This window comes from Colossoma macropomum, unplaced genomic scaffold (assembly GCF_904425465.1).
Source record: "Colossoma macropomum unplaced genomic scaffold, Colossoma_macropomum, whole genome shotgun sequence".
NCBI lineage: Eukaryota > Metazoa > Chordata > Actinopteri > Characiformes > Serrasalmidae > Colossoma > Colossoma macropomum.
Window position 1 is genome coordinate 92,802 of NW_023494797.1, and position 60,948 is coordinate 153,749.

At 37.4% G+C, this 60,948-nt stretch overlaps 1 protein-coding gene across 7 annotated transcripts; it reads left to right on the forward strand.

Moving 5' to 3' along the window:
• Window positions 1-19,112: 19,112 nt before the first annotated feature.
• Window positions 19,113-59,484, forward strand: hoga1 (4-hydroxy-2-oxoglutarate aldolase 1). 7 transcript variants are annotated; one of them, XR_005008005.1, is made up of 10 exons: window positions 19,117-19,375; window positions 19,907-20,037; window positions 23,801-24,018; window positions 24,757-24,885; window positions 45,164-45,291; window positions 46,529-46,663; window positions 47,028-47,124; window positions 51,614-51,747; window positions 53,404-53,592; window positions 53,788-55,266. XR_005008005.1 is itself a non-coding variant. In XM_036583915.1 (9 exons), the coding sequence occupies exons 2-9, from the start codon at window positions 19,943-19,945 to the stop codon at window positions 53,422-53,424; spliced, it is 957 nt and encodes a 318-aa protein (XP_036439808.1). In that variant the 5' UTR covers window positions 19,117-19,375; window positions 19,907-19,942; the 3' UTR covers window positions 53,425-55,266. The 7 variants fall into 7 exon arrangements, 6 of the variants coding, with proteins under 6 accessions (XP_036439810.1, XP_036439808.1, XP_036439804.1 ...); XM_036583915.1 differs by having other exon boundaries at window positions 53,404-55,266; XM_036583911.1 differs by lacking the exons at window positions 53,404-53,592; window positions 53,788-55,266 and adding an exon at window positions 57,833-59,484 and having other exon boundaries at window positions 19,118-19,375.
• Window positions 59,485-60,948: the final 1,464 nt, after the last annotated feature.

Genomic DNA, 60,948 nt, shown 5'->3' on the forward strand with positions numbered 1-60,948 from the left:
TAAACATAAATTGTTTTAGGTAGCTTTTTTAACTGCCCATTTGCTTGAACTAGACACCAGGCATCTTTTCTTTGTTTCTTTGATTGTTGTTGGGGGTTAGAATGCACATTATGTTGCAGTGCATGCTAGGGACTGTAGTACATCTCAGGGTGAAACAGGCTAGTATGAATAGAGAATTAAAATAAGTTGCGGGCCAAATAAGACTGTGTCATGGGTCAGACTTGGCCCGCAGGCCTTGTATTTGACACATGGGCTCTACATATATGCTAACTGGCCATTTTTACGGTACTCTCAACTTACAGATTGTAGTCCATGTGTTTCTCTGTATACATTGTTCGCCCACCACCCCCCGCCTTTTTTTTCCCTTTTTACCACAGGACCACAACAGAGCAGGTATTATTAATGGATCATTCTCAGCACTGCAGTGACACTGGCATGTTGGTGGTGTGTTGGTGTGTTCAATGTTGGTGTGATCAGACACAGCAGTGCTGCTGAAGCTTTTTAAATACTGTGTCCACTCACAGTCTGTGTTGGCCACCCTTTAGTCCTTCATTAGTGGTTGTGGACTTTTCTCAGTCCAGCAGTGACACGGAGGTGATTAAAACATTGCTGTATCTGATACACTAGCACCTGTACCACACACACTATGTGACGATCAAGACAGTGCTGAGAATTAACCAATAATAACTGCTTTGTGGTGGTCTTGGCAGGTCCTGATCATTGATGAATGAAGTGAAAGGGGGCTAACAAAGTATGCAAAGAAAAAGATCAGCTACAATTTGCAGTTGCAGAACTACAAAGTACACATATATATTAAATTGACCTGATTCAATAGAAAGAGACAGTAATGACAACGCAGCTTTACCAAATAAAGTGGCCAGTAAGTGTATACGTATAATCAGGCGCAATAATGTAATTTGGTTTTTTTGGTTTTTTTTTTATAAACACCATTGTAACTGTTTATTTTACCTAAGTACCTGCTATTTCACTCAATGTCTCTGAATTGTGTGCAAGTTAGATATATTTTGTTTAGGCAGTTAATGCAATTGTTTTGTCGTGACCAAGAGCTATCTCTTTTGCCCAGGGTCTGTGCATTTATAAGTATCTGTAATATTGTCTATACTATTGCCCTAATAACTATCTAATCTAACGTCTTCAGAAAGAATTAAAAGAATATCAACAAAATGAATAAGTATAAAAAGGAATGAAAAAGACTTCTGCCGCTGAGTTCTTGTGGAAGGAAGGAAAAGGCCTTTGGTTTATTGAGCATCAAATGGCAAGATGGTTCCCGATCAACCACAATGCAAATATCGTCTCAAAACATCCCTTTTTTTTTGCCCTCTGTGGTGATGAGGTAATCATCCCACCCCTTTTTATACAATTCCATACCATTTTAGTCCCCATCATATTCAAACTTTACACCGTTTTTGGTAACCCTTAAAACCAAACGCATATGATGTCTGGTCTAGCCAGTACAAGGCTGTTCCATCCTTACAGAGCCATCCTACACAACTCACCACAGGGCCATCTTACACAACTCTCCATATAAGTTCAGGAGTTATACCTCAGCTTTAACTTATACTGTCATCTGTGAGTTCAGAAGTTCAGCCCCTTCAGAGATTCCAATGCATACAGTCCATAGCCTGCTCCCCTATATTACCTTTTTAGGAGGGCTCCAAACTCTCTGGCCAGCCAATATTTAGTTTATTGATTGTTAATCAGGGTATGTTTTATTCAGTCTTTCACATCAGTTTCTAAAGGATTTCTGGTGTAATCAATTCATGTATGCTTACCTGTGAACACAGGTGAGCTTTAAGAACTGTGAATTTTTCAATACATCATACAGTATGTAGTGGCTTAATATATGATAATGTATATATTGCTTTCTTAGAACAGTGACAGATTATTGATTGATCAGCTTTGTTCACCTGTGTTGTACTTGTTCTCCTCTTTGCTTAAGACTAGTTGTACTTAGTACAACAAATATTCTTATGTTAGCTCAACTAAATATTTTAGTGTTGACAGATATCAGTCAGTATAACTAGTAATTTAAGGTTGAGTGAACAAGATAACGCCATGGGAAATTGATATTAGATTTTTTTCTGGTGCAAACTTGATTTTTTTTTTTTTTAACAGTGCAGGTGCACCAGGTGGCTGCTGAGTTGTTATGCTTGCTAAGGTGAACTACGTGGTTGCTAAGGTGTACTAGGTGGTTGTTAAGGTTTTTGTTGCAGTTGCTAGGGTTACTTGGCAGTTGCTAGGGTGTTTGTAGGTGGTTGCAAGGGTGCACTTGATAGCTGCTAGGCTGTTTCAGGGTGTATACTAACATGTAACAGTTAGGGGTGTTTTTAGGCTGTTGCTAAGGTGAACTAGTTGGTTGCCAGATGGTGATTAGGGTGTAGTAGTTGGTTGCTAGGGTGTCTGATTGACTGGAGGCATTTAGGCTACAAGTCGACAGAGGTGAAACAAATGCTGATGATGGCTCGGTGTTAAAATGTGTCCCTGTCTACCTTTCACACCCATACTCTATTAATTATAAAAGTAACCGGCAAAACTATATTCCAAAATGCTCAATATATATACTTCAATGGAGCTCAGTTTAACAACAGAAGGCTTTGCGTTTATCTTTGTGTAGGCATCAAGCACTGCATCAATCTAATTTTTGCTTTGTTTCTGTTTTCTGGCTACAGAGAGGGTCATGCCAGTTCACAGTGAACACCCGATGGTCAATATGTCCTCATGCAGAACTGGTGACAGTACACACCAAGTTCCAGTTATCATCCAACATCATGTCTGTGTAAGACTCTATCTTATGTTGAGCACCCTCTTCGAACAAGATTGGACTGAGTGACTCAGTATTCTTGATCAACCAGGGCAAATATATATATATATATATATATATATATATATATATATATATTATGGAGAAATAAAGTAATATGGCTGTTGCAGACGTTTTTCCTGCCTCCAGCGTCCTTTCTAAGCCTGGGGTAGCACAAGCCATGCTACATCCATATATATATATATATATGGATGTAACACGGCTTGTGCTACCCCAGGCTCAGAAAGGACGCTGGAGGCAGGAAAAATGTCTGCAACAGCCATATTACTTTATTTCTCCATTACTTTATTTCAGTCTTTTTCTCACTTGAGCTTTTCAGCTCTTTAGTCCTCGGTCTTTCACTGCTACTGGTGGTCCCTCTCTCTCTCTGTTCCCTCTCTGCTCTTTTTAAAAGGCGCACCTGAGCTGAGAGGGAACGAGAGCTTGTTGCTTCGCCTCCTCGTCACCACTCCTGTTCCGTAGCTTGGCCACCCGGATCGAACGTGAGGCAAATTAATGTGGCCTCACTGCGGGAACGGAGGCTCTTGCGGCTGCCATTGGGACCTGGGGGACAGGTGCACACCACACACCCCCATCAACCAACTCAGGCCAGAAACCTGAGTCTGATTCTTGCCCATTGGATCTTCAGTAGAGTCTTTTGACTCTGTGACCAACATCCTAGGGCCAAGAACTCCCTATTTCTTAAACTGAGCACTGTTGCTCTAAGAACCAGGACACAAAATTGGGGTGGGAGCTCTGCCCAAGATTCCCACATGAGTCTTAGTATCAGCCCCAGTCCTTTAGGCTATTGACAGTGTCAGAGACCCAAGACTTTTGAAGCATCCCATGAATCATGGTTCCTATGCTTGATAACCAATTACCTGCCCCTGACACAACCTCAGTTTCTCTTGTGAGCCTCAGTGAAATCTTTCCCTAGCTCTATGTAAAGTCTCCAAGACTTAGTACACAAATTTGGTCCCTATGCCTTGAAACTGTGTTATGTCACTGTCTTGGCCCAATCTCTTTGCATTATGGTCATCTGAAATTTTGTCTTATGTATTTCTTAGCTTCTTGCACTGATGAAAGTACCCTGACTTGGCATTCTGTTTGACCACGTTGTGATAGAAAAGTGATGCATGCTGACAATTACACATTGTGGATTGGAGCCATTTAAAATATAGAAATATGAATATTGGCTTATAGTAACTGTATGTGATATATGCCCATACTGACATAAGTGCCCTGATTATAGCCCTCTCTGGCCCCATCATTAGCCCATTCAAGGGGACACAACAAGGGGCCATGTGGGACCAGTAGATGATTGCTTACAATGACCCCACTTGCAGCCAGCTTGCAGCCCAGCAGTTTTCTTGTCTTGCCCATGCTGTTGTTCCTGCTGATGAGTTTATGTTAACTCATTAAACTGTATTTTCTGTACTGGCATGCAATGAAATGAATAACCCTACTGTGTGGGTCTAATTACCAAATGTTTTTTAGTAACTCTAGTAAGTCTGATTTGGCTTCAAAAAAATGTAAAAGTTCATCTCTGCATTTTAGGAAAACACACAAGTAAACTGCTGTGTGTTACATAATAGGTAAAAAAAAGGGTAATTTTGATACAGTCAATTTCCTTGGTGAGTTGTCCCAGTGTTTTGGATGAAAAAGCTTGCCATATTGCTTATAAGTAACTCCAGCCATCCACACATTCTCTGACAGATTCTTTTCCAGATGCTCTGTTTTAAATAACCTATTACATACCGCTCGGCTGCTGATTGTGATCAAAATTAGTAAGTAGTACAGGGATATGCAGGAAGGTGTTTTAAGTTTGGGGGGGCATTACATTTTAGGCTGTGTTCAGATGGTGGAGCGTATTCTGCTCAAAATGCATTATATCCTATGGCAGGATAGCAAGTAGCATGCTACTTTTTGTAGCTAACTACAAATTTTTGTAGTTAATAGCTGTAGCCGCTACAGTTTTATGAAATGTAGCTAATAGCTGTAGCACCTACAAATTTTTGTGTAGCTGTAGAGATCATTTTTGCTATAATTTCGCTACAGGCTTCAGGCAGAATTTAATCCATAGAACACAGTCGTTTACTGGGCTAGTGGCAATTGTGCAATCCTGACTGAGCCATGGACAGTTTGAGCAAACGGTCACGCGTTGGCCCCACGCGCTGATCACCCCTTACTAGTAGGCTTAGCTCAGGGGTCGGCAACCGAAATGTTAAGAACAGCCATTTTGTCCTTTCAACAAAAATCAAACCACCTTGGGAGCCACAACATTTTATGTCTGTTTTACCATTTTGGCTGTAAATATGTCTCAGTATGTGCTGATGCCCTAGTGTAGACTAATAAATTTAATATAAACGAAAATGCAGACTTACTTTACTCTGCTTTAAGCTTTAGCTCAGCTGTAGCCGCATTTCTCTCATATCCACCAGGAAACTTTTTCACGAAAGTGAAATAATTTCTTGTAAAATGTCCCTTAACATTAGACTTTTTACGAGGCTGAAGTCAGCTTCTCATCTGCCAGCTTGTTGTTCAAATTTTTCCGTTCCACCTTAAATGGTGCCTGAATGTAGTGGAGGCTAGGAGAGGAGTTTATTAGAGTGCAGCACAGACTCTGGCAGGTCTAGTTATTACAGCCTAACTAAAAGGGAGAAACCAGAAAGGTAACAGAGACATGAGTGTTCCCTGAGATGTCAGTGCCCCTCCACTCCACCATCAGCAAACTTGAGTGAAGGTGTGAGAGCAGCGGGACGACAGCACCAAAACTCCCAGTTTACCATAATACTCTATGTCCATGAACCCCCAGATCTGCACCTTCTATCTAACCTGATGCAACTAAGAAACTATTAAGTCTAAGTGTTAAATTAGACAGTTTGTTTCTAGCAGCTGTTGGACCAAGTAGCAGAACCTCTGTTTTATCTGAGTTAAGTAGGAGAAAGTTACACAACATCCAGTCTTTTATGTCTTTATACAGTCCTCAATCTTGCTAAGTTGAATTTTATCATCTGGTTTGCTTGATATATATAACTGTGTGTCATCGGCATAGCAGTGGAAATTGATGTTGTGTTTACTGATAATAGTGCCCAGTGGTAGCATATATGATGTGAATAATATAGGTCCCAAAACAGAGCCTTGTGGAACACCATACTTTACTTTTGCGAGGACAGATGATTCACCGTTTACATTTACAAACTGATAGCGATCAGTGAGGTAAGATCTGAACCAGGAAAGAGCTATTCCTGTTACACCTATAAATTTTTTTAGTCTATCTAGTAATATAGAGTGGTCTATCATGTCAAATACCGCACTAAGATCAAGGAGGACTAGCAAACACACATTTCCTTGGTCAGAGAATAATAAAAGATCATTTACAATTTTCACTAGTGCTGTCTCTGCAAGCATTACAGCACTACTCTTGTTTTATAAAGTATAGGATAGTAACAAAAGGGTTAAATTAAATGGTAACACTTTACAATACAGTTTCTTAATTATTCCTTTATTAAGTACTTATTAACTAAGGACTGGGCTTAGGTACTTACTAACTTAAGAATAAGTAATTATTACCTTAATAGTTTTCCATCAAGTACTCCTCTTTATAATGACCTGTAATGCTTGTAAACGTGTAATAATTTAGTAATCAATCATAGACTATTGTGGTAACTACATGTTTAAGTTTTTCTTAAATAATTATTAACTAAAAAGAAAGTAATCAAGTGTTACCATGTTACTTCATAAATTACTCAACACTATGAAAAACTTCTATGCTGAATGTTACATTCCACACTCCATTTAAGTACATGTGTAGACCTAAAGGTCAGAAAAGGTCAGCACAGAAAAGAGCAAAAAAGCACAACCATACCCATCTTCTCTCAGCCTAAATACCCTCTATGCCAAGGGTCACTGGCCTTATCCACAAAAGGGCTGCAATTCACACAAGGAGAAGTACACCTGATTTCACTTGTTTAATCTTATGCTATTTGTGAATAAGTTTGGTGACCCCACACTGAAAAATGGTTGCTTCAAATTTACTTGATTCAAATGTATACATTGACTTCACAGTAATGACAATATCTTAAATCAATACAATTACTGTAAGTACTTAATTAAATGACAATCATATTAAACATTTTCATTTGCGTGGAACCAATGTACACATTTATATAATGTAAATGATACCATTTTACTAGTGAAGGCACTACACTAACAAAACCAACTGCACTGCTCTTACCTGACAAATACTCAATGTAAGTGGTGCTGGCCCTCTAATATAGAAAGCCAGACTTGGAAGTGTGAAATGTGAGAAACATGGTGCAGTGTATAGGCTTGCCTCTTACATATTTCAAATCAGGGTGGTACAAAAGTAACATGATTGAACCTCTTCAATGGATCATCTTAGTTTGCTGTTATTATACAAAAGCTGTGCACTTTGATTAAGACAAAGGGTAGACATAGTGTATTGTAGTGTAGTGGTTCTCTCTCTCATTGTTCTTTCTTAAGGCCTACGCTTTTCGCATGGTTTAAATCAACAAGGTTCTGACAAGTCACTCATCTTCCTCCATCAATGCAGAGAAGCAGCCTGAACTGGTGAAGAAACTCAAATACATATAAACACACACCAAACTACGTGCTTATAAAATTGAAAACAAAGCTAATGTATTTGGTGGCTAATCTTAAATGTGTACATCAGTTTCTTATACTGTTCATACTTAGTCATTAATGAAGCATTAATTACTTGTACATCACTATTATTTATTATTCTTTGTGACCCCACAAGTAAAGTGAAAAGTTAATGATCTAACCTGTACTAATAACTCATTAGTAACTACCGAAGAACTAGCAGTAACTGATTGGTAATTTTTGAGATCAGTGTTGCAATTACAAGTACTTATAAGTAAAGTGAAATATATATATATATCTGGAATAACTTGACAGTCAATCAATTAATTGTAATAACTAACAACATTTTCCCCCAAAAATACTAGAGTTATGTATAAACATGCTCAGATTTATTTTTATTCACTATATATATATATATATATATATATATATATATATATATATATATATATATATATATATATATATATATACATAATATTTACACTTATTAAGAATGGCTACACACAATCTTCAGAACTGAACAGAGTCCTTATAACAGTAATGCTAGTGCAATCCTAAGAGAAGTAATACTCAATACTAAACATATAACCTAAATGGATAACATTCTAACTGTGTAATTTTAAATAAGACTGTTTGCAAAAGTGGGGCGGCACGGTGGCACAGTGGGTCGCGCTGTCGCCTCACAGCAAGAAGGGCCTGGGTTCGATTCCCGGCCAGGTGACCAGGGTCATTTCTGTGTGGAGTTTGCATGTTCTCCCCGTGTCTGTGTGGGTTTCCTCCGGGTACTCCGGTTTCCTCCCACAGTCCAAAAACATGCAGTCAGGCCAATTGGACATGCTAAATTGCCCCTAGGTGTGAGTGTGTGTGTGAATGTGTATGTCTGTCTGTCTGCCCTGCGATGGACTGGCGACCTGTCCAGGGTGTATCCTGCCTTCCGCCCAATGACAGCCGGGATAGGCTCCAGCACCCCACCGCGACCCAGAAGGATAAGCGGTTTAGATGATGGATGTTTGCAAAGTTTACAAAAAGGTGCATTCTTAATCACGGGTATGAATATCTAGCAGCCTGCCATCTTCCTTCATTTGTTCAGCCGTGGTTCTGAGCTCTTTAAAAATACAGCTCTGCACTGCTCTGCAAAATCATATAAGATGTGTCCTTTTCTTCCTTTGTGGAACGTAGCCTGTATCTGGGAGCATGATTCAGGATCCACCTCCTGCAATTCTGCAATGGCTGCAGTGTCGACAATTGTTTTGTGATTGACACCAACATAACTGTAGGCATTGGTCTTCGACATGCCCCTGGACACAGCCTTTAGCACACGTCTGTATCTAGAAATGGCATCTCCTGGCATCACAACTGCAAAACAAATCAAATTTATGTCCGTCTAACCAACACTGAGCTGGCAGTTTGTTAGGTACTCCTATACTCATACCAGGAACACACACACTACCATCAAGTGTCTCTGCTGTGCTGAGAATGGAACACCACCCAAATAATATCTTTTAGTGGTTTTCCTGTGATGGTCCCTTTTCATTGATGGACAGAGCAAAAGGGGGGCTGATAAATGCAAAATTAGTCATTGTAATGGTTTAATATTAGTAATTGTAAATCTAAAAATCTACAAATATGATGAGTGCACTGATAAAATGTCAAATGAATACAGGTACGATTTAGATGTACTTAATAAACTTGCAAATTCAGTGAAAAACAGCAACAACTGAACTTCATAAAGAACAAATAACAATGATTTGCAAGTGGTGTTACTGTTTTTCTTTGTATATTCTTTCATCTTCTCTTGTGCCTTCTTTTTCTTGCTCTTCTTTTTTTAGTGGGCAGTCATTAGTGCCAGAATCCTTAGCCATCTGTCCTTTCTTTTCCTTCTTCTTTGTTTCCCCATCACTGCATCTCTGCCATCATCTTTATTTACTTTCTTCACACAATATTCTTTTCTTCTTTTTCTCCCTCTTCTTACCTTGGCAAGATGAAGATTCAGAATCTGTGCTATCCTCTTCCATATCGCTGCTATCCTCATCTTCACTGCTGTCACTAGCACTGATGTGTGACTGAGTGCTTCGTCCAGATGTTGCTTTCCTCATTACCAGTGCTAAAACAATAACATTATAACGATAGCCAAAAATCACATAATTAAAATTCAGCATTTTCAGAAATAATTTATTCTGCTGCAGCTACAATAATATGTGAAATGTTAATGTTAACAAACATTCACATTAAATTCACTTTGTCTGTCTGTAATGTACAATAGATTGTACTCAAAACACTTTTCAAAGAAATACATCACAATTAAATACCAACAGCAAAGGCAGAGATGAAAAATGTCTTGCTCAGGGACACCTCTACATTAACCACATAAAGTTTGGATGGTACTGGTTACCTGGGGCCGTATTACTGATTTATTCTGTTAAGACTGAATTTAGAACAGAAGCTATTATAGAACATAAGTTCTTAACTTCATGATCTTATCCATTAACCTAAACACCAAGAGTGTAACGATTCTCAAATCCATGGCTCAGTTCAGACCTTGATTTTAGAGCCACCTTGAGCATACCTTGTCTTTTTTTTATGTGCATAACTGTAACCTGTGGGGGTGGCTTCATTTAGACTAAAGTATTCATTGGGTCTAATCCATGTTTCTGTGAGGCACAGAGCATCAAAATCATGATCGGTATTAATTTCATTTACAACAACGGCTTTAGTTGTATGAGATCTTATGTTAAGCAGTCCTAGTTTTAGACCAAAGGTGCTGTGCCGCCGAGACACCACCCAATCGCTGCGCTGTGAGGGCTCTGCTGCCAGAGTCGAGGGCATGCTAGCTCTCCCTGAGGCACTCAGAGCTTCTAACAGAGAGTCTGAGCCCTGCTGACTAGCCCTGCTCTTTTCTAACTTCCGGATGCACACTTCTAACTGTATAATCTTCTTCATCAAGCCCAAAACTAACTTACACTTCTCACAAACTAAGCTAGTAACACTGCAGTCACTAGTGATGGAGAGAGAAGCATAACTAAGCATGCTGCACTCAGAGCAAAGCAACAGCTCGCGGTCTGCCATACTGATACTCACGGTGTTTCATGTCTGAATTGAGTCCTTTCCAGGGGTCTCGTGAATCCGATGAGAGAAGAAGTGATTTTCAAAGGTTGTGGTTGTAATTAATTGCAAGTAATATGCAACAGGGAATCGAAAATGTAAAAAGCCGCAAAAGACTAGCAAAACAAGTGGATGAAATGTTACATTTTTCAGTTTAAAGTACAGGGCCCCATCAATGTCATCTACCAATCAGTATGTGGTCTAAAAATCCTTGTTATCATGGTCCTAATATGTAACGCTTCATGTTATAAACCATGAGTGGAAGCCTTGATTTTTTTTCCTGGACCTGGTTTTCCCAAGACTGGCCCAGCAGCAGAAGGGTTTAAGCACTGAGAGCTTTCTGGTGACACTGCCAAATCTAATGGTTGAGGATGTTCAGTTGATGCTGTAAGAAGGAAAAGACAGTGTAAACACAGTGAAAAAGAACACTATTTGTAGTGATGTCTCAATACAGCAATGTTATGTTGGCTATTTGTTATAACAAACTGTACTGAGATGAAAGCCAGAAAGCCAATCTCAGCCAGAAATCCAATCTCATTACACATTTAAACTTCTAACCATGATTATAGGTGGATTAAAATAATTCCACAACTTCTGTGACTTGACAAGGTAAAAAATTATTCAATACTCTGTAATTAATTTACCAATTAAACTACTGTTTCTTTAGATAGCTTTAGCTGAACATAGCTAACAAGCTGGAAGAGAGAGCATGCTACCTACATTATACAGTTATCACATTATCAAAGTGAGTTAAACATTAGCTAGACTCTAAGCTAAGCCAGCTAACATTAGTTAGTTAACCTATGTTAACCTATGCGAGATAAGTTAAGTTAACTAGCTGAATTACATGTTTCATGTTAGCCAGCATAACAACCTATACTTTCTTGACATTAGCTAGCTAGCTAGCTACAGGTTTCTTACTTACCAGCAGAGTCTTCGTCGATGGCTTTTCGCTTCCATTCGTTAATTCTTTTACTTTTTCGCTCGCCCTCCATGCTACACTCTTCTTCAGACTCAGGGTGATAATGGCACAGAATAACTGCCACCCACATAGGCTCGTTTACAGGCTCAGTCCCTTCTAAAAAGTGTTCTGAACTTGGATTGAGAGTGTTATCGAATGTGACCACAGAGGCCAAGATTGGAGCTACTCCAAATAACTGTATATCTCAAGCACTCTTATAATGTTTCAGTTTCTCATTTGAAAATATGTTCTTTTGAAGCAGGAACTCTTGCAGTTGGGCGAATTTGTCACATAACTCCAACAAGCAGCCTCACGCCCATTTTTTCATTGAGCAGAGAAGAAGTAATCAAAAGTGATGCTTTTGGTGTCATTGCCTGGCAATCGCCCCAGGCCACCTGTTTTGATGCTCCAGCAGCGCTTTGTCACAGTCTTCTTCAATCAGGACAGTTAGCAGTTCGCTTACTTGGCAGTTCTTTCAGTCATCAAAATGCCACAATTAAAGCCAATGCTAGTCTGACTATGGTAGATTTATTGCTGTATGAGAATGTACTTCACTGCAAGTACAGTCCATTTATCTGTGGTGGCATAACTTGAAAGTTTCAGTGTTCAGCGAACAGTTACTCAGAATGGTATCCATCACTGTATTTTTATATGTTCTCTCTTGCTTTTCTTTCCCAGGGACTGTCGGTATTAGATCCACAGAGGGAAAACGGTAAAGAAGTCAGTCAGATCAGGATCCATGTTTGAGAGGAGCAAGATAAGTCTACAAAGCTGGATTAAATTTATCTACAGGTATGTCAACAGCTAGCTCTTTGCATTTCAGAGTTTTAGAATAAGATTTTTAATAAGAATAAGATTTTTAGAATCTTTTTATAAGCATGGTAATAACAGTGCATGTGCATTTACTTATAGAACAGGTTAAAAACTGAAATCTGATTGGCTGATTGATATGCATTAAAATTTTTAAACTATGACATGCACATCCCAAGAGGTCTTCAGCTAGCTATCTGAAGCATTTCCACATTTCCATGAACCACAATCCATTTACTAATTCATTAGCTGGACAGCAGTTTGTCATAGTTATTGTCTTTATGATATCATTGTTCAAAGGTAAGGGTTATCATTGCAGTTTTCAACTGAAAGCTTTGTGGTCTAGGACTATGCTTAATCCTTGTCCAGTACTACTCATGTTAGCAAACAACAAAAAATCTGTCACATTTCGCTTTGTTTGTGCTTTTATAATGCATTTTTGAAAGCAAATACTACAAAAACAAAAAGGTCTTTGTCCAGACACTTAAGGCAAACAAAATGAAAATGTTTGGAATATAGAGTAATATCTAATATTTTTGGTGGTATATTGCTATTTTTATTAGATGGGAAGCACCTCATAGACCTGGCTTGTAACTTACACACAAGCTCATTTAATCACTGTTTGGGTGGCACTCTGTCACTCACCCACTCAGTAAGGTACAGTCAGCAGGCTGAAGATTCAATATAAGAAGAAACTATCTAAAAGTGGTGCTTTGCATCAGTGACACTATTTTTGTTTATAGGTTTGCACAAGGATTATGGCTTCGCCAAATTGTTCTGATACAAGACAGTGTTTCTGGAAGCGCACACACACTATCGAAAATGAGTGAAAACCTGCGAATGATCTGTAGCAGTGCAATGAAAAGAAAGAGGAGAAGTGCTGGACAGCGACTGGGAGGACAGAGAGAGTTTGTGATAATAGATGATATCGGATCTTTCTAATAAGAACTCTATGTTCAGATCTGGCTTTATATGTCTTAACTGATGATTGGGCTTCAACTGAATGGCTCACTGTTACCCATAGTATATGTGTTATAGTGAGCTGTTCAGCCTGCTTTAAAAGAACTTTAAAGGAATACTGCAGAGTTTATCTGTGCTTAGAAAAAGACCTGAAAACCTGTTGACCTGAAACACATAGATTAGGGCTGTACAATGCCACAAAACTGTTACACATGCTAGGAGAAATGAAACCTGTATGAATACAAAAAAGATCAACATTTTGTGCGTGTATTTGTGTACATCTCCATTCCATAACAAGTCCAAGTGCTCATGGAAGTTGTACTCTAATTATTTGTAGTCAGTTATTTCTGAGCAACTATAACTACTGGCACGTGTAGTATCAAACATTATTTTACTGCCCAAGTCATCTGCTCAGTTGTAGTGGTGAGAGCTGTGATGCAGGTTAAGTTCTACTGCAGGGATTCTTAACTCCAGCCATAGGAATCTCTTGTGCTGCACCGTTGGATTTGGGAGCACCCCCCTGCTGTTCCTACTATCCTTACTATCTTTAGCCTTTATACTGTCTTTAGCCTGTTTTAATAATAATAATAACAACAGTAATAACAGTGAGCATTAAAACTTAATGTTTTTTTTTAACTTAAACTTTTTTTTTTCCTTTTGAAATGCATGATTTTAACCGTACATGCATCACTGATGCTGTGGGTAGTGTGCGCGCGCAGCACTCCAGCGCTTACCTCAGAGTCAGAAGAGAAAGCATAGCATGGCTGCTAATACCAGCGATTTTGCAGACTGTCCTCGGCTTGTAGAAAAAGCACACGCACGAAGCGAAATATGGAATTATTTTGCATACACATCTGACAGTCAGGGCAACCCCGTGGACACATCAAAACCGGTCTGCAAAAGATGCTGTAAACATGTACAGACCAAAGGAGCCAGCACCTCCTTACTTTGCTACTTAACTTAGCAAAGCATCTTTCTGACAGACATGCAGAGTTGTTTAAATAATTCAGAGAACGTCAGGTTAGTGAATATGATATAGCTATAACAATTACATCAAGCTCAAGTCAGACGAGTGGGAGTCTTTTTGTGTCAGTCTTTCTCATGAGACAGTTTAGGGCAGTGATAACTGTTTAAGTTAACTCACTTTATCTTTTTTGATAGCTACCAATGTGGTGAACTGGTAACGTTATGTTTACACTAACTTCCATGCTGCTAAATATCAGGCGTTCACAAGTAGATCAGCACTAGTTATAAATAGGCCTGTCGCGATAATTACGTTTTCGACTTATCGTATGATAAATGAATATGATGTCGATAATTTTGGACGACCTCGATAATGCCGTTGTGTTTATTTGCGTGTATTTAAGCAGATACTTTTAACCAGGCGCGCTGAGAGAGAGAGAGAGAGAGAGAGAGAGAGAGAGAGAGAGAGAGAGAGAGATTTACTGTAGGCTTTTACACAGTTTAATCAAGGGATACACTGACATCTGTAACTTCTGTTCTAACACAAGTCAAAACCGCTTTAGTTTTCCCGCGTGTACTACGCGGCAGTGCGAGAAAGTTCCAGACCTTCACGCACGCCACGTCTGGACTTGCAGCGCGCTCGGATTGAAAATGTGGTCAGCTGCTGTTGACCGTGTGAATGAGCCTCGTGAGGAATCAGACTCATCCCGCCAGTCCATCACTACAGCAAACGGCCCTATCAGCATAACCGGTGACTGGTCTATCTTTATATGGTAAATATGATCCGATCCGTGACCCTAAAACCAGGATCCTTTCTGATCACCGAGTTTGCGAGGAGATCCCGTTAACACGGTTGAGCTGGTATGTCGACTTTATTTAAAAACAGTGTTTAATATGTATGTGCATATGTATACACCTGGAAAAAAAGAAAGTGGGTTTTTGGATTACTGAGTGTGAGAGAGGACAGGAGAAGGCCCATTCTCAGACTGGTGGAAAAAAGATCACGACGTCACTTGCTCCCAGTAATTAGAGGGCATGTGGGTAGAGGGTCAACAATTATCAGCGATCAGTGGAGAGCTTACATGGGGGCACTTGATAATGCAGGGTATAGGCATTTCAGTGTGAACCACAGAATATGTTTTGTTGACCCACTGAGATATAGCCACACACAACATTTGGAAAGAGCCTGGGCTATCTATAAAGGCCAAATCTGGATACTTCCGGAAAATAGAACTGAAAAACTGTTAAAAGAGCACCTTTCAGTTATTGAGTAGACATACTGGTTGGGAAAGAACCACTGTAATGGTCCTATTGGATGTTTGTTAAAAGACATATGGCAGCATTTTCCTGTGTAGACAAACATTGTGGAATTTGGGCATTTTATCAGGTACATATTTACAGATACTGACTGATAGCCCATCTGTTGTTGCACAAAATAGGCATTATTTACCCTATCTATCAATAGAAAGGGACCACTACCAAGTGGATATTATTTGTTGGTGGAGCATTCTTAGCACAAATAGTTTATGTTATAATGTAATTAGTAATGTGACAGCAGTGTTGCTGGAGTTTTTTGTGTCACTGGCTGTGTTTACATGCAAAGATTTTTGCCAATCCGATTGAATACATTCCGATTACAGATTAAGACTGAGGTGTTTATATGCTTACTCTCCTCAACATCCTGATGGAAAATCTCTGTTTACATTCACCCTACAAATAATCAGATCCAAAATGACATGCATGCGTAGAGAATGACTTAGTGTAGACGTTACCATGATAGCTAGCATGACGTGAGGTCTAGTCAGCAAAGCATAAACTTTGTTTCCTCTGCAGACCAGTTTTGGCTCCCGCCATGTTGAACGTTATAAACTTACGCTATGGCGCGAACGCACATGCGTAGAATGTACTTAAACTTTCCTATTGGGAATGTAATCAGTTACAGGTGTTTACATGGTTATTATTCTTCTATATTTAACGGATTATATACAGGATTACCCACCTTGTTCAATCGGATAGAAATTGTATTCTGAATTGCCTCCATTGGACTAGTCTATTCCGACTGAGGTGTATACATGGATGTATTCTATTTACAATTGCCTAAATGTGCCAGAATGTAACTGCTGCACCTTTAAAGGTGCAGCAGTTATGCACCTTTATAGTAAACGTGGCTAGCGTCACTGATGGCTTGAGAATAGTTTGCTAGCCAAAAAATTGCAAAGTGGTCCTGCATTCAGCAGCTATTATGTTGATGTAACATATTTTATACACTTATACCCACAGTTTAACATATTACATTCCAAGATGCTGTGATGTGACTGACCATGGCATGGTGTAAAACTGCTGTTCTGAAACTGCTTGTCTAAATCAGCTGCTTTCTCCAGATGAATGATTTTGGAGATGAGAGATTTGCTCACATTTGCAATTAAAATGTACATTGTTGATAAATATTAAATCACTGGCATTTTCTACAGTGTTATGATAGAGTTTTGCTAAAGGACCTTGAGAAATAGATGATACCCCTCACTACTACTACTGAGGCCTGCAACACATTCTAAAAAAAGGTGGGGAAGGGGCAAAAGACTAGAAACATTGTGAAATGTTTCAAAATTATTTCAAATTGGTGACACAATAATGCCACTATATAAAAGGACATCTAGGAGTCCTTTATGGGTGCTCACCACTTTGCCTAAAACACTTTATTAGTTTAAGAATAATGTTCCTCAACAAGCATTTGTAAATATTTTTGTTTTTTCTCCCCTATGGGGTGAATCAAAAGATGTGTAAGGGGCAAAGCTAAAAAACAGTATTGAATTCCCATGACCTTTGATCCCTCAGATGCCAAATAATAAAGTTAATTAATTGAAACATTAACTATCTTGTCTTTGTTATGTTTACAATTGAATACAGGTCGAAAGGGATTTGCAGATCACTGTTGTAAGTTTTTTGGAATTGGATTTGTGATATAAAACTCTACAAAAGATTATAGATTAAAAACCTCCATACACTGTATGTCCTAATACTCTCTGCTGGCTTGGGTACGCTATTCTCAACTCACAGATCTGGAGAAATTATTAGACTAAATATTTTAAAGTTGCAATATTTAATATTAATTTAACATTTATCCATCGTTCCATTGAAATCATAGAGTTAGAAGCAGCATGTGTAAAATACACATGGCAGCAGGTAAATATGAAATATAAAGAGTACTCCAGAATGGTAAGTGTACATATCTACATAATAGTTTTGTACAGAATACGAATCAATATGTGGCAGAACTGGATCAGAAATGGAAGTGCCCCATCATTTCAGAAACACCACATAGACATGTACAGCGATGACTCTTTTTTGTAAAAAAAAAAAAAAAATCTTGTAAAGGTGAGAAATATCCTGACTATAGTGATCCTCCAGGGATACATACTGAAGAGTTTATAAATGCTATAATATTCAGAGAAGTGTATGATTGTAACAATGTTCCCCAAAACCTTGTAATGTTCAGCAGTACTAACTATCCTCTGATAATGCAGGAACATCCAGGACCAGCAAGAGGAAGCAGATGTTCCCATGACTTTAAAAAAATCTAAAAAAGTATAACTGAAAATTAGAAAGTTGGAGCTGGAAAGTAAGAAAAAATTTTGAAAGTAATTTTAATATGCTCATTTCGTAAAGAATTTAACTGAGGATTTGTTCCTGCCACAGGCAAACAAATCACTAATATAAAGTTGTTTTTTTATATATATTTTGCTCTTGTTAATAAAAATGTACTTGTTTTAAAATCTGTACACATTAATTAAGGAGTGAATCAATGTCCCTCCATGTGATCTTTTTAAAAAGATCTTTCCTCTGTTCAGGGTACGGTATTATTATCCACACTATGTAAAATTGCATGTCAATGGCTATGTCACATGCTCTTGTGGGGTGATTAAGAGATGCTGCAGTTGGTTACATCTATACTTTAAGTTTTTAAGTGCAGGTTGTGAATAGGGTGTGTGCAGAAAAACTAACTCAACTAGCTAACTCTTCACAGCAGGCAAACACAAGAGTAAGTATTACAGTTACATTTACACAAGCAATGGTAGCAAATATTTTGGGGGTCTGTAATACCTTTATAGGGCATAAATCTCTGATTTAAAACACTTTCATGTAGTTTAAGACTTTTTGAATTTTCTCCACGTTAGTTTTCTTTTTCATAACAGTAACTAATTGAACTGATTCTAAACCTTTTTAACACAGTTACTGTTTCTAAATTAATACTTGTTTATATTTGTTTATATTTTAATCGTATTTTTTAAGTAATTACACCTCTAATGTTAGATCTTATTAGGCCTCACAGTATATTAAAAATAAAATGGTATATATAGTACGCTCTGTATGTAGTTTTTTGAACAGTATGGAGGCGTAACGTTGTTCTAGAGTAATGTTTAACCCGGCGAGTATATGACGTCACATGGCTTGTCCAATAGAATTTTGGGCTATGTCCAAAACTGATGGCAGCTGTCTCGATGCCTTGCAGTCTGTGTTAACTCATAAGTTAGCGCACAGTCTCAGTGCTGGTGTTTTCTCCTAATTTTTCTAAACAAAGGATCTACATCTACGCTGCCTTCAAAAAACAGCCGAACTGAAGAACCTGAGCATTTTAGCAGCATTTTTTACAAACATCAGATTCGGACACGATTACCTCCCTCAGAATACTGTATGATTAGACAGTGTTTTCGGACACAGCCTTGATCAAGCTACGCTAAGCATCAACTTCAGCCTGGTGCAAAGCAGGTTTGTCCAAAGGAAACGTTGTCATGGTAACTGAGCAGGGTTTAAGATTACCTTCTTTCGTGGAACTAAAATAGATGAAAATTACCCGAAAATTACTGAAAAAGGATGGTTTATAGATTTAACTCGATTCGTAGAATACCTCTCTGAGCGGCGACCAAACAGCTTGGTACGAGGCTGAAATTAGCTACTTATTTGCAGAACCTCATGGGTGCTTGGTTTAAGTGTAAACGTGTGCATTTGGGACGGACTTCACAGTTGCGCACGCACATGAAGTGAACCTTGTCTAAGTTGGACGTGCTTCGTGTGCCAGGAACTTGACCGAGTTGAACGAGTTTACTGCACAAAACAGCCAGGTGTTCGCAGTAAGTGGAAAAAGATCAGAATTCATTTTCTATTTCTTTTTAGTGACTTTAGATAATCTCTGTTGCTCCTGCAGCAGTTTAGTTATTTATTATAATTAATTTGTTATAGTAGTTTTTATAACAGATACTTCTTGAGTTATATTTGGTAGGGGGAACACATTTGGATAAGACTTTTCACTCGTCTACATATGGTCCTATTGTTTACACTGTTTGCAGAATGGTGAAGTCTGTACCGCATAAAAATACTGAGTCGAGTAATATGTTTGTTTTATATATTTTCCAACAAAACGTGTTGCGTTCTTAATAACAGTAACCATGAAGCTATCGTGATGACTATATTTTTATTTTCACGAGCGGTGGTTAATAAACACAACAAACACAGAACTGGCATTTCAGAAATAATGTTATATCACAGTGAACAGAAATAAATCGTACAAAAGACCGATTTTGGTAGCATTTTACTGGGAAATACTTTTCGTATTGCTCTCCGCCGGTGGAAACAAGCTTTTTGGACCCTTTCGCTTCCCGTAGTTCCAGCGTTGCATGGCGTTGGTTTTTCTTTCCTGAATGCGCGTGCCCGAGGACCTGATTTCTCAAAGGGAACACGATTTTCAGGGGGAACTGAATCGGATGCAACACCGGGACGTCTGTAAGCAAACCAGGCAGGTAACCCGTTGGCTCCGTTTGCATTTTACACCAGTCTAGCTCCTGCAGTCGTAATCAGATATTCTTGTTAATAACTCTAGAAGTCACACAAACCCGTCGCTGAACTGATGATCCCTAATGACGGAATGATGTAAGTTACAGCGTAATCTAAGCAAGTATTCCGTACAAGATTCATTTTGTTAAGGCAGCATTAAGATTACGGTTACTTTTTAAATTTTTAGGAGAGCAGTTTTAGAATACTTATCAACCCAGTAAAAAACATGCAGCCTTCAAAAGAAACACCTTCAGTGCTTACTTATTAACTAATTTTAAACTCAGCGCATGGCACATAGCAAATATACTCATCAGACAAACTCTATAGGTTAATGGCTTCTTTTCAGACGTGTAAGTTCCTGCTAGAGCTCGAGTACACTGATAAATGTGATGATCAGTTATTTATCTCAGCATTACTAAGCCCTTTTGAAGGATAATCAAACTAATAATCTCTGCAGTAGTGAACGTGTTGTACTGAAACTTCATTTAAATGATATGCGGATTTTTTATGAGACGTATTAACAGAAGAAGTAGGTGACGAAACCTGCCAACCAATAACAGCCAGGAAAAATGCGAATTACGTAAGCCTTTTTTCCATGTGCCTTATAAATAATTATTTAAAAGTATTCTAAATGTATTCTGAATATGTTACTTTTTTATTGTAGTAGAATACAACCGCTACCCTATCTAGACTAAGCGGTTAATGATGATGATGATGATTATAGTTAATGATGTAATAGAATACATTGCTGAATACATTTAGGACAGTGTATTTAGTATTCAGCAATCACTACTTTTTCAAAGTATTTTGGCTCAGCAATCACTATTTGATTTGGTTCAGCAATCACTACTTTTTCAAAGTACGCAGTGCTTGGCTAAGGAAGCATGCGACTTTCACTTAACATATCCAAATTATTTTGAGCATTTGACCTTTATAGTTTTAGGTATGGAGGATGAAACCAAATGAATGAATCAATAAATAAATGAATGAGTTGCAGAAAAGTAAAAAATAATATCTAAATAAATAAGTAGAAAAAGGACATAAAAAGTGGATAAAAAATGCATAAATAAATGAATAACTATACACAAACGGAATACTGAAATAATTTAATATTATATTTATTTCTTTTATTTATTTCTGTATTTCTTCCTCCAGTCTATGCTAATGAGGTGGGCAACAATAACTTAGTTCCAACAAACTGTTGAGTTGGCTTGCAAGCGTGGCTGTAATTAGCTATAAGGACACCAAGGTCTGGACCTTGTTAGTTTCAGAAGAGTTTTATTTTCCACTTATCTGTATTCATGAGATTTAATATGGAAACAATGCCAATCTAATAATGGAGTGGGCTACTTGGACGCAGCCACAGGTATCACAGGCCTATCCAATTAAATGGGGATTAAAGGTTTATTAAGACACATTTTTTAAGATAATGAAATTTGATTTGTTTTCTGTAGGTGCTGTTCACCTTATTTTGTCAGCAACAGTTGATATCTGCCATTGCCTCAAACCATTATCAGTGTACATCATTGATAACTAGCATGAGAAAATTGAGATCTTTGGTCATTTCCAAAGGATTTTATGAGATTCAGTGTGGAAACAGTGATGAGATACACAATCAGCAGTGACTGATTCTTACCTGACCTCAAAACAGCTGTCGTTTGGCAATAGACTGCCCACTATGTTTACCTCTGTATGAGACGATACACTTCAACTTTTGCTTCTTGTGATGTTCAGGTATGCAACACATATACTATAGAGTAATGTAGGGGTGTTTCTAGACTTCTTGTGGACTGGGGCACACAGAGAATAAAGAGGGGCACTACCATACCCCTCTGCTTGCCAATAAGTTGTAGGGACATAACTGTGTATCTGGTAAAAAACATGTTACACACTAAAAAGAGTAAGTGATATAATACTAAAGTGGGCATTACCCTGCCATGGATGAGACGTGAATCACAAATGAACTTTTAATTAATTTTTTATTAATACATTAGCTTTGTTGATGCTCCTTTTTCTTTTCCTCCCTGTTGTATTCTGTCTTTCTCTTCCCTGTTCTGATCCTCTTATCTCTCCTGCTCCATGCTCTGTCTGCTCTCTGACTTGATGAGAGAAGGTCAATTTAGTGTCTTAATTGTTTACATTTCATATGCCTCTCATGCCTTTGCTTTAGTGGTCTAATATGTATTTTGGTTGGATATGTGGGGGGCTAGCCAAATCATATAGCTATGAGCCATCTTTACCTTGTCTGCTGCCTAGCTGACTTTCTTAAATATTTATTTTAAATATATATGTCCATTACTCCATGCAAAATATGAAATGTAGTGCTTATTTTGCTTTTTTATTGACTTTTTTTTACAATTATGATTTTAGTGGGCCACAGCAAGCAGGGAGTAAAACAAACAAAATAAATGTTAAACTTTCACCTGATTTAGTATATATAGGTCTTAACATGTATTGTAGCTGAAAAATACTATTCAAGTGAACTCTGCTACAGCTTAGAATTTGTGTTGCATAACATTGTCCGGACACCCAGTCAATGGCTGGTTGTTAATGATAAATAATGATGCAGTCTTTAGGGCACAGTTTCATAAAATATCTGCCTGCCTGATACAGACAGCCACAGACACTGCTAAACTCTCTTCATTCTGCAATTAATCCCTCTACCTGAAACAGAACATAAGCATTGTCTAATACACCCACTATCAAGCGTAACTGCATGGAAACTTGGCTTACGTCCTCTGCCATCACTGAAGTATTAGCAGCATTTCAAAACAAGGCAAGTGTACACACTGCTGTCTCTTTGATTAATCAATAGTGCAGAGGTATCCAGTCTTGTCTGCAAAGGGTCAGTGAGGCAATCAGTTAATTAATTTTTACTTTTCTGCTGCTAATTTATTTATTTCTGTTTTGATTTATTTATTGATCATTTTGGCACATTTTGTCCTCCCTGTGTTTTCGGAGATTCTTTACAGTAGCCTTTCTTGGGGGGAAAAAAAACATAAAATTGCTTTGCTTAAGTTGGTGTCAACAAAAGTAAATAAATAAAACAGAGTGGGATACCCTAATTAACCAGGACGCCCCAAAAAACAAAATCAAAATTCTGTGGGGTCAATTGAGAGGGTAAAGCAGGATGACATGCACACTGTAACAATGACCTTTTCATGAATTAGTATTTGAGTAACTAATGGACATTATCATGTCATAACATGGAATTAAAGTTTATTTTGAATAACTACCCAGATTTTATATTTTGAAGCTTTCATTGGGTCCTAAGGGTGAAATTTAATTTAAGAATTGGTTTCGCCTTTGGGAATCAGTAGAAAACAAATATCTTTCAGGCTGTCGGATGCCCCCCTTGAGAAAACGTGCCATATCTGGAGCTTTACATTCAAAATATATCCACGGTGCCTGCTAAAGACCTGAATTATTTGTTTAAAAAAAAAAAAATCAAAAAGGCCACTTTGTACAAGAAGGGGCAAAAGGGCAGGTGTTCATTGTTTTTTCCTGCTGAGTTTTTTAACCATTAACAGACCTGGTTGGCTCTGCTGTTCACAAGAAACCCTCAGCTGAGCCCAGACCTGATACACTCTTGTATAAAATGCTGTCCTGTCACATTATATGCTTTCTGCAGGGCTCTTTCCACATTTTTCACATTGCTCCTAGTTTTTTGTTTTTCTTTTCTTATATTTTAATAAAATTGTGCTTTTTCTCGTTTTTGTTTCCAGATCAAAAACAAGAGGCATGTTATCGGTCAGAAATTTTCATCATATCTGCAGAAGAGGAGTTAGTTCTGTGTGGAGAGGTATTAGTGGGCGTGCTGGTCAAAGGCTTGATATTGGTGGCATTTATCCTCCCATAGCCACTCCATTTACACAGGAGGGCGATGTAGATTACCAAAGCCTAGATGAAAATCTTTGGAAGTATGATGGTATACCTTTTAGAGGTAAGCATAATGATCAGATATAACTAAATTATGTTGCCATTATTGGTATTATTGGATTGAGAAAATGTGAACCAGTTTTACATTAATTAATTAATTGTGAGCTCTTAATATTGCTGCTGGTGAACAAAGTATCTCCAAAATGAGAACTTTACAGGAGAAGCAAAAAACATTTACTTTTACTTTACTTTTAATGTAAGTCAAAGGAACCAGACTTTTTTTCTACGTAATTTTGGGTTGTGTCTTTTGGTTCATTAATCATGTAATTTTCACACGGTGTAAAGGGCAACAAGCGTTGTCAAATTATACCAAAAACTGACAGACAAAAATGGAGATACTAGGTTTTGTTCCAACAGCAGCGATATGTTACTTGAGTTGCTAAAATTCTTTGTAATTTTTACCTTCTTATACGTACCTTCAGTTCATTATTTCCTAACATTGCATTTATAATATACAGTCATACAGAGGGGTTTTGACACCATCAGTCAAATTTGTACTTTGTACCTCGGTCAAGGATGTGTACTTATTTTACTTCAAAAATCAACAGCATGTACTTTGACTGGGGTGCCCAAACTTTTGCATATATACTTTTTTTATATGTTCTTATTGTCATTTGAAGCACAACACATCTGTTGTTTACTTTTTGACAAATTAAATAATAACACTATATTTAATGGCAGAAGGAACAGATTGTGAAAATATTGTGTGCATCACAATTGTATTTTTTTTTTTGATTGGCAGGTCTTGTGGTTCAAGGCTCTAATGGCGAGTACCCGTATCTGACAGCAGAGGAGCGAGTAGAGGTTGTGAGGAGAGTTAGACTGACTCTACCAAAAGCTAAGCTGGTAATGGCTGGATCTGGCTGCGAGTGTGAGTTATTCATTCATTCATTCATTCATATATAGGAGAAACAGCCCCAATAAACCCACATACTATATAAACCCACTTCTTATATAATGTGAAATATTTAAAAATTGGAGAACTTCGCTAGCACGCCATGCTATACCAGTGAAAGTATAGCATGGGCAAGTCTCATAATGCTCAAATCATTTGCCTGTGTAACATTAAATAGTAAGAGCATCTGTCAAATGTAAATTTACATTTTACTTCCCATGTCGAAAAAAGCTAGCAGTCAAAGGTCGCATGTTCTGGGAAAACAAACGAAAATGCAAAGCCTTTGTTTACATTGCAGTGGATCCTATACAGAAAGCAGGAATTGAAGAAATAGGGGTAGTGAAAAAAAATAGATTGTAAAAACATTTCGAATGCTTTGATAAAAACATATCACAGCAAAAAAAGACTTATGAGTAAAAAAGAAAAATCTAATTTTAATATACAATAAACAAATGACAAATGAAATAGATAAAATAATAGCAGTAACTAGAAAGTAAATGTTAATAATGAAATAAATAAAAGGAATGGTAAATGTAAAACAATAGCTAAAACATACCAAAATCAAATAAATAGCTAACTAGAATCAAATAAAATAGTTGCAGGGTGAGTGGAGGTGGTTAGAGAATAAAAGTTTATAATGTTACTGTGACACCAGCAAGCAAAGCTTTAGAGTTTCCTGTAATGAATCCCAGCTCTCCGGTGCACTGTAACTAAAAGCTTATTTTCCAAGTTCAGTAAAAACTCTTGGCATCTGAAGGGTAATCCAATCACTGGAACGAGTGTGTTAAATTTCATTATTGAGCATGTTTGTGATGTACGATGGCATATGGCCAGCAAGCACTTTATAGATAAAAAGGAGCCAGTATGTCGCCCAACGCACAGCCAAAGTTGACCAGCCAACCTTTTCATACGGTATACAGTGATGGATATTGTAGGGGTCACCTGTAATGTAATTTAAAGCAGAGTGGTTTACAGGGTCTTTAGATTTAAGAGTAGTTGCAGATGCATATAACAGATGACACCATTCATGCAACCTTTTTTCTTGTGTGCATTGTGTGCAACCTTTTTTCTTGTGTACATTTTGTTTTGATATGGGAAGTTTTTGCCTTAGTTTACACATGAGCTTGTTAGTGTGGTATTTGAAAGTGCATTTGTCGTCTAGCCGTATGCCAAGGTACTTGTATTCACTCTTTCAATGTTAGATCTCTTCAGAGTTGTGATTTAAAGTGTTAAAATCCATGTTAGAGATTTTAGTTTTCTACACATTTAAGTCTAGTTTATGACTGTAAAAGGCCGATTGTAGGGCATTAAAAGTATACTGCACTTTTTTTTCACTGTGACACCAATATAGTCAGCCAAGCAGTACCGAATGGTGTCATTGGCATATAAGTGTAATAGCAACCAGCAAAGGCGTTCTTAATGCCATTAATGTAGATCTTAAATAGTCCTAGCCTGAGGATCGAACATTGCTGCACAATGTTTCTTTCTGTTAATGGCAGTGAAAAGATTGTCTAAGATGAGTGTAGTAGCAGAGTTAGGCTAGGCTTTTTTTTTCCACTTCCGCCAGCACGGTGTGTAGCTGCAGCAGCCACTACGGGAACAGCCATGCGGTGTTTTTTGCTCTTTTTTGTTCACTATCTGTCACTGTAACCCGACAAAAACTCAAAAATCATGACTACAATCAGCACCAACGTTTACCATCACCAGAGCCTGCTACAGCTGAGAAATCAGCCACAATCTCTGCTTTTAGACAAACTGCGAGAAAAGGTGCGCGCTAGGCTTGCTACAATCCACGGCGCTGTGTGAGCCTGCTGGCCGAAAAGCCCAGCAGCGCCTCTACTTCCTGCGGAGACTGAAGAAAGCTTATCTTCCCCCTCCCATCCTCACCATGTTCTACAGGGGGACTCTGGAGAGCATCTTGAGCAGCTGCATCGTCTCCTGGTTTGGGAATTGCAATGCCTCTGACCGCAAGACCCTACAGCAATAGTGAGGACGGCTGAGAAGATCATCGGGGTTTCTCTCCCCTCCATCATGGACATTTACGTCCCCGTCTATTCCTCGCACAGAGTTATTCAACTGCTCCCGTGTGGCAGAAGGTACCAGAGCATCACTCCCAGACTCTGCAACAGCTTTATTCCGCAAGCGATCAGATTTTTAAACTCACAAGGACTGAACTGAAAACCCCCTCACACACATACTTTACACTTTTACTCACACACACACACACACACACAGACCTCTCTCACTGGATCTGGAACGTTGCTGCTAGTACTGTGTTCTTCTCAAGTACTGTATATTTCTACCAACTGCTGTGCTAATGTATGTTATAATCTGACTGCATATACCTACATGTCATGGCTTGTTAAATATCTCTGCACCTTATTTTCGACTTGACTTGGCTTTTTCTCTAAAACTACATTTGTAGTCAGACAAAATAGAATTTACATGGTGAAGGTGAAATTCTTAAGCCATTCAGTAAGTATTCAGTAAGATTTTGGTTAAACATGACAATTTTCAGATGGGTCTGAATTTATTAAGATCTGAGACATCTCCTCCTTTGTGGCCTGGAATTACATGTGCTTTTTTCCAGATACTGGGAATTCTGCTGCATGAAATGGACTAAAAATGTATGTAGTATGTTCTGAAATGATCAGGGTTGCAAGCTTCAGGAAAAAAAGGGATCCAAACTATGTTCTCCTGTGCATTTTTTAGTGTTGATGGTGTTGAGGACTTTAGCTGCTATGTGAGAAGAGAAAAAGTGAATTGTAAATAGACCGGGGACAGGGACTGTATTTATTAAAATAATAAGTTCAATTTATATAGCGCCCTTCTCAGACCCAAGGATGCTTTACAAAAAGATCAGAAAATAACAAAATACATATTCAACAATAAATAAAACAACACAGAACACACACTCACACACACACACACACCTACGCACACACACACAACTCTACATTTCCAACAGCTAGCGAGGGTGGATTACAATGACCACAGTATAGAGTCACTTAGCTAGCCCGAAAAGAGTCCTTAGCCGCAGGGGAATGTCTCACTCCACAACTACGGTGCGTCACACAGGCAGCCAGCCTAGGACGCCTCGAAGGCCAAAAATGTCTTTAGTCACGAAGGGGGAGCATTTTACTGTAGCCAGACACCACCAGTCCGGGCAGTCCCACAGCAGCAGTGCAGCATCATCCAAGCAGCTATATGCAGTATCTGCAGTGTAGCGTCAATCAAGTCCCCGGTCTGGGCAGCCTCGTAGCCACAGTACAGCGTCACTCGAGCGGCCGGTCCAGGCTGCATCATAGCTGTGATGTAGTGTTGCTCTAACAGACAGCTCCAGAAGCCTCTGAGCCATGGGTGGAAAATCACTCTCAGCTGCTATCTCAGTGGAATGATGGCATACTCCTCAGACAGCAGGGAAACATCAAAGCATACACACAAACAAAACAAAACAAACGAAAAACAGATGTAAAGTGGCAGCCATATTGCGTACTTGCAACAGAACAAACTCGCACATGCACGCATACAAGAATTATTATTATTTGTGATATTAATATCATTATTAAGCTCCTATGCAAGGAGAGAAAAAGTGAATTGTAAATAGACAGGGGGCAGGGGCTGTATCTATTACATTGAAGTTCTTATGTGTTAATATTATTAAATAAATGTCCAGCAGCTGCAAAGTGAGTATTAAATGCTTGGCAGAGTTCCTTCTGATCAGATATAGAAGGAGTGTATAGAAAGAGCTGAATTTGTAAATAACAAAGTAATTTTCTGATGTAGAAAGTGCATTCATTTCTTAGCTGTCCTAATCTAAGCCATTGATCTCTGTCCCTATTTTTGCGAGGGCCCATTCCTTATTTCTTTCACTAAGCAAGGATGATATTCAAGTGTTGAACCAAGGGTTCGATCTATCTCGAATTCTAATATTTTTACGAGGGGCATGCTTCTTTACCACCACCAAGAAAGTTTTGCTAAAATAGTCTAACACTTGGTTGATATCTGGGATGTCACTGAGCACCAGATCATGTAAGAAGGCCCGGTCATTAAAATGATCGGTTGGATACCATTAAATCTAATAGGGTTGACTTGGCTGGGTCATGTAAGTTTGTTTGTGTTGGATCTGTAATTGAGAGAGAGAGAGAGAGAGAGAGAGAGAGAGAGATTCCCACACAATTCCCATACACTTTGGATGTATTATTTGACCAGTTCAGATTAAAATCACCTAGGATCAGCATTTCTGGGTCAATGTACAGAGATAAAAATTTAGCTTTTTTATCGACAGCATGAGAGGGATTGCATGGAGGCCTGTAGATCCTAGCTACCACAAAACGTTCTGTGGCTAAAACTTCAAAACATTTGTCTTTGGATAGTGACAAATTTGGATAGTGTTTTTACTTGGATAGTAGATCTGATGGAAATCTGCCACCCCTTGCCACCACTTGCTTTCCTGTCAACTCTGTATAGGCTACTTCGAAATTAGTCACAGATTGTTTAACCAGGATTTAATCAGTTTCACAGTATCTTGGTCAGATTCTAAAGTCAAAATTTTCAGATGATCCAGTATATCATACTGAAGAAGAATCTTTAAATGAATTAATCATGCCTATGCCTTTTCTGTGTTTAGGATCTATTAATAATTTTGTAGCAATCATAGGTTTTGAGGCCTGCTAGACAGTTTGGAGGCAAAGGGGTGACAGAGATGACTTGATGCTGATAAGATTAGCTGGGTTAGCTTTATACCCATGGCTGAGTGGCTGATTCTAGATCGGTTTCTAGTGATTACAGGGATAGTGAAGTACTCATTACTAGTTTCAGATAGTCATTTGTAAAATATGTTGTGACTTAAAATCTGCCAGCCAAACATCTTTGATATTGTTACAGTCTATGTGGATAATCACATTATGAATGCTTCAATGCCTAGTGTGGTGGCTGGGAAGCTGCTGTGCGATATCACTTACCTTGGCACCTGAGAGGTAAGAGGTGATTGTCGAGTCTCTGTTGAGGTTTCTGATGATAGTCTCCAGTAATCAGTGTGGTTGGGGTAGATTGCAGCATGGGCCAGTGTGAGTACCATGCATTGATGTCAAGTGGCAGGTCTGTGAATGCAGTGCATTTGTGTCCAACGGCAGGGACCAGTGTGAAGGTTGTGCATTGGTCTGCAGTGGAGGGGACCGCCGTGAATGCTGCATGTTGGTGTCCAGCAGTGTGGTCTGGCATGAAGGGCTACTGCATGAAATCTAGCAGGTTCTCAACCTCCTTAATTTGATGCACTAGCGTGATTCTGCCTTCCAATTCCGCTATCTTCTGGGTTAACGGCCTGTTGCAACTGTGTGAACAGGTGAGCGAAGGCATATTGGAAGGTCACCAGCATTAAAAACAAAACAAAAGATCAACCTTGCTTATGTGGGGCTAATCTAACCTAGTGTATGCATTCTTGGAGGCTTTCTGTTGCTCACTCTGACGTGCTCTCTGTTGCTCACTTAAAACATTGTTAACATTTCAAAATGCACCATTCATGCCCCAGTCTCTATGTAGTCAATATATGGAAACTAAGGTGCACAAACAGCCTGTTTAGAATTTAACAAAGCCAACACATTTACTTATATTTGCTTATTTAGCCTACAGCTGTTTAGCTCCACCCAGTTACAATGAAGTTACAAGGAGTGTTTTAGCCTGGACTGCTTTTTGAATGAGGCACAATACAGGGCAGCCAAACAGAGCAGAGGTCATTTACATGTGCCTATCTTACTGGCACAATAATAAAACAGCCTGTTTAATTCTGTGGAATAACGATAACAGTGGCATGCTCAGACTTTGGCTGAAGGGCATTTTTGTGGGGGGAACTTTTGGAAGAGTTAATATCAGTTTTTGTTAGTATTTGAAAATGCAATTATAGACAAAGACATTCTAATATGGTGGTATTCTGTATGCAGATCTGATTTTATTATACAGACGTAATGTATATTCCAGTCTTTGTTTTTCGTTGCAAAAAAACAAAAACAGACCTAATCCTAATAAATGGCCTATTAAATCATTACAGGGACCCAGCAATATTTATTCTAATAATAATCATATTTTGATCTTCAGTAAAATGTTTTTTATTATTATTATTAGGGGTCTGAGCACCTTTAGGTGTATGGAATCCTATTGCTTTTGCTAGGTTTTTTGGGGGGTCCAAGCACCATAGGTGCATGGAACCCTATTGCTTTTGCTGGGATTCTTCTTCTTCTTCTTCTTCTTCTTCTTAATATTATTATTATTATTTTTCTTGATTTCCTGTCATTATTAGCAAAATATGTGACAATTACATTTTTCTACTAGTCTGCGGTTTTTCAAGGTATCCACACAATGTTGGTCTCAATGTTCAGGGGAGTTTGGAGGTCAAGAATTACCATAAAATCTTAATTTTTCTAAACAATATGGCTGCCACATGCCAATTAAGCCCCCCTGGGTTTGGCTTAATTCACATAAATGGCTACAGATACACCAAATCCTGTACCCTATATGATTTTGTGGAAGCCCACCGAGTTTGATACCAGTTACTCAATACCAGTTACTCTATAACAACCAAAAATCTGTTTCTCAGCTACTGCTTGGCCAATTGAGCTGAAACTTTGCATGCTGCATCCTAAGTGTACTTTGAACTTGATATATTAAGGACAACTCAATCATTGGACAAATATGGCCACCATTGGCCAGTAAGATTTCAACAAGCATTTGGAGGGCTTAGCATTGGCCAATCATCACAAAAATTATAACGTGTGTTCACATAGGCAATCTCTTATAGCCTCTAAAGTTTGACCTCAGTTGGCCATGAAGTGGAGCTATAGAGCATAAATAAGAATAAGTCCTATAAATTTTATCTTGGATCAAAATAATCAATTCATATCATTGTTTACACTGAGAATGACATTTTATCAAACACATTATTTAAAATTCTTTAAGGTTTTTCTGTAATTGATTAATGTTTGAAAATGAGCTTTTTAAACTAGTCTGTGAATTTTAGTCAAATTGTTTCAATCTTGGTCTTAAAACAGTCTGTGGAGTCTGTAGGTAAATAATAAAAATCTTGACTTTATTGCAAACAATGGCCATGAGACATCAATGAATCAGTTTGGCCTGGCTTTTTCTGACCTAAGGGGCTACAGATTCTTTAGTTTTTATGTGATTGTGATAAAACTCAAGAAAAATGTACACTACCATTTTCTGAGGAAGCATGCAAAGTTTCATTTAAATTGATTGCCATAAGCCCCTACAATACTTAATCTGGTGCATATTTATTGAAATGTCATTATATCCTTGTATGATTGACAAAGAAAAGATAATGGATTCAAATTACACATCTCATTAACATCTGAAATATTGCAATTATATGTATGTTCCAAAATTGCACAGGAAATGTGGAAATTTGATTTAAAGTTACGTTGGCCACAGAATCACACACACACACATTTTTTAAGATGCTTATCCTTCTAGGTCATGGGGGAGCTGGAGCCTATCCCAGCAGTCATTGGGTGGAAGGCAGAATACACCCTGGACAGGTCACCAGTCCATCGTAGGGCAGACAGACAGAAACATGCATTCACACACGCCACAGAATCAGAAATGGTAACATCTTTTATGGCCAGCAGAGAGATCATCAGCATTAAATGCAAATTATGACTTTAAACACACTTATGGTTGTAGGCTTTGCAATATCTCGTGGCAAAGAAAGTTTCTGAATTTTATGTATTCCACTGAGCCTTGTAATTTCGCAAATACAAATCTTAAAAAAAAAAAAAAACTCTTTTGTTTTTCTGTAAATCATTAGAGTTTGAAAACTGGTATTTTCCTACTTCTTCCTGAAATGTGTTTACATTGTCTCAAACTTGGTCTCAAAACAGCTATGTTTAACTACAAACCGTTAACTGCAAATGTCAGTGTTGAATAAAGGAATGAATGAATGAATAAATGGAATATACAATCAGTGGAAAGCTTTACTGGATTTTTCCTTTGGCAAAGAGCATTTCTGAGTGTTACGCATTCCACCGAGTCGGCCAATTGTGCAAATACAAGGCTTAAAAAAAACGTACAGTATTTGCACAGTAAAAAGTTTTTTTTCATCAAATTAATTTTTTCTTTAAAAATCTGTAGAGTTGAAGACAAATAATTATTTAAAACCTCTTGACTTTTAAATACAGTGTGACTGAATAAATTGGTGTGACCTGGCTTATTATGCCTTAAAAGGCTAAAAATACATCAATAATTGTCTGATTATAAGCAAACATACGAAATGACAAATTGAGGGTGTATTATATTTTAATTTTCAATTATAGTTCTCAATAATCACAATAATTGCAAGGTGGGAACTAGTTCCCAAAATGGTGCTTGGTTTATTATTGCCCCGTACCGATAAATTGTCTCAAACAAACAGCTCTGCAGTGGGCCTTGTAGCTCACCATGAACCATGATCTGCCTTTGAAGATTAAAGTCGTCATAGATGTTGGACGATGTAATAACGATTGTTGTGGGTCTTTCTTAAAAATCCAATGATTTGCTGCCTTCTATGACCAGAAACAAATAAATAATAAACAAATTTGTTTATTCTTCTACTTTGTCCTAAAATGGTGCGTGGTTCCAATAACTTGTTTTAAAGATTGCAGCTGTGCCACAGGCCTCTTGTGGCTCACAATGAGAACATCCATCTTTGACATCTAAGGTCGTGGGTTTGAATCCCTGCCATGGACGTTGAATGGAACTGAATAAAATTTAGTGGACATGTCACCTAGCAGCCTTAATCATAAGAAAAAAACATCTTTCTTAAAAATCCAGCCATCTGCTGCCTTCTACGGCCAGAGGCCACCACAAACACCTTTGTTGTCCTCATAGTGCTTGGACCCCAATGATTTGTGTGACTATGGTAAAATCCGTATTAGATCACATGTGGCTTGAAGTTTACAGTGAAGAGACAGTCAATCTAAAGCCTTTAAGAGAAAGAGACAAATGCTAACTTAATCATCTGACAGCTCATCTAACATTTCTAGCCTAGCATAAATTTAAGATTTAGGATTCCTTTGTTGTCACTGTACAGATTTCCATTGAGATGTTGTTTGGAGCAAAAGTGATGTTTTCATCAACTTGCAAAGTATCAAATAAAAAAATAATAAAAAGAGGTAGAAATCTAAATCTTTTCTCTAAAAAGAGAAAAAGGTAGTAATTTAACATATTTATGGGATTATATAGAACAATACTTGTAAGTCATATGCAATAATAATGATTATAATAATGATTACAGTGATATTTTTAATAACAATCACCATATTAAAAATGCAATACTGCACAGTCCTGCTAATTACCCTTGAGATGACAAACTGCCCATTTCTCAGTCTTGTAGTGCATGCATTCAGAGATCTTTAACATTGAAAGGTAAAACATTAAGATTGCTGATGAGGTTGGCCTCATATTTGCCAGCTTCTTATTCCAAATTTCCATTTGACCTTAAAATGGTGCAGTAGTTACTTTCTGAAGTAACTAGTTACTTTTTTGCATACTTGTGCCTGCACGTTTGCACTTTGTCCTGTCTGTTTTGTTCCATGTCGCACCGTGTTTCTTGGAGGAATGTAATTTCACTACACTGTGTACTTGTACATAGAGCTGGGCGATATGGCCAAAAACGTTATCACGATAAACAAAATTCATATCATTCGATATCGATACATATCGCGATAAATGTCAAATCATTATTTCTTTCACGTTTGAAGGCTGATTTTGCTCCTGGGTGGTTAACTGCGGTTTTAAACTATCACTTATGGTCGGATCATGACAAACACTCGGCAAACAGTGGAACGTTTCACTAATCTGTCATGGAAGAGTGGGAGAAAGTTTCTGAGCTGTTTTTATCAGCTTGAAATGCACAGCTGCAATTTTTGTAATAGTCATGATTTAAGAAAGAAAACAGATTATTTTTAGCTGTCTGGTGATGAGCACTTGGCTACCCCGTTACAAATGCTAAACAAGTGGCCCACAACAGTGCTAAACTCTTTAGTTTCTCAACATCGTCAACTCGGTTCGGTAGGTCACTGCTGTCACTCCTACACATCCATGTCAGAGCATATCACAGTATTCAGACACCAGCTAGCGACGACTGGATTTCTCTATGCTACTGTAGTAGTTTAAGGGGTGAACCGCAGTATATCTGACGTTTGCTGTGTAAAAGCATTATCTGCAACATGAATCTCTCGCACCAGACAAACGGAGTCCTCCTTTTAGGTATGTTTAAACTGAAAGCGGTGATTTTGTGTCTTATTTGATCTACTGTATCATCAATTCACCGTGTTGTGCCGGAGCGCTGCTTCAAGTTAGCCAGCAGCTAAAAACAGCTAGCCTGGAAAGATAGCGCTCTCCCGCTCTCCAATGTCTCACAGCTTCCTCAGTTTACTTTCGAACATGAACCCACTTCTTTCTTTCACTTTCGTTGCTCGAGAATGCACTAATACTAAGATATGACGGTTTGGCACTGTAACACGGCGCTGCAGATGTGATTTAACACCGCTAAAGTTGTTAGGATGTTAGTAAAGAGGTGAGTTCACTGTAGGACAGTACAGTTACACCACTGACCTCGTCACTCACACTCGGTCACAGGAGAACAGATCGCCGATAACATCCACTCAGACAGGGAATGTATAACTCCGCGTTTCAGCCGTTGCTAAAGTATATTTGGCGACCCTTTTTTTACTCGTGGCCCCCTCCCTCTCTAATGAAGTCGAAAAATTCGGAAGTGCGCCCTCTCCTGGCGACAGCAGAGTAGTGTCGCTTTCCTTGCAGTAGAAAACGCCACCAGGGCTTTCGCTAAAACGTGGAAGTGTGAGAATGGTGTATTATATCGAACATTTATCGAACCTGTCTTATCGCTCTATCGAGGAAAAGTTATATCGCGATACTTATCGTTATCGTTTTCAGCCCTACTTGTACATAGATGGAATGACAATAAAAGCCTTTTGACTTGACTTGGCACCTATAAGGTGCTTGTGAAGAGTTAGGTAGCTGAGTCCAAATGGAGATAAATCCACTGAATTATGTTGAAAGTTTAATTCCATTAAATCTATACGATTAGATTTATAAAATGAGCTTGAGTCTGATGTTTATCTGAATTTTCACTGTGATGCTTCCTATGTGCTGTTTCCTACAGCGGTGTCCAAATAGTTTAATAAAATTTTCTTTCTAATCTGATTTATTTGATTTTGCTCTGATCTTTGACCTGGTTTTCATGTAGTCAGCTCTGCAAACATATTTAGTAAGTTCATGCGCTAGCCCAGTGTTTCTTTTTTCTTTTTGTAATTCACTTAATAAACGTCAACGTATTTACACTTACCTTTGGAGTCATAGTGCTTCATTTTGATAGACCCAGGATTCCCGGCCAACCACTCGACCAGGTATGAATCCAAGAATATCCAACATCATGCTACAGATTGGCCAAAATTAAGGAAAACATTTCATTCAACTGTTCTGAATTAGAATGGACCATCTAACTCTGCCTCAGTGGTGGATGACCGTTAATTCATGACATTGCAGCCCACTGTGGCTAGGTGTCTATGACAACAAAAACATGCTGTGCTCTTTTCTGGCATGCTGTGAAAACATGTACATAGGACAATGACATACTCCAAAAGCCAACCTGTGCATAAATGCTGTGTGATGACAACAGAAAAGCTATGGCCAAACTTGAAGTATAACACTAATTAAAAATGGCAAGCTAATGTAGATATTTCATTATGATACATACTTTAATAACCATACATAAATAAATATAACGTACCATACAGTCGTGCACTGTGAAATTTTGGTTAAGCTGTTGCGTGACACAAATTGAAAGCGGCAAACCAAAGGCCTTTTATTATGCACACAACCATAGGTTTCCTCACAGATTAAGACCATAATTATTAGTGGAAAATGGGCATGTAAAAATTAATTCATTATACTATACCATTTAAAAGACAAATTTATTTTTTACCTGTAATCAAAGTGTAGTAGGTTTTATGTGCCTCGAAAATGAGTTTTTATTATATTACCATGTACCAGGGGACAGGAAAAAAAATAATAACCACTAATGTCATATTTCTCCTCCCACTACACCCATATATCACCAAGTGAAACTCAGAGACCAACCTTCATACCGTTTTTCACTTGAAAATACGTCATGGTATGACATTACATTCAAGTTCTGTATTCACTAAATTGTCATGAACTATTAGTTCTAGGTTTTTTGTTTTACTTATAATTTATTTAGATGGTGAGCCTTATGTGCTAGTTCTTGTTCAGTAGAAGGGTAATTATTGAAATTACAAATCAAATTTGTTTTATTTTGTTTCTAATTTAGGTAATAAACAGGATTTCAAATTTTATTAATCATTTTGTATGTACAATTGTTTTGTATCGAGTTACAGAAAAGTTTTATTTGATACAGCAGGTCCCAATAAGTCTACTACTGTTTATAGCATTTGCAGCAATAGATTTTAAAGCCTAATGTTTATAACAAACAGAGAAACAGAGTATGGGTAGGATGAAAGGGAAATACAGAGTCTCTACTCCTGAGATTGTTAACCCCTAGTCAGATTACATATTTTGTTGATTTTCTAAGTGAAACTAAGTTTACACATCCTCTCAAACAGATCTGACAAAATTACTTCTATAGGTGTGTTTGACCCTGGTTTCAGTGACCACTGCCATATCGGATGCATATAGAAACACTGGCATATAAAAGTTGGGCTCGTGCATGGTTTTGAGTGAATTGGAAGAAATTTTACACATTTCAGTGACCAAGCTTTTTTTTTTTTTAAATGACCTGGTGCTCAGTGACATCGATTATACTTCTGAAATCCAAGATATCATTTTAGCAGAACATTCCTGGCAGTGGTAAACAAGCATGCCCACTTATAAGAATGTTAGAATCTGAAATAAAAGTTCAAATCCCTGGTTTAACTCTGAAATATCCTCCTTACTCAAAGCCCAAAATAAAGCATGGACCCTCCCAAAAAAGAAATGGTAACAGAGATTAATGGCTTTCAGGCAGCTAAGGAATAAATGTGCTTCATACATCAGGAAAGCTAAAGCAGAATTTTACCTTCAGTTATTTACAGATTTAGCTTCAAATTCTGGAAGACAGTTAATTCACTCAAAAACAAATTGGTGCCTATTCCAACCCATATCTTAACTGATGGTCATCAGATTTCTGATCAGAGAGAGCTCTGCTGAGCATTTAATACTCACTTTGCAGCTGCTGGACATTTATTTGATAAAACTAATATGGAGACACCTCTCAGTGAAATAGATACACCCCATGCTGTAAGACATTAACCTTTACTCTCCTTGCATAGTAGCTAAAGCTCACAACACCATTTTCACACAAAAAAGTATAGGAGAGGATAGTTTAAAGCCCTTTTTTCTGAAGCTTGCGATCACAATTATTTTAGAACATATTGCATATATATCTATATGTATCTATATATATATATATATATATTTTCTATTTTATCTGTTTCATGCTGCAGAATTCCCAGTGTCTGGAAAAGAGAACATGTAATTCCAGTCCACAAAGGAGGTGATGCTTCAGATCTTAATAACCATAGACCCATCTTGACATTTGGGCAAAACCTTAAAATCCTTAGTGAATGATCAACTTAAGAGATTTATCCACGGAAATGCGGTTTTATCAGAGTACCAGTCGGGTTTTAGAGAAAAGCATAGCACAACCTCTGCTGCTAACTCATCTCAGATGATCTTTTCAGTGCCATCGGTAGAAAGAAACATTTTGCAGTCATTTTCATTGCTCTAAAGCCTTTGATTAAGTTGATCATTCCCTACTCTTAAAAATTCTGCAAAATATTGGTTGTGACCACAGAGCTACCAACTGGATTAGAAATGATGTCTCTGATAGAGAGCAATGTAAGGCCCTGTGACAAAGTAATTTAGAGCTGATACCGGTAACTAAGGGCAGTAGGGTGACAATCTCTACTACTACACTTATCTTAGACAATCTTTTCACTGCCATGGATAGATAGAAACATTGTTTGATCCTTGGACTATTTATTTTATATTATTATTCAATAACTCTAGTATTATTTAATAACTGTATTAATTACTTTGCAATCAACAGTGGAGATTGCAATCTTTATTCATATGCTAATGACACCATTCTGTACTGCTCAGCTAACTACATTGGTGCTGCAGTGGAAGTATTCTTTTAATGCCCGACATTTGGCTTTGTACAATTGTACAATGTAAAATTACAGTATCCTTCTCAAATTATTGGCACACTGGGTAAACATGAGCAAAAACAAGCTTTAAAAAACATTCTTTATTGCTTATCCGCTTGATCTTTTATTTAAAATCTCAAAAAAAAGTGGTGACAGGTCTGGACTGCAGGCAGGCCACTTTAGCACCTGGACTCTTTTAATATGGAGCCGTGCTCTTGTAATACATGCAGAATGTGGTTTGGCATCGTCTTGCTGAAATAATTAAGGCCTTCCCTGAAAAAGACGTCGTCTGGATGGCAGCATATGTTGCCAAAACATGTATATATCATTCAGCATTAATGGTGCCTTCACAGATCTGCACCCATGACATGTGCACTAATGCACCCCTATACCATCATGAATACTGGCTTTTGAACTGTTCACTGATAACAAGCCGAGTGGTCTTTAGCCCAGATGACACACTGTCCATGATTTCCAAAAAGAAATTCAAATGTTGATTCGTCAGACCACAGGACACTTTTCCACTTCCCCTCAATCTATTTCAAATGAGCTTGGGCCCAGATAAGGCGGCAGGGTTTCTGGATCCTGTTTATATAGAGTTTCTTCTTTGTGTTTTAGAGCTTCAACTTGCATTTGTGGATGCAGCGATGAACTAAGCATTGGTGACTTTTATGTACTATACGCCTCAGCACGCAGCGAACCCGCTCTGTTACTTTACATGGTCTGCCACTTAATGGCTGAGTTGCTGTGATTCCCAAATTCTTCCTTTTTTCAATAATACCACTCACAGTTGATCACGGAATATCTAGGAGGGATGAAATTTTGCAAACTGACTTGTTGCAATGGTGGCATCCTGTTACAGTACCATGCTCAAATTCACTGAGTACTTTAGAATGACCCATTCTTTCACAAATGTTTTTGAAGGCAGACTGCATGGCTAGGTGCTTGATTTGATACGCTTGTGGCAATGAGATTTTTGTCCATATAGTGTATGTACATATCTCTTTTAGCTTTTTCACATTGGGTATATATATATATATATATATATATATATATATATATATATATATGCTCTTAGTCTTTATTCATTCTTGTTTTGTTTTATTTTTTGTTTGTCGATTGACATCATGAATGACTGTAATATTTTCTAAACTCCAGCAGAGTCTGACGCTTGGAGACATGAGAGTATGGGGTGCTGTTATAAGACAAATAACTTGAGAAATTCAGGTGTGAAGCAGTATTCAGCCAGAGAACACGTACACACCACAGGTTTACACAGGTTTATCTAGATATTGTTTAGTTGTTTTTTATTACTTGTTAGAAAAGGTTGGTCTTACTAATTGTATTATACATTTATGTGTTTGTGTGTGTGTGTGTGTGTGTGTGTGTGTGTGTGTGTGTAATATATAATTAAGTATTTTTAACAACTGAGGTAAAAAAAAGAAAACTGTATTTAATCTAACAGGTAAATGCCATTCATTTTCTGCTTGGTATTTTTTATTCTTGTACCACACATACATTAACATTTAAATTTTTAAATTACAAAGCAACAGGATGTGGCAAAAATACACACAAAAAAGAAAAAAAAATGTAAATCTCAAAACACAATGATTCAGAAAATGGTCTCCAGCCGTCATTAAAAATATCTTGTTTACTTTGCCTAATAAACAATTCTCTGTTCTAAATACATAGTCATTTACAGAATTCATCCACTTAATGTCAGTTTTTCTTTAATTCTGACCAGTTACCTTTTTCACCATTGCAAAACAAAAAAGCAAATATTTAGAAGGAATATTTAACAATGATAAATCACCTAAGACACACCATAAAGGAGATAATGAAATAGTGGAATAATACAATCTGAACATACAATACAGCTAGTTTCAAGTTTTTAGATGTACAAGAGACTGATGTACAAGTCAACATGACTACAACTTACATATTTTTTGTATATTCATAAAAATACCTTTCCAAAAGTAATCATTGATTTGCATAACTGAATCCCTTACCCATTTACTAGAAAGAATAGAGGCAGTTTTATCACTATATGACAGTACTTTATACAGTTTAGATAACGAGCCTTGATGTAGTATTCTAAAATGACCTAAATTGATTGTTTAAGGAAAATGGGGTTGATATTTTCAATACCTTGTTTTCCAGTGCATACCAAACATGATTAGACAAGATCCTCAAGATTATATCCATTGTTTATTTTCTGAAAATCCAAGAATGATCAATTAAATAATGAACATAGTGTTATACCCACCAATAAGAGATCTACAAGAACTAAAACACAATGGGCCTCATTCACTAACCGTTCCTAAGAAGAAATTTCTGATTAAAACCCACTTACACAGCTTTTAAGAAGATTCTGACGTTCACGAATGTTTTCCTAAAAAAGTTTGATAATTTAAATATAAAAGCTCCTTAAGTGTTACAGATATATGTGTACCTAAATATCTAATTGTTGTAATCCACTTAATAATAGGCAAGCACTCTCTTTATTAAAATTCTTGAGGGAAAGTATTTTAGATTTTGACCACTTTAGTGCATAATCAGATATGCCACCAAACTGTTCAATTAAATTAAATAGTTCTAAAAGTGATTTACTAGGATTTCGCCATAAAAAGAAGAATATCATCATAAGCTAATCTTACGTTTTTAGTTTGGTGTGGATAATTCCTCAACCATACAGCTTTGGTGAATTAATGCTGCAAGGGGCTCAATAAAGATAGCAAACAGTAATGGTGACAGGGATCAGCCCTGCTTAGTGCCCCGCCCATTAATTTTTTTCTGTAAAGCTGCTTTGTGACAATGCCCGTTGTAAAAAGCGCTGTATAAACTTTGACTTGATTTAACTTAACAAAACCTTTATCGAACCCAAAACTTTCTGAAGCTGAAAACAAGAAGGGCCACGATACCTTATTAAAGGCTGTTTCAGCATCTAAGGTGACCACAGCAGAAGGAATTTCTTGCTTATTTGCTAATGTAATTAAATTCTGAAGATGCCTAGTATATGGATGCATGTAATGACTGACTCCAGCCTGGTGGCAAGTGCTTTACTAATTATTTTGATGTCACATTTAACTAAAGAAATTTGTCTATAACTCGAACAAAATAAGGGATCTTTATTCAGCTTGAACAAGAGTGATATGAAAACAGTATCCATATGAGGTGGTGAAGTAGAAAACAACCTGTACCATATATTTTATTAACTTCAGAACATTGGAGTGTTGCTGCCAAGAGCTCTCTCTTTTTGCCCAGGGTCTGGACATTTATAAGTAACTCTAATATTGTCTATACTATTGCCCTAATAACTGTCTGTAATCTAATGTCTTCAAAAAGAATTAAAAGAATCAAAGAATATCAACAAAAATGAAAAAGGATAAAAAGGAATGAAAAAAAGACTTCAGCCGCTGAGTTCTTGTGGAAGGAAGGAAAAGACCTTCGCTTTATTGAGCATCAAATGGCAAGATGGTCCCTGGTCAACCACAGTGCGAATATCATCTCAAAACATCCCTTTTTATTCCCCTCTGGGGTGATGAGGTAATCTCCCCACCCCATTTACACAATTCCATGCCATTTTAGTCCCCATCATATCCGAACTTTACACCTTTTTTGGTAACCTTTAAAACCAAACGCGTATGATGTCTTTTAAAAACACTCTGGTCTGACTCTTACCAGATTGTTCTCTCCTTACAGGGCCCTCTTGCGCAACTCTCCATAGGGCCGTCTTACACAACCCTCCATATATGTATAAGAGTGTACCTCAGCTATAACTTAAACTGTCATCTGGTACAGCTCCCTTCTGTGCGCCCAGAAGCTCTTCCCCGTTAGAGAGTCTACTGCATACAGTCCATAGTCTGCTTCCCTATATTACCTTTTTAGGAGGGCTCCAAGCTCTCTAGTCAGCCAATGTTTTATTCAGTCTTTTCCATCAGGAGCTGAAAGACCCCAAAAACATGTATAAAATTCAACAGGATAACCGTTTATGCCTGGAGTCGTATTGTTTGTCATTCTTTCTAGTGACATAGTTTAGCTCCTCTGAAGTTAAAGGTACAAAGCAGCAGAGTGTTGACTACCTAATCTGGAAAGCTTAATCTCACGGAAAAAAACTTGACATTTCTGATGAAGAAGGGTGCTGAGAAGATGAGTATAACTCTTCTTAAAACTCTTTAAACACATTATCTATACCTTGTGGTATGTGCATAACATTACCTGAAGAGTCAAAAACGCTAACTATTGGTGATTTCTCAACTTTATTTTGCAACTGATCTGAAAGAAGTCTTTCTACTTGTAGCCTACTTTTCTCTCTGTATTCATAATTATGCTAAGTCTCAATAACAAAATACAATTCTTTTATCTGTTACTTGAAGTTCAGCTTTAACCTAAAACATTTTATTCTGATTCTCCAATGAGAAAGAGGTTGAAAGTAGTTGTCCTAAATGTTTCAGCTCTCTTTCTTATACTCTTTCCTTTCAAAGTTCTTGCTTTTACAATATAATATTACTATGCCTTCTATTTCCCAAAGCAAAACTGAGGAACATCCTGCATAGTCTTTTGTTCTAAAAATAAGCCCATTCTTTATGAAGATTGATAAAATCCTCATCCTGCAATAGAGAAGTATTAAAGCACCATCTGAATGGTGTGAACAGTATTCACCACATATTCAAAACTGACTTTGCTGTAGTGGACATAAAAAAAGAATATAGTCTCTCAGTGGGATTAAAAACATGCCACACTTTGCACAGACCAACTTCATCATCTACTACTACAACTATCATATGAGGGGGCTGAAGCTATTTATATTTAGGAGAAGTATATGAACAATCCAAAGAAGGATTCAGAACAGTATTAAAATCTTCTCCAACTATCAAAACAGAATCTGCATTTTTTTTAATTCTGTAAAAAGATTATTAAAAAATACCAGACAGTCTTTATTAAGGGCGTAGGCGTTCACAACGGTTATTCTTTTTATGTTGCAATACTGACTATCAGGGTCAGAATGCTAGACTTAAACAAAAAGGGACCATCTTAGTAATTAACCTCTTAAACTCTATGGAACCACCGGTGGTTCATTTCATATTTTATAAGCTACATTTAAAAATTGGGTGTCATATGAGAGCTGTAACTGTCTTCTTTACAGTCAAATAGATGAGTAATGTAAAGTTGTTGGATAGCTAATGATAATTTGGCCTTAAAATAAGCTATGTCTCATGACTACGAACTACAAAATATGAATTACAATTATGAATATTCATATCATACACAAAATTATACTTCAGCCAAGTGTACAAATCATATATCAAACGAAAGGGCTGATTCCCAGGACTATGTTTATATTCAGAATATTAATTCTGTAAGATGACCCAATTTTGAGTTATTGCAGAAAATATTTGCCTTTCATTACCACTGATTTTGAATTGAACAATATATTTTTTTATACTTTTACTTTCTTATTTCCTTCAATACACACCTTAGGCTTATAAACTTGACGTTATTAAATTCCTAAGATTCTTCTGAAACTAACGACCCCTCATTTGTCCACCTACGACCTTCCTATCATAAATAATCCACTTACGTATTCAAGTAGGTCATAACCTGTTAGAATGGGTCTCTTATTTTGAAACGTAATGAAAAAGGGAAGCGATGACGCAATGACGTCATGCCTTATTTGGTCATGAAGGAAGGGCCTTGAGCTTTCATTTGACACCGCCCATGAGACTCTAGCCCTCCCCCACGCTGCGGGAGGGGCTTGGGTAAAGGGACAAGTAAATAATGTTTTTACGCATAGACCGGATAAAGGCGATAAACGCGTTAGAAACGCCTGAAAAACCTATAATCCGTGTTTTCCGGTTTGGTTTTAGCGACGGCCTGTAGAAAGAAAGAATTTACTAAGGGTTTGCCAGTTAGGTTAGATAGAGTTAGTATTGACGTCAGTTCTCAGTACTGGAATGGAAGAAGTGTTATCAGTGCATCCCCAATAATTAAGTAACATTTAAATTTTCTCTTTGTAGCCACCAGAGCCACAATCCAAATGAGTGAGCGCATGGCCAGTGCAGGTGCTGATTGTGTATTGGTAGTGACACCATGCTTTTACCATGGCAGAATGGGTAGCAGGGCTCTCATTCATCACTATACACAGGTGAGTTACATGTAATGATGGGGTCTTCTCATTTTTATAAAATATTTTGTCTTCACGGTATGTTAGTTTAAACAAATTCAAAACAGTTTTCTGCTTTCAGAAACTTATGTGATGAACAGCCTTAAAACTGATGTTTTAAAATATCGTTTGGGTGTTATTTGAGCAATAACTAGCAATATTTTGTTTTATTCAATAAAATGTTGCAGAGTTCTTTCTTGCCATTATTTAAGTGGCACTTTATGGAATATGAAATTGTAAATAAGGCTGTTACATACTAAATGCAGTACACATTAACATCTGAAAATATACAATATTCTAAAAATATTTTTGCACCATGTACACCAGATGAGGCATTTTTTTCAGATTAAAAAAATTTGGCTGGAATTTATTTTAAATTACTCCTTTTGTTGTTCCAGTTGTATTTCTCTCTGCTATGGCATTAGTGAAGTTTTTCTGGTTACTTTTGCTGATGCCTAAATCCAGCAATGCTTAAAATCTGTTTTGTAGCCAAAATGCAGAATAATGAGGTAGACGAGCTAAACTAAAATGGTGCTCTTTTATTAGAGTAAATGTAAACAGCATGCAGACCATAGAAATCTCGCTACATGCCAGAACCTGAACGGCAAGTTCAGTGGGCAGTCTCTTCCATATGCAGTGCGTGGAGGGAGGGTGTCGCTGTATATAAACATGATATAATTATAAAAGTGTACAAAACAGAAAAATAAATTATTTATAATTTAAATAAATTTATTCATGATTCCTGCTCTTACTGCCACGTTCCTCCCTTAAACAAAGGACACATGCACACACATTATCTATGCCGCTTGTCCTCCTGGGTTGCGGGGGTGCTAGGATTGTATTACTGTGTGCTTTCGTGTCATTTTTTTAATAGTGGATTGCCGTTGCCAAAATAAATTAAAGCACTAAACAAACAAGTCTAATTTAAATGTAAATGCTTTTTAAGAGCTTTTTATATGAACACAGCAGCCAAAAAGGCATTAGCTTGGTGTGAGTGTACATTTTTTGTTTGACTGTAGATTTTCATTCTAGCAAAGATCAGTTGTTTGAGAATTGAGACCAGCTGATTTAACAAGCAGAATCAGATCTGCTTCAGCTTGGTTGGTATGAACACTTGCTGCAACACCTTCCCTTTGCAAGTATGATATGTTTAAATTTAATTTAGATTCCTGTGTAAAAATGGAAAAATTTGTTTCATGTGTTAATTCCCTCCAAACAGGTGGCAGATTCCAGTCCTGTTCCTGTCATACTTTACAATGTACCAGCCAACACCTTTGTAGACCTGCCAGTGGATGCAGTCATCCAGTTATCCCAGCATCCAAATATAGTTGGCATCAAAGATAGTGGTGGAGATGTGAGATATGCTTTCATTTATTTCTTTACTCATATATTAAAGGTGAAATGTTTTTTCCACTTACTTCTTTTTTTTAATTAATCATGTTATTTATTATTATATACAGCATGCATATATTAAGTATCTATGCAGTTACATGGACATAAATCTTTTGTTTCACACCCGTTTTACCCTTTAATTCCTCCTTTTTTTTAGAACTACTATTCTTAGACTTTTTATGTAGGATAATTTATGATGCAGGATGTGTACAGTGTGTAGCATTTAATATCAGATAGAACTGGTTACTTATACTGCTTAATTTTGTAGGATACAGTCAGAGATATAGGTTTCTTCATTTCTCTTTTCACACTTGGTTAACTAATAGATCACAAGAATAGGTCTGATCGTGCACAAAACCAGGTCACAAGATTTCCAAGTGTTGGCAGGATCAGCTGGGTTCCTAATGGCTGCATACTCAGTAGGTGAGAGTCAATTCCGAGTCTCTTTCTTTCATGATTACCCAGGTAAACAATATCGATATGCAAAGTGGTATACACTCTAAACATTTTATGGACTACTTATGTGAAATAACCATTTTTATAAAACAAATTTTACAACAGTTTTGTATGACAAGTGGAATGGCATGACCTGTGCACCTGACTGATGCTAGTGGTCTTTTTTGTAGACCTGATGACGTGGTGTAGTTTGTGGATGTCATGTTTGGTTGCAGAGCTGCACCAGACTGTGATGGAGATGGTGATGACAGATTCTATAATGGCTCAATAGAATGGAATCAGCAGCTCTTCCGGCAGGTTGAACTTCTTCAGCTGGTGTGGGAAGTACATGCTCTTCTGGGCTCTTTGTGATGGAGTGGATGTTTATGTCATTCAGGTCCTGTGTGACTGTGTTTTTTTAATGTTCTGTCTCTGGAAGAGTCAGCGCACATCTTTCTCATGGATCTTCAGTCGAGGCTGGGTGGCTGGCTGTCTGGCAGACAGATTCGGGGGAAAGATGCTGATATTTGTGTTGTGGTTTAAAAAAGGGTGCGAACTGGAAGCTAGAGAGTTTTGTGGTGCTATGCTTTTCAAACCTGTAGTAGTATATTTTCCTCTCAGCCAACTAACAATCACTCATTGTCTTGGGGAAATGGCTATTGGTAGTTACCCACAGTTGATGGGTCATTCGCTGATGAGAGCAGCACTTTTTTGGCTGTTTTTACCTCTTAATTTAGTGTTTTCTTTGCCTAGCTCCACTTCTGTATAGCACATCCTTGGATCGATGAAGCTGGGTTTGGCGTTGATCTAAGGCCAGTTTTTGTGTTTATTTCAAGCCCTGGAGGTGGTCAAACTAGTCCAGAAGGCCGGTGAGCAGTGGGCACCTGATCAGGGCAGATGAAGCAACAGCATCAGACCACACAGGATGGCCAGTTATTCAGCTTGGCAAAGAAACACACAGGCAGTTACTTCTGTTAAGAGTGACTCATTGCTGTACACAGTGTTGGCAGAGTGCAGCAGAGACTCTGGTAGGTCGAGCTATTACAGCCTAACTAAAAGAGAGAGCCAGAAGGTAGCAGACATGAGGGCTCCCTGAATGACTGACATCCAGTCTTTTATGTCTTTTACACAGTCCTCAGTTTAATCTGGTTTGGTTGGTATATATAATTGTGTGTCATCAGCTTAGCAGTGAAAATTGATGTCATGTTTACTGATAATCGTAGCTAGTGGTAGCATATATAATGTAAATAGAAGAGGTAATAAAACAGAGCCTTGCGGAAAACACGATACTGTACTTTTGTAAGAACAGATGATTTGCCATTTATATTTGCAAACTGATAGCGATCAGGCAGGTAAGACTTGAACCAGAAAAGATCTATTCCTGTTACTCCTGTGAGGTTTTCTAGCCTATCTGGTAAGATACAGTGGTCTATTCTATCAAATGCTGCACTAAGATCAAGCAGAACCAGCAAAGATACATTTCCTTGGTCACAGGATAATAAGAGATTGTTTACAATTTTCACTAGTGCTGTCTCTGTACTATGATGGGATCTAAAGCCAGACTGGAATTTTTCATGTATATATATGTAGTTGTTCCCACCTTTGTAGTTATAACAGCTTCCACTTTTCTGGGAAGGCTTTCTACGAGATTCTGGTGTGTGTCTGTGGGAATGTTGGCCCATTCATCCAGAAGAGCGTTTGTGAGGCTCACAGTCTCTCTTCTAGCGTTTGTGAGGCTCACAGTCTCTCTTCTAGTTCGTGTTCAGTGGGGTTGAGAGCAGGGCTGTGTGTGGGCCAGTAAAGTTCTTCCACACCAAACTCACCCAACCATACCTTTGTGGACCTTGCTTTGTGCACAGTCATGCTGGAACAGAAAAGGGCCTTCCCTCAAACTGTTCCCACGAGGTTGGAAGCATACAATTGTCCAAAATGTCTTGGTATGCCAAAGCATTAGGTTTTTGTTTTTTTTTTGTTTTTTTTTACAGTTGGCACAGTGTAGTCAGGCAGGGAACATTCTTCTGGCATTCGCCAAACCCAGGCAAATCCATCAGACTGCCAGATAAAGAAGCATGATTCATCACTCCACAGAATATGTTTCCACTGCTATGAAGTCTTGTGGCTTTACACCACTCCACCCAATGCTTGGCATTTGGCATACAGCTACTCAGCCACGGAAACCTATGCCATGAAGCTCCCGGTGCGCAGTTTTTGTGCTGATGTTAATGCCAGAAGAAGTTTGGAACTGCAAGCATCAGCAGAGTGTTGGAATGTACTTCAGCACTTTGTGAACCCAGTCTTTATGTGGCCTGTCACTTCATGTCTGAGTTGCTGTGGTTCACAAATGCTTCCATTTTTCAATAAAACCACTCAGTTAATTGTGGAACATATAGGAGGGAAGAAATTTTGCAAACTGACTTGTTGCAACAGTGGCATCCTATAACAGTAACACCCTGGAATTCACTTAGCTCTTTAAAACTACCCATTCTTTTACAAATGTTTGTGAAAGAGGTGCTTAAGAGGTGTGTCCCAGCACTTTTGTCCATATAGTGTAGCTGTATCTCATTTGTTTTAAGATTGTAAGGATTGAATAAATAAAGTGGCAGAAGGGTGTGCAAAAGTAGAGTGGTCAAATTATATACTGATAGATTTGATATTACCCTTAGTCTTAGAGGTCTCTGTGTATGTTCCTGTTAAATACATGTTTCCTGCTTTTTCTGAGACTGAACAGTTAATCATATGTACTTAATGGCCTTTTTCAAATGGAAGTGAAATAAAGGCAAAGGTGGCTCTGACTTTTGCACAGTATTGTATAGGGGTGGGAATCTCTAGGCACCTCATTATTCGATTCGATTACGATTCAGAGGGCTGCGATGCGATTATAAAACGATTATCGATGCATCTCGATGCATCTTTTTTTTCTATATGGCATTTATATTTTCTCACTATGTGAGTTCAGGTTTCAAGTTTATTTGTCATTTGCACAACATGTCAGGACATTTATGTATTGAAATGCTTGTGTTGAGGCACAGGTAATCACTCTACAGAAAGTAAATAAGTAAAAATAAAAATACAAGAAAAAACAACTGAAATATATTAAATATACACAAAATATACACAGAATATAGAGACAATATACATTTTAAAGTGACTAAGTAACTTGGTGTTATTGTTATTTAAAATGACTTGGTACTTTTAAAGAAAAGTATTTGTAATGATCCATAATGAATTTACTTCCAATATCTTTTTTAATAAAACAAATGGAAGTGATGTGGCAAGTGAACTAGAAGGCTCTCATTCAGTGCTCTTGTTTAGAGCACGAGAAGCTGCTGCTACTCATCTGCGATAAAATGCGCAGTTATGGTGAAATAAGATCCAGTGGTAATGGATGTCCACGCAGCACATGTTACAGCTATTCTACCTGTTTTCTTTAGTGATTTTATAACTTCGGTTTTGGTCTCGTTGTAGAGACGGGGGGGGTCACTGTGTCAGTAAAGTATTTTTGAGATGGGACATGTGCAACATAGCGCAAAAGCCCTGTTTCGCAACGACTGAGAACCGGCGTGCAGACTGCAGGTCACATAGCAGCGATGCGTTATTCGCATTTATAAGCACCGCAGTTGGTTTCCTGGTACGTTAAATCTGCAACGAGGGACTGTCACACACTAAAAAGTGCCGAAGATGAAGTCGCTTCTCTTTCGAATTCTCCCGTTCCAACTTAAATGGTGCCGCATTTACATTCGGAGCCTCAGTTAGAATTTAAGGTGGAACGGGTAAATTCGAACAAGAAGCTGGAGAATAAGAAGCAACTTCAGCCTCATAAAACAGTCGAACGTTGAGAGACATTTAACTGACCTACTTCTGAGGAAAAGTTTTCTGGCGGAGATGGGAGGAAAGCGACTATAGCTGAGCTAAAGCTTAAAGCAGAGCGAAGTTAATCTGCCTTTTCGTTTGTATTGTTTAGTCTATACTAGGACATCATCACGTACTGAGACATACTGGACATTAAATGTTGTGGCTCCCAAGGTGGCTTGATTTTTGTTGAAAGGACAAAATGTCTCTTCTTAACATTTGTGTTGTGACTCCTGACCTAACCTGGCTTAATGCAGAGGGAGCCGGTCGGATTTCTCGCTCATCCACTTGTGTTTTTGTTATGTGCCGCCACAGACTGTCCAGGCGCTGCACTTCCGCACTTCCAAGTTCCGCCTTTTGCATTCCGTCAACATTCCGTTATAAATTAAATATTTAGAAAATCGATTTTTGACATTTGTGAATCGATTCAGAATTGTTCACATCCGCATCGCGATGCATCTAAGAATCGATTTTTTCCCGCACCCCTAGTATTGTATGTGTGATTTTGTAATTGCATGCATTTTACCTGAGTTTTTTCATTTATTTAAATCTGAAGAATGTTTGTGATTACTGCATTGATGAATAATTATAGACTAATTTTCACTCTTCTTGGCTGTGTTTGTTGAAGGTGCTGCTGGTGGTGTTTGTGCCTTAGCAAATGTCTTGGGTCAGCAAGTGTGTGAGCTAGCACACCTGTGTACATCAGGGGAGTGGGACAAAGCCAAGGATCTTCAATACCGTCTCATTGAACCAAACACAGCGGTGAGTCTCATATTACCATGGTAACACTGCATTTATATTGACTCACAGGTCAATAAATGCTATGGTAACACTGAATTTTAACTGGACTTTAATAGTGTTGATAATGATAACATAACGGTCCATGTGTCTAAAATTCTGACCCTATCAGTGCCATCCAGGCTGACAGTGACTAATAATGTCCCATTTGCTTAAATGCCTGTGTTTATACTATTTTTAATCCATTATGTGCTTCATTTCTGCACCCTGTTCATTTCCCTCTTAATTTTTAATCTATAAACAAATGAGATTAATTAAACCTAGAATAGTGCATTTCCTGAAGAAAATGCAGAGTTATTGTGCAGCTTAAACTTCTTGCTTGCTGTGGCATGAATTTTGGTTGCTAAGTTAAAGCTAAGAGGTTGCCATGGTGTGTGGGGTGTTTACTAAGTAGTTTTTTGGAGATTGCCATGTGGTTGCTAGATGTTGTTTAAAATGAATGAGAGTCTATGGTAGGAGCAAGGGATGAAAACAGTGAGACATAGAGCAGGGTGGGTTAGTATAGCTATGGATTAAAGCTTGGGGACCTGCCCAGAGTGAGGACATGGAGTTTGCTGGCTGTTGGGCAAAGGAAATAGGCTTGCATGAGGGGAATTAATGTGAGTTTATGGGAGGAACAAATGATGAAAAAATGACACATAGAGGAGTAAGAGTTTGGGGTCCTGCCCCAGGTGAGTACATGCAGTTAGCTGGCTGTCAGTCATAGGATATAATAGGGCTTTTGTTGTGGCATAAATGAGTGGGAGTCAGGGGTAAAAAATGACAAACAGATGAATGCCAGTCAGAACAACATTGAATTCATGCTCGGGGGCTTGCCCTGAGATGATGAATGCGAAATAGTGTCTTTCGGTTGAGCAGATGAAAGGAAAAAAAATGTGGAAAAAAAACGTAATTTCATGAAAATTGTACAAAAAACGTATGTCAGATCAAAAATCTGTATACAAGCACACCACTCCCAATAAGACCAAACATTCCAGATTTGGATCAGTGTCCGGGTGTCTAAACCTGCAAGACAAATTAACAGATAAAAATATGACAGAAAAATAAGAAAGAAAAAAAAAAGAATATTAATAATATAAATCGGAAAACAATAGTGTTGCACATTGCTTTGCAATCACTAATAAAATGACTATACTATTAAGCTGTATGTGGATGCATTTCTTCATTTTGTGGTCAAAAGTTTCATTAACTTGATTTTTTTAGTAATCTATAGTATTAAAAAGTTTGGCAGAGTTTGAAAATTGAATATTCTCTTTTCTGCTTAGCTCTGCTATCTTTCATTTCCTTTCTTTATTTTTACAGTGTCTGAGTTTGTTATGTACAGACAAGCTAGGAGCACTACAAAGCTAAAAGTGGATATGTAGGGTTGAAGAACGAAGTGCATAGAACCCTGTTGTATTTGCTATGATTTTTAGGGTTCAAGTACATAGTGTGTAGAATGTCAGAGCGAGCATGTCAGAGCGAGCATGTCAGAGCGAGCAACAGAGCGAGTGATCGAGAGCAGCCTAGCTTATCGTAAGCTAAATTGTTTTGTTTTATTTTTAATACTGGTGGTTTTCCACCATGCCCACATTCACCTCTCCGCACAGTTGTTAAAGCTGTGCCTGTCTTTCCCAGAAGATAGCAGAGCTGGAGGGCTGAATCACACTTCTGCACCACACTTGCTGGACCCTGCCGCTGGATGCTGACATGCGGCATTTGTGTCAGACCCTGCCTCTTGGCAGATACCTCAACAGAGACTCGGCAATCACCTACTCATTCTCAGGTTCCAGGGAAATTACATTACGCAGCAGCTTCCTAGCTTCCTCAGTAAGCATTCAAATGTTCACAATATGATTATTCACATAGGCTGTAACAACATCAAGGACGAAAAAACTAAACTCTTGAAGAAAGACACACTCAAAAACTGCGGCAAAAGGATTTTTATCTCTGGCCCAATCCCCTCCCTGGGAAGAGGCATGGGATATTTTAGCCGCTTATTAAACCTCTACTTTGCTTCTACAGGACCTGGATGACTTATCGTAATTAAGGGAACCATGAATTCTGCTCTCTATCAGAGAACCCTGAAGGAGAATATCCAGCCGTCAATTTGTGACCTAAAGCTCAGGACAATGCAGCAGGACAATGATCAGAAGCACACAAGTCCACCTTTGAATTGCTCAAAAGAAAAAAACAAATTAAGGTTTTGGAGTGGCAGAGTCAAAGTCTTGACTTGACTTCTATTCAGATGAGATGGCAAGACCTTAAACGGGCAGTTCATGCTCGAACACCCCCCCAGTGTAGCCAAACTAAAACAATTCTGCAAAGAAGAGTGAGCCAAAATGCCTCTTCACATGGGTGATATAGGTTTTCAATAAAGCCATTTCTTCAATAAATGAAATGATCGTTTTAAAGCTGCATTTTGTGTTTACTCTTGTTGTCTGTATCTTACATTAAAGTTAGTTGGATGATCTGAAACATTTGAATGTGACAAATTAGCAAAAATAGAAGAAATCAGGTGAGGGGCAAATACTTTTTCACAGCACTGTATTCCCTTCAAACAAATGGTCAGTTGTTTTCAGCCCACTCTCAGCCCATCTTTTATAGACATTGTCCCTTGACGAAGAAAATTCTACATTTCCTACTGTGGGTATTGCTCTTTTTGCCTGCTTTTGGATTGATGTTCAAACCCTTAATGTGTTTGTTTTGATCCATGTATTATTTATTTTAATTTTTTCAGGGATTGTTTATTTAAGAAATGGAAGAGTAGATAGTGGTATTCCTTGCATGGAATTTTGTTCAATAGAAACCTATCTAGTCTGTAGATCAATGGCCACCCAGTCCACTACTGCGCAGAGCTGAGCCACATTTTTAAGTTTTAACTTTGGTAAACCCAGGCCGCCTTTCTCTTTTGTTACCATCTGTGTTTTTAACTGGCTTCTTGGTGTCTTATTTTGCCAGATAAATTGTGCTATTTGTTTTTAGAATAACCTGAGTATGAACTGTGGTACAGGCACAGGTAAGGACTGAAATAAAAAAAAAAAATAATCTTGGAAGAATATTTATTCTCACTGACTCTAACCCACCAAAAAATTACCATGGCAGCATATCCCACCTGTTTAGATTTTCTTTTTCTTTTTACATTTTTTAAATATTTTTCATAGTTTGAAGATAGTAATTATGTTGTTTTATGTGTAAGAACACATCTTTTAAAAGAGATCAGATCATTTAATTGTGGCTTTAGATTTGTTTGACTTTATATTACACTGCACTGTATGCATTATGTAAGAGGGCAGGGACAGAGGTGATGGAATTTTCTATGGATAATAATATGTCCAAATAGTGCTAATTTGTGCTGATAATAATATGTCCGACCAAGTGCCTTCTCAGTATCTAGGCTGGAGTATTTCTCCTACCTGTTATTGATTGTAAGTTCAGGGCTCTTCTAACATTTTCTGCTCCCTGTCGGTTATTAATAAAACCTGTCTGGTATAGTTTTACCAATTTACTGATATGTTTTTGTATTGTATTGGCACATCTTCCTTTTTATTTAATCTTCTATAGTAAATAGCAAATGCCTCTGTCATATTTTTTGGTTAACATCTGATCCTTATCTGGACATTTTACCTTGTGAATTACTCTATTTTTATGTGTTATTCTATTAGATTGGGCTTTACATAGCTGGAAAGCAAACAGACGGCTTGCTCTGTTGACCATTTCATAATATTTCCTATTAATTAATCATAGTGCCCCCTCTGTTGTATAGATTAACGAGTTATCCAGTTTTTGCCTAGTTTCTTTTAACAGACCTAGTACTTCTTGAATTTCTGGTTGTTGGTTCTTTCTCTCTAATTTCTTAATTTCCCTCTCCAATTCTATCAACATTTGCTTTTATAATCTTGATTCAATTCTACCAACCTTTGCTGTTTAATCTTGAAGAAACAGCATTACTTTTATCCCTCATCACTGCACCTGGTATAGTAATTGGTTCTATGTTACACTCCCTGGTCCTATATACGTCTGTCCCTGATATTCAAAACATATCTTTTAAAAATTACCATGAACCTGCAACATGAAAGTGAAGTCTTTTTCTCTTGGGTGTAGATGGCACCATACCTAATTCGCCTATCATTGCTGGAAGCATGCTGGATGTTTCGGACATAGGCTCTGTTTATGCTGGGAGCCTGTTCATAGTCTATCTCAGAATACAATTGAAGTTTCCACCTATCACGATAATTTCCTCTGCTAGTAAGGATGCTAGGTTCTTGAAGAAATCCTTACAGTCTTTATTTGGCACATTTAGATGATTATTGCCAAATTATTGCCATTTTAGCACCTTCAGTAGTTCCTAGTACCATTACATATTCATCCTCTTTATCATTGTTTTTTCATGGTTGAAGTAGATTGATTTATTGAACAATATGGTGACTCCCTTTTCTATCCATTTTTACAAGAGCACTGTATACCTGATCCACCTATTCTCAATTTATTTTTAAATGCTTTTTTTTTCTGACAAATGCTTTTTCTGGATCATTGCTATGGAGCCATGCAATTTTTCTCCTATTAATTGGACTGCTTATACCCTTTACATTATAGCTAATACAATTTAAACACCATGTATTATTGTATTAGACTTGTTGGTATACTCCCATCTTCCTTTTCCTTCAAGTTTATCTAAGGTGAAGTAAAGCAAACTCTGGGGAGTAGTCATAGTCAAAATATATCAGTTTTACTTTGTAGATAACTTGTTTTTAGCTACATGATTGTGTGAAGATTGCGTCTTTTACTGAATAGTCCACAAACTTAACAACTGTGGACCTAGGAGTGGTGGTGGGAAGTGGTTGGTTTGGTTAGAGATCGGTGGGCTTTTTCTATTTGCAGATTCACTTGGGGCATCAGTTGAAAGACTGATTGAATCAGCTTTTTCACCTTCACAGCTTTTCCTTCACACCCTTCAGGAACTCAGTAGATTCTCAGATTGTTGTGTTTTGACCTGTTCTGCAGGTCTTCTCATCTGGCCATCAGGTCTATTTACTGGCGTAGCAAGTTACGAATTGCTCTCTCATATCTCCTCCTGTTCTCCTCTGCGGTGCTGATACAGCCCTGTGCCTCTGTGTTTCTTTTCTCAAGTTTTTTTCATTTTGCCTTTTAATTCTTGCGTTGATGATTCCACCTTTGTCAGCAATAATTTAGTCTGGTTGTGTCCTTCTCGATTCTCTGCCTTTAGTTTCTACAGTTCAGCTAATATTTTGGATTCTGGGTCACTTGTGCTAGCACTACAGATCCCTTGTCAAATTTTCAGATATTTCTGAAAGTCTCACTGAACTTCAGACACAACCATGAGATTCTCCATGACAGGGGTCTGTTTTATGATTACTTCATGGTTTTCTTGTTGCATGATGATTGCACAGCTTTCTGCAGGTTGTTTAAATCATGTATTTAGACATTTTTAAAGATGCCCCTCATAGAAGAGATGCATTCATGTCATTAACCTTACCAAATATATTTCATGAATGTTCATTTAAGAATATTGGATGCATAAAGAAAAAATGAGCACAATATCATTGACGCATATATGCAAATATTTAAAAAGCCCGGGTCAAATTATGTTTTGTTGATATTCTAAGTGAAAAATAGAATATAACACTAACTTAAATACGCCATGTTTCTGCTAATTTTAGTGCACAATTTCTATTTATTTATTGAGCGTAACATACTGGAAAAGATAAAACATAACACATTATAATTTGCCATAACTTTTGCATGGGTCACAAGGTTATGTTTTGTTTTTTCTCCCCAATATGTTAAATTCAGCAATAATCAGTAATTGGAAATTTAAATGTACAGATGTGAGTTCTCTGTAGAGAATGTATACTTATTTTCACCTAAAAAACAGCAAAATATGTAAGTTGACATACACTTTTTTTCTCCTCAAAAAAAAGGACACAGGCCTCTGAGACATTTTCACCACAAGTGCTACCACTGTACCACGCCCCAGTATAAGTAACTCTGAAGGTTTCTGAACTACTGTCGTCCTCAGAGCATTTGATCAGGATTTTTTTGCTTCTAGGTGACACGGAAGTTTGGTGTTCCTGGTCTGAAGCAAGCAATGGAGTGGTTTGGGTACCATGGTGGTAAATGTCGCGGTCCACTGCAAACTTTGTCACAAGTGGAGTTAGAGGAGCTTCGTGCAGACTTCTCCTCAAATGGTTGGCTGTAGAAATAATCTTTTTACTCCATCCCTCAAAGTCCCCCAGCCAGTTCACCTGAGCCACGTTGTCAAGAGTTCTGTGGCTTTTGATTACCTAATTCAAGTGAGCTTTGAGCTAGAATAGAACAAGTTGTGGGCCTCTCATGACTGGATTGTGAGCCTCTTGCCTAGATGTTATGTTATACAATGTAATGTATGTAGGGGGAAAGTCCCCAGTAAGTCCACATACCCTGTGAGCCCAGGTGTACTTTTACCGTGAAATATTTTTAAAAATTGGAGTGGCAAAAAAAAATACTGGGCATCTCAACCAATAAACAGCATCTGTTTCTGTTACTGTGAATTTTGAGCCAATATAATTATTTTAGTTTAGTTAGGTGTTTGTATGAATGTGGAGGAACTTTCTTCAACACATGGCAAAGTCACAGTGAAAATTTGCTCTAAAAAGTGTTCTTAGAAAGAAAGTGTTCAAAATTATGTAAGACTAACAAGACATGTGGTAATAAGTAAGGTAACTTAGTTACCTACAGTATTTGACAGTGTTGACAAGGTTTAAATATAATGACTTAAATATCTCCAAAATGACAACTTTTCAGTAGTCAGATGGTTGAGGGAGTAAACCTTGCTTGATTGCATAAAATGTTTAAATGTAATTTTTATTGACGTGGGTTCCCAGTTTAAAACGTTATGAATTCTTCTTCTTAATAACATGTTTCTGTTGTTAATAAACATGCATATTATTAATCATTTTTCTGAAATAAAACACCAACTGAACCTATGGGAGACTATACCAGAAACTCAGCAGTCAAAAGTCTTTATAAATATATAACATATAAATAATTATGTTTGTGTTGAGTATGAGTGGAAGAACAAAGGAAAGGTTATTTAAGAAAAGGTACATGGATGGAAAAAATGAGAACTGAAAAGGAAGGAATTAGGAGTTTTAGAAGCCATAGATTTTTCTGTCAAGACAAAAATATCTGTAATCATGCAAAATTATAGCAAATGGCTTTCATAAGCAAGCTAAATGGATTGGAAATATTACTAACTGGAAACAAAAAAGATTGTTCTGGAATATCAGTCCCATATGTTTAATTATTGTACAGCGACTTTGTTAATAAAAAATAATGTTAAATAATATTAAATAAAAAAAAAAAATCAGATTGGGTTAATGACTAATAAAATGTATGTATTTATGTGGTTGATGGTTGATACAATGTATGATAAAATGGTTGGTTTTAGAAATCTTGTAGGAAAATAAATAGGGTACAAACAATCTTTTATGCAAATAATTATCAGAAAAGCTAAAAGATACTTCATGGTTAATAGCGGTTAGAAGATTGCCAGTAAAGGCTGTGGTAAGGAGGAGTTGTTTTGCTTTGGCATGTGCCCCATTCCAAATTGCCAAGAGGAAGACAGTTTAGAGCACTTATTTTTAGACTGTTATTGTTCTTACAGAGAATTGTGTTACAAGATATGGGACTTGGAATAGAAATAAATATGACTAAACCAAGCATGATTTTTTTGTTGTTGGTTATTTGTGTTGTAAAGTCAAAACTTTGGAAAACAAGAAGTAGAATGACTACTGATTGACAGTTTGTTCCAAGTGAATACTTTAAATACAAATCAATATATTGTTTAAGGATACAGACTCTTTTAATCTGTATATCTAATTAGTCTAAAAGAATTTGATGTAAATATTTATGGTTTTCTGTGCTCTGCTTTTCGTATTTTTATGAAATCTAAATAAAGTATATCAAAAATAAAGGTTACATTTAAGGCTAATTTAAGCCCATTCCAGACTTTTCATCATTTTTTAATTTCATTATTTACTTAATGGGATTTAGGTGAGTTTATTAAGGGAACAACACAGGACCAGTACACTGGTTGTAGAAAAAATGCTCATGTAGTCATAATTGTTTAAGATACTAACAAATGTGTTGTCAAACATGTTGATTAATTGATTCATTTCTGGCAGCTCAATAGCATCTAGCCATTATAAATAAGTCTGGAATGTTTTTGTGTAATTCAGTGAATGAATATTAGTATGTATATGAGTGAATGAGTTCTGATGTTTGTATCTGTTTGAGGTTGCATGTATTAAGTGTGTTGTGCAGCTCATCATATTATCTGATGAATTCTTTCAAAAACCTTGACATTTGGAAAATGTAGAAAAAATTCTTAAAATATCACATTTTCCACTAAGGTAGTGTTGGAAGATGTGTTTGGGTATTCTAAAATTACCTCTTCACTTAAAGTCTTCTGGTCAAGAATTAAGTATTCTGTAGCCACACTGATCTGAATTCCTCCTTCCTCTTTCTCCTGAAGCTAATTTCATTAGTAAAACACCCACAAAATTGTCTTTTCTTAAAACTGGGGGTAAACCAGCAACTAATACTTCAAATGAAACTAGTGGAACAAAGAGCACTGTGTATGTCACTCATTGAATGCCAGCTCAAAACAGACTATAGAATATTTAAATATTTATCCATGGCAACAAGCCCTATATTGAGATTATATAAATCATGGTAACCATGACAACACAGTAGGAAAGCCAAAGTTCAGTCTAAACGCACTTAAAAGTGAGATGGTGATGGCAGAAAGGATGATAAAGTCCTAGACTTTAAAAGTGGTGTAAAATATTGTTACATCAATGAAATGACTCAACTACAGCCTTCCCCTCCTAAAATCTTGCCTATAGAAATACAGTGAAACTTCCCATAAAACGCTTTAATTATTATTGACACAAACACATTTTCAAATAATACACAAGGTGTATCTTAAAATGTGGGTAATTTGCAACAAGTATGTGTTAAAATTATTATTATTATTATTATTATTATTATTATTATTATGGACTATAGCTACAGCACTACTACGAATGCGTATTGTGCTCTCACATGCATGGCTCTTGTCATGTCACAATCTTGTTCACTTCATCCCAACATACAGGCAAAAACTTAAAACCAACAAGCCTG

Excerpts from the sequence above, each read along its gene's own strand:
- hoga1 (XM_036583911.1), top strand. The coding sequence starts at position 19,943 with ATGCGCGTGCCCGAGGACCTGATTTCTCAAAGGGAACACGATTTTCAG. Across the intron at positions 20,038-23,800 it reads GACGTCTGTAAGCAAACCAG|ATCAAAAACAAGAGGCATGT; the intron begins GCAGGTAACCCG and ends TTTTGTTTCCAG. Across the intron at positions 51,748-57,832 it reads TCATTGAACCAAACACAGCG|GTGACACGGAAGTTTGGTGT; the intron begins GTGAGTCTCATA and ends TTTTGCTTCTAG.